At 49.4% G+C, this 70,668-nt stretch overlaps 1 protein-coding gene across 1 annotated transcript; it reads left to right on the top strand.

The window, feature by feature from the left end:
• The first annotated feature begins 16,483 nt into the window (after positions 1 to 16,483).
• Positions 16,484 to 50,707, top strand: TBX4 (T-box transcription factor 4). The gene is made up of 9 exons (XM_077787627.1): positions 16,484 to 16,495; positions 21,254 to 21,412; positions 22,207 to 22,301; positions 33,892 to 34,011; positions 35,636 to 35,783; positions 45,515 to 45,667; positions 48,176 to 48,264; positions 48,581 to 48,822; positions 50,085 to 50,707. Exons 1-9 carry the CDS (start codon positions 16,484 to 16,486, stop codon positions 50,705 to 50,707), a joined length of 1,641 nt encoding a protein of 546 aa, XP_077643753.1.
• The last annotated feature ends 19,961 nt before the right edge of the window (positions 50,708 to 70,668 follow it).

Below are 70,668 nucleotides of genomic sequence, written 5' to 3'. Positions count from 1 at the left end.
AGGACCGGGACAGGCAGCGGAGCTGGAGAAAGCATCTCCTCCCCAGGGACTCGCTCTCTGGCGGAGCAGCCCGGGATGAGCGAGCATGAGAAAAGCCGGCTTAGCCCTGCAGTCACCCTTGCCATGCGTTTCCGGCTGCTTTTCATCTCACTCCGACTTGAAAAGCATCTCACTGCAGCCCTGCCCTGCCGCCAGCCCCGGCAGGGCTTCAAAGCGGGGCTGGCGGCGGGGTCCCCACGGCGGTGTCCCCACGGCGGTGTCCCCACGGCAGTGTCCCCTGCCAGCCCCGGGCTGCGACACGGCCACGGGCAGGGGCTGCCCTGGCACCCCGGGACCGCTCCATCCCTGTTTGTGCTGCTCTGGAAAGCGCGGAGGGACAGGGATGTTCTTGGGGGACACGGCTGTTTTTTGGGGACACGGCAGCGGGGATCTTCCTCCAGCCCCTTCTTGTCCCGCTGGTGAGCCCAGCCTTGCAGTGGATCTCTGCTAAGCCAGGGACCAGTGACCCCTTGGAATTTTGCATCCCCTTTTTGCATTCCCACTTTCCTAAATTTCCACTTCTCCCCTGCCTCTCTCTGTGGTGCGGCTGGGGACGAGCACAGCCGGGGGTGGTTGGTGACACCACTGTCACATACCCGGTGTTAGGGGGACACAAGGTAATTGCTGGTCCAATTTGGCAATTGCCGGTCCAATTTGGCAATTGCTGGTCCAATCTGGCAATTGGACCACCTGGAAACAAGAGGGAAACAACAGTGTCCAGCAGAGCTGTGGCTGTGCTGACCATCAGGGCGGTGGCTGTGCCTGTCCCAGCTCGGAGGGTGCTGGTGGATCACGCCCATCACAGAGAGACCATTGCCTGGAGCACTGGGGTTCTCCTGCATCCAAGTGATGGCTGGGAATGGGATCTGCTCCTTCCTGGATCATGCAGAAGGGATTTCACCCCGCCTGATGCTCTGAGCAGAAGCTGGAGGCAACACCTGAATTTGGCTCCAGGAGAGACAGCAGAAAGCAGAGGGGCCAAGTGGTGGCAGAAGCTCAGGACGAGCTGCAAACCTCCCTGCTGGAAATGTGCTGCCTCTTCTCTCCTTGGCTTTTATTTGTTTGCCAAGCCCCCGGATGTGATTCTCCATTTGCTCCCAGTTTTTGCTTCAGTGGATCTGTGGGGAGAAGTGCACACTGCTCGGTGACAAAACGCGTTCTCGGGATGGAAAAAGCTCTTCTCAAGGAAAACATGACATTTCAATGGAAAAGTACCTTTGCATGCTGTTTCTAATTTTAAAGCTCTGTCTTGGAATGCTCCCATGGACTTTGAAATCAGATCTGGCTCTTATGCTTTCCAGGTTTTATCCACCTTTCCTATATAATTTCAAATTGCTCCCTCTATTAACGAGACGATTCTGCCTTGGTGGATTTTGCATAGACTGCTTCCAAAGCACAGTTTCCCTTATCCCGTCCCTTTTTTCTGTGTTTTCTTTCCCCCAGCTCTAGACTATAAATACCTTTAGGCCAGACTGTGGGAACTGCACAAAGCCCTGTTACCTGGCTGATGCCTCCTCAATGGATGAATGAATGAATTTGCTTCCCGGCACTGCTCTGGAGTGAGATTAACTCTTAAAACCACATGCTACAAATGAATGCATCTGCTCATTCCTAAAGCATTTCATCTCCCTTCAACCTGCTAGCATTAATTTCCCCCTGTTAATGTGACCTGTGCCATGAGGGAGGAATGCTGGTGGGCTTTCTGTTCTGTGCAGCTCTGGTTTGTCCTGACCGAGATGAACTTTTAAAAGAGAGGAGCAAAAGCAGCCGTGAGCCGAGCGCTGCTGGAGCCAGCAGAGGGGAGGCGAGAGCAGAGATTCTGCCTTTCCCCTCTTGGCAAGAAATTTTGGGAGAAGGGAAAAACGGCTTCTGGGTTGTTCCTGTTCACTTCCCAAAAGCAGAGCGGCGCAGTCGAGCTGATCAGGGCAGTTATCAGCATCAATAGCGATCGATCCAGGGGAGCTGGGGGCAGGCAGAGGCTGGAGGGGTTCTCCTGTCCCTTGTCCCTGCTAGAGCTGCGTTTGTCCCGCGTTTGTCCCGCGTTTGTCCCGCGTTTGTCCCGCGTTTGTCCCGCGTTTCTCCTGAGTTTCTCCTGCATCTCTCCCGCATTTCTCCCCCATTTCTCCCGCATTTCTCCCGCATTTCTCCCGCGTTTCTCCCGCATCTCTCCTGAATCTCTCCCGCATCTCTCCCTCCTGCATCTCTCTCGCATCTCTCCCACATCTCTCCCACATCTCTTTCTCCTGTATCTCTCCTGCATTTCTGCCGCGTTTCTCCCGCATCTCTCCTGCATCTCTCTTGCATCTTTCCCACATCCCTCCCGCATCTCTCCCGCATCTCTCCCTCCTGCATCTCTTGCATCTCTCCTGCATCTCTCCCGCATTTCTCCCGCATCTCTCCTGCATCTCTCCCGCATCTCTCCCGCATCTCTCCCGCATTTTTCCCACATCTCTCTCTCCCACATCTCTCTCTCCCACATTTCTCCTGCATCTCTCCCACATTTCTCCCGCATCTCTCCCGCATTATCACAGTGCAGCCCTAGAATCCCCCGGTCACCCCCCGCTCCCAGCTCTCGATGAGAGTGGTGAACACAGCATTAAACCCCTGCAGTGGCGGCCAAATTTCCCTGCGAGGTCCAAGGCCACCTCCTTCCATGCCCTGTGGGGCTGGCACCCCTCTCCTTGGCACAGGTTCTGCCCGCCCTGTCCCACTCTCTGCGAGAGCAGCAATATTTACACTGCGAGATGCTATGGTGGGGCAGCTCGGGCTGGCCCCTGAGCTGAAGCACAAACAGGTTCACTGCAGCGAGGTCACTCCTTTAACAGCTTTAAGTGGGTTTCACTGAAATGAATTTATTTCAACAAAACCTTTTTTGATAAATTAAACCAGCGCCGCTCTGTGTATAATTTCTATAAACAATCTTCTCTAATGTTTACCTAACCTGGGCACGCAGAAACTCTCACACGTTCAAAATTAGATTAAAAGAGGCTATGAAACCTTTAGATAATACAATTTTAAATTATTTTTTAAAGAAAGAAAGCCAGAATACCATGGGAAAATACTCTGCTGCTGTTGAGCTGAGCTTTTTCTGCCTTCTGCCAAGGGTGAAGGGAGACAAACCCCTCATGCTGCCATGGCTTTGTGTTGGTTTTTGTGGGTGCCAGCACCCACCCACACTCCCCCTGTGTATCTGGTGACTGGTGATGTGATGATTGATCTCCTCTGTGATATTTGCAGTGTCCTGGGAAGCTTGTCATTCATAATTTGTGAATTTACCACAGAGTAATTAATGAATTCATTAATTAAAGGCCCACAACCTCCCATCAGGTGCTGGCTGGGGAGAGCTGGGGGCTGTTGGGGTTTGTGCCCTGGAGCTGTGGTGCTTCAGGCTGTGCTGGCTCATTTGCTGAGGGATTTGGATCTTTTCCCTCAACCTCCCTGACTGCAGAGCAGCCTGGAAAGAAGGACTTGACTTCGGTGAGAACAAACTGTCCAGCTCATAAAAGAGAACTGAGGTGAGTGAGAGATCTGCCTGCAACAAGGCTAAAATTGGCCTGATGGGGTGTGTGGGTTTGGGGGAGTTTGGGTGAATTTGTGCTGTTCTCCTCCAGAAAGGAGGAAGGTGGCAGTGCATTGGTGCTGTTCCTGCACAAAGCCTCAGCCTGGACACGGCATCACTTTTCCAGCTTGGCTCAACTCCTTCTTGGGCTGGACTCTTGCAGGTAAAAGTCTTAATCCTGAGTGAAATCCTTGCTGCATCTGACTTCTCACTAAGAATCACCAGCCCAGCTCCCAGAGGTTATGTGAAAATCAGGGAAATGTGCTTTGCAATTAAATACAACTTAATTGGGTTGGAGGGAGGACAGCAGAAAATGTTTCTGCTGAATAATTCAGTATTTAGAGACACCCTCACGTGCTTGTCCTGCTCAGCTCTTGGATGGGGCTTGGAGCAGCCTGGGACAGTGGGAATGATTCCAACCCAAACCATTCTGGGGGTTTATGAAAGGAATGGTACAAAAGCACCCAGGAGACAGGGATGATATCCAGTAGGTTCCAGCTGATGGGCTCTGTGCTGTCAGAGTCCCCACCTGGCAGGGATCAGACCTGGGCAGGCTCCAAGTGATTTTTGTCACTGTCTTGAGTGCAAGAGCATAGAAACCCTTTCTGCTTTGGGCAGGGAGAGCCTGCAATGAGCTCATGTGTTACTTGTGGATCCTGGGATTGCAGGATCTGTCCAAAATATGTGTTCAAAAATCAGCTTATCTTCCAAATAAACCCTCAAAAATTCCAGTGTCTTCAAGATGTGCTTGGAAGTGATTTATTCTTTTTGTTTTTGGTGTTTCCCTGATGATTTTCAGCATTATTTTTAATGACACTGTGTTCCCAGAGATCACTTTTGGTGGATAACACAGGATTTATGGAGAAACCAACAGCTAAATCTGGTTATCATTGATGTTGCTTATAAAATACACATAGCAACCAAGATACTAACCATGGCAGTAAATTGAAAATATATTGAAAACATAAAGCATTCTTCCAATTTATTAGTAATACAAAAAAATATATATATTTGGGCAGGTTTTTTCCCCTATCCTTGATAAAAAGAAAGATAGAGAAGCTGTTGTGAGGAAATCTGTGGTAGTGTTGGTCCAGAGGCTGGCGTGGTGAGAGGTGTGCTGGGTTTGTGGGGTTTCAGACAGCAAACAGCCCACTCTGGGCACACTGTGGGCAGAATTTGGTTGCCAAATTCCTTGTGGAGATGCTGCCTCAGGGTTTTTGGGGTCCTGAGGGGTCCAGGGAGCAGGTTTAGGAGGGTTGGTGGCTTTGGAGTGGTGGCATTAAAGCAGGTGACTTTGCCCTGCCCCCACAGCCCTGCACAATTTGGGCACGTTGTGGAAGGGTTAACCCTGGCAACTGCTGGGTAAGTGTAAAAATATTAATAAGGCTGCTGCAGGTCACCCTAAAATGGGAATTTATGGTGGTAGTCAAAGCTAATGTTTGGGATCAATGCAACATCCCTTCTCAGAATGAAAAAATAAATTAAACAGACCGTCATACAGAGGGCATGTAACCAAATCAATCATGTTTATGGCATTTAATCAAAAGTTGATTCAGTTAAATTTATTCCATATGATAGCCCTGTGCTTCCCAGGATGCACACCTTGCTGGTGAGGCTCAGCCAGCCCTGTGCTGCTCACCAGAGCCCTGTGGCATTGCACATTCATGAGATTTGGGGTATTCATTTGTAGGATGCTCTGAGCAGTGGCTGAGGGGTGTCTGTGCACCCGAGAAATGATCCCAGGGCTTTGCTGTGGGTAAATAACAGGTGTTTAGTGGCAAACATCCCAGTGACAGAGATCCCTGCTCACTGCTGGCTGTGGCTGGAGGCTCAGGTGGTGCACGGCCTTGTGGTGGGACAAATCCTGCCCCAAACCCCAGGTGGGGCTGAGGGATGCAGCCAGACACGCTGCTTTATGCCATGCTGAAATCAAACCCCATGAATTACCCATCCTGGCCAGATCCATCCACCCATCCCTTCAGGAAGGCTCCTGCCACCATCCCACAGGAGCAGGCCCTTGGCTGCCTGCACCACCAGGCACTGTGCTCCCATCCTGCAAGGAGGATTTGATCCCACAGACCTTCCTTCTCCTCCTGGAGGCTGAATATTAGAATTCTTCTTAGCTGCATATATAATTCACTACATTAATCTTACCTTAAACCTGCTCCTTCCACAAAGCCCCTCTGTATTGATCCAACAAAGACAATTATATATTATGGGCGGGAGGGAGAAAGAGCTGAAATATTTGAGATTGGCCCTTCTGGGGGATTTATTACGTGTCTGAACTACAGTGTCTGCCTATTTTTTATGCTAAGCCTCCATGACAGGGGTCATGTCTTCCTCCATACACTGTACAGTGCTGTGCACAGCGATGGGGCTCGATTAAATGCTCAGGATGATTAATCACAGCCTATAAACACACTTCTGGTGTGTTTGGAGGTGTGCACACGTGTGTGCAGCAGCAAACTCCAGCCACGGGTAGCTGTCCAACGCCCCTGCGGGGTCCTGAGCAGCCTGGGCTGGCTGTGGGTGCTGCTGGGTGTGTGCAGGACGTTCCTCTGGAGATCTTCCCGAGCTGCATTTGTTCTGCTCCCCTGCTCTTCCCAGCCCACTCAGTGGTTTCCTGAGTGGGATGCAGTCCTGGGGCATGTCCCAAAGGTGATGCAGAGCACAGGTCTGGGGGGTTTTCTGGAGATTCCCAGAAAAACAGAGCCCATCTCCCTCTGGGCATGGAGATCCAGGCTGTGAGGATGCAGGGGGATGCCCTTTAGGATTCCCTCTCCATGCACACCCCAAAATCAGGAGGCAAAGCAGACAAGCTGAGAACCTCGTGAGTCAGGGAGTGAGAAAATAATGAATGAGCAGGATGGGCTGTTTGTAAATGTGTGTGAGATTAATGAGCAAAGGCTTCTCCACAGCACAGAAGGCACGAAATCAATCCCCACTCCGAGAATAATGAGGGAATCAATAGGATTACGAGGTTAAGGCTGGAGTAAACCTGAATGACAGCTGCAAAATAAATTTTATTTGGAGGACGTGGCTGGGGTTAAATGAAATGTAATAAATAATGTAAAACATTTAAGGGGTGGGGAAATGGTCCAGAGATGTAAGGAAGAACAGAAGGCCCTACAGTTGCTAAATCTGCCCAGTTTATACCCACAGCACGTCTGTACAGGTGAGTGAAGAGTGCGACACACACCCTGCAAGGTCGTGCCTTCTCCCCTCATTGTGCAGGGCAGGGACAGGAGCAGAGGGGTGGCAGTGGTGCCACCAGGACCTGGGGCTGCAGCAGGGGCACAGAAGCAGGGCAGGGATGTGAATGTGAGCTGCAGTCCGGGGTGTATTTAGTGTTTACCTTGTGCAGCTTTGTGCATCCCTCTCCCCCTGCATTTCTCTCCTGGTGTCCAGCTGTAAAAAGCCAACATCCCATTTCCCACAGAACTCCTGGAGCTGCTGCGTGGCACAGAGACTGCCCAAAGCAAGGCTCACACCTACCCCTTGCACAGATCCTCTGACACGGTCACTGCAGGGATAGCAACCTTTCTGCATGTTTTTCCTGAAGTTTTTCCACTTTTCCCCCCACCGTGGTGGGAATGTCTCCTCCTGCTCTGTGCTCCAGCAGGCATGTGATGTCCAGCTGGCCTTGGTTTTGGGGATAAATCTGTGCAGGTGGGTGCAGTGCTGTGAGTTCAGGTGCTCACCACTTTCTCCTGGTGGATGCTTTGGAGCCTGAAGCTTTTTGGAGATGATACCGAGTCTGCTGCTCCCTGAGAGCTGAGATACTTCCAGCGCCCCGGTGAAAACGGAAAACCGGCCACAGGGGCGGCTGCCCCGATTTTTCCAGCGTTGTTAATCCCCGGTCCTGCTCCTCCCTGCCGGCTCTAGGGAAGGAGATTTGGAGTTCCTGGGGTGTGGTCAGCTCTTTAGAGGCAGAGCCCAGCCCAGGGAGGTTATCCCGGAGGAAACGCATATCCCACTGCAGGAGGAGCAGGGATGTGGGGATGCACAGCAGAGATTTTGCTCTGGAATCACCGCGTAAAAACCTTTCTGCTTCGTTCTGGGCTTGCTTCCCGCGGCTGCTTTTCCAGCAGCTCAGCCCAGGGCGTGTTCTGCCGGTGGGAGGGGGCGTGTGATGCTCAGCCCTGCTGACCGCGGCTGCTCCGTGGCTTTTTCCAGCCGCGGAGGTTGCGACCGAAAGATGCGCGCTGACAGCGGCCAGCCCGTGGGGAGGCGACACAAAGAGAGGGATGCGGGCGACATCGCTTCCAGGAACATCCCTGCTTGGTGGGAGGCTGAGGAGCTGGACTTGCCTCCTGCCACCCTCCCTGGAGCTCCGAGTGTCCATCTGTCCGTCCCCAGGGCAGTGGGTGCAGCATGGGGTCACTCTGTGCGGGGGTGTCCCTGTGTGTCCTGACCCCGCTGCGTGTCCGTGTCACTGCTGGTGCCACCAGCAGCGTGCACGGGTGGGTCCCCAGCTGTCCCGCGTGTCCCTGCACTGTCCTGCAGCCCCACCTGCCTCCCACGTGAGACCTTTCCTCAGCAGGATGCAGAAAAATGCCTTTAAGTTGTCTTCTAATAGCTCCTGTAAATCTTATTTTATGCTAAAGCTAAAGAGGCGTTTATTACTGTCAGAAAGGAGGAAGAACTGGTGAATCCCTGACTGGCCCCAAACCAGGTGACCTGGGAAGAGCAGAGGGAGAAGGCTGAGGGCCACGGTTACCCCTCATTATCTGGGGACACAGCACTGACACCAGGTAAAAACCTTGGGCTGCTGATGGGGTGCAGACCCCCGTGCCTGGGATGGGCTCAAGGAATCCTGGCTGCAGCACCTGGAGCTTGGATCAGGCTCAGGAGCCAGGCTGGGGACACTCATACCCAAGAACCCAGGTGCTCGTTTTCCTCCGGCACCTTCCATGCCATAAGAAACCATACAAGGTGTATATAATTTTTTTTCCCCATGTTTTTATTTAATATTTTTAAACCATTGCACAGGCAACCTCAATCCCAAATCCCAGCCCAGAGGTCAGTAGAGAATTGGCCCTGCACCTGCAATCTGAAACCAGCTCTGCCTGGCTGGAGAGCCTCACGCTGCGCCACTAATGAAGGGTTCAGGGGGTTGTTTTTCTTTTCTATTTTATTTTGAGACGCTGTTTTGAAGCACACGGCCAAGAGTGGGAATTTCACAGGGTAAACAGAAAAGCTGCTCTGAAGTTATTTATTGGTTCTGTTTTCCAGCACGTGGACTAGTATTGATTTATTTTGCAGTGTCTCCAGAGGTTTCTTCAAGGTTAAAATGTAGACATTGCATGTTAGGCTGGACTAAATACTGGCAGGAAAACACATTTGGCTCTTCTAATTGGAAAAACATACTCCTTTTGTCACCCTGAGGCCAAGGCTCTGCCACAGCAGCACAAGGAGGGCAGGGGAATGCACACAAGTGCGAGATGCTCTGCTTCACACTTGCTTGGGGAATTCGGTGGGAGCACAAAGGTCCCCACAACCAGCTCTGGGGTCCCAGCAGACCCAGAAAGCAATTCCTCGAGGGAAAGAATGGCCAGCAGGCATTCCAGGTGGGGAAGCTGGGTCTGAGCCTCCTGCTGACCGAATTTAAGCTGTTTATAGGGGCCACCGTGGCCAGGCTCGGGCCCAGCTTCACTTTTGACTCTGTGAGCTGCTCCCAAACAGCACCAGGGGCTGACCAGGCTGCCACAGCCCGCTGGGGACGACGCTGGTCCCCAGCAGCTGATGGCAGAGACTCATCCCAAGTGGAGATGCTCCACACCAAAAGCAGGAGAGACTCCCACACGCCATCCTCAGACCCCACTACCCTGTTTTCTGTCCATATATTTACAACCATTATTCAGCCGGAGAAGGGGATGGAAAAAGAATTCTTCAACCCTAAGAAGTATTTACATCCTCAAAGTAATTTCCAGCCTCTGTGCTGCTTGCTCCCCTTTCTTTGGCAGGTTAAGGGCCACTGAAGGAGGCAGTGTCAGGGTGGCTGCTGCTGCCACAGGATCCCCTTCTCGTCATTCCCGGGCCGGTAGCGACTGCGTGCAGCCCGGATGGAGGTGGGGAGCTCTGCTGGGGAAGGTACAAGCTGAGGTTTAGAAATCATGATGTGTGAATTGAAATGGGAAGCAACGGATCTCGGGAATCGCCGCAACTGCTACAAGGTGTTCCTGAAGCTGTCAGCAAGCCATCTGCCCGCTCGCCGCGGGTAAACAGCGGCTCCAGCCATCCCTCCTCGGAAAGCCGGGAAGCACGGGGCTCCCGTGGGGTGAAGCCCCGCAGGGCAGCAGCGTGGGCAGGGTGGCACGGGAGGAAAGGAGCTCCGGGGCTGCGGGAGGACGGAGCGCTGCGCCTCTGGAGCGGAGCCCCGGCCGCGCCGCTCGCTCCTCGTAACTCATCGCGGACACAGCGCCGCGGGGAGCCCGCGCCGGGCCCGGCCAGCGGTTGATGGGGATTTATGGGCTCCGGGGAAAGCGGCAGCCGCTGGGGAACGGAGCAGCGGGGCAGGAGAGCTGCGGGGCGCTGCCGGCTCCTTCGGCTCCCGCCTCGCCTCCGCTCCCCGGGCACGGCGGGGCAGAGGGGAGGTGAGGAGCTGGAAAGGTCCTGCACCCCCTCATGGCATGGTGGGGCAGAGAGGAGGTGAGGAGAGCTCTGGAAAGGTCCTGCCACCCCTCATGGCATGGCGGGGCAGAGGGGAGGTGAGGAGAGCTCTGGAAAGGTCCTGCCACCCCTCATGGCATGGTGGGGCAGAGGGGAGGTGAGGAGCGCTGGAAAGGTCCTGCCACCCCTCATGGCATGGTGGGGCAGAGGGGAGGTGAGGAGAGCTCTGGAAAGGTCCTGCCACCCCTCATGGCATGGTGGGGCAGAGGGGAGGTGAGGAGCGCTGGAAAGGTCCTGCCACCCCTCATGGCATGGTGGGGCAGAGGGGAGGTGAGGAGCTGGAAAGGTCCTGCCACCCCTCATGGCATGGCGGGGCAGAGGGGAGGTGAGGAGAGCGCTGGAAAGGTCCTGCCACCCCTCATGGCATGGTGGGGCAGAGGTGAGGAGAGCTCTGGAAAGGTCCTGCCACCCCTCATGGCACGGCGGGGCAGAGGGGAGGTGAGGAGAGAGCTGGAAAGGTCCTGCCACCCCTCATGGCACGGTGGGGCAGAGGGGAGGTGAGGAGCGAGCTGGAAATGTCCTGCCACCCCTCATGGCATGGTGGGGCAGAGAGGAGGTGAGGAGAGCTCTGGAAAGGTCCTGCCACCCCTCATGGCATGGTGGGGCAGAGGGGAGGTGAGGAGAGAGCTGGAAATGTCCTGCCACCCCTCATGGCACCGCTCGGGCAGAGGGGAGGTGAGGAGCTGGAAAGGTCCTGCACCCCTCATGGCATGGTGGGGCAGAGGGGAGGTGAGGAGAGCTCTGCAAATGTCCTGCCACCCCTCATGGCACCGCTCGGGCAGAGGTGAGGAGAGCGCTGGAAAGGTCCTGCCACCCCTCATGGCACCGCTCGGGCAGAGGGGAGGTGAGGAGCGAGCTGGAAATGTCCTGCCACCCCTCATGGCATGGTGGGGCAGAGGGGAGGTGAGGAGAGCTCTGGAAAGGTCCTGCCACCCCTCATGGCATGGTGGGGCAGAGGGGAGGTGAGGAGAGCGCTGGAAAGGTCCTGCACCCCTCATGGCATGGTGGGGCAGAGGGGATGTCACCCCCTTCCCATGGGGACACGGTGCCATCTCCGTGAGCTGGCACGGGGCCGCTCGCAGCCCAGCACAGTGACTTTTCCCTGACTGGGAAAGGCTGATGAGCCGGCATGGCACGGGCACGTCAGTGCAACCCCAGAAACGCCCCGACGGGTCGGGACTGCGGCATCGCTGCCAGCCCCGAGGGTGGGCACAGGAGGGAGGGCCCGTGGCTGAGACAGACCGTGGGAGAGGGTCTGAGGGGCTTTTCTGGCTCCTCACGGGGTTGGAGTGCAGCTCAGGCCAGTGCTCCCAGCCCCGTGCTTGCTGTGTGCCTCAGTTTCCCCTCTGTGCAGGGGACAGTGGTGCCCTTGTCCCCAGCTGCCCAGAGAAATGCACTGAGCTTCTGTAAATTCTGGGGCTGAGTGAGCTGAGAAAAGCAAAATTGGGAAATTACTTTTGCAAAGCCGGTGCCAAGGTCCATCAGTGGCATGCAGGGAGGAGTGTGGAGGGTCCCAATTTCGGGGCTGAGCCCCCTTGTCAAGGACACTTGGACCATGTTAGCCCGAGTCTTCCTGCAGTGCCAGCCAGCACTCTCAGCCTTCCCCCCCACCCACAATTCAAAATAAATACAGAGAGTGAACATGACCTTGAATGTATAGTCTAAAGCTTTTAAAACTCTCCTCTAATTCTTTTAACTTCCCGCACATCTATCCTCTGCACCAGCCTCCTCATTTCTCTTTCTCTACAGTAAACTTATACCCTTTCTAAAGTGCCCGGAGAAGACGCTACAGATGAAATGTTGCTTTAGCTTAATTTCCTATTCCTAACATCTGCTTTAATTAATGTCATTTGCTTTGATTTGCTGCCAGCATGCCAGTGCGGCACTTCCTTCATTTCGCAACCTTAACCATAACCTTGTGGGAATGAGGATCAGGTGTTCCCGGCTGATTTCATCTGGTTCAGGGCATTTATCTCGAGCTCTGAGGCTTTTCTGCACTTTGTCGGTGGCACCAGCACAGAGGCAAAACCACAGCCCTCTCCTTGGCTGGAGGTGCTGAGAATGTGTTGTAGATGAAGGATGCTGCTGTGGAAAGCACTGACCGGCGTTTCTTATCCAGATTTTTTACACTTTCTAGGCTCAGCTCAGAGCAGGAACGTGGCAAAACAGGAGAGAGGGGATGGACCCCTCCCCAGCTGTCAGGATCAGAGAGGACCATCCTGCTGCTGGCTCTGTTCTTGCTGTCCCCACAGTCCCTGAGGCTCCATGGGCAACCCTCTGGCCAAGGTGATTCCTCAGGCTGATGTTCCCAACTCAGGCCAACATTTTCCAGCCATTTACCAGCATGGAAACAGATGAACATCATGTGTCAGAGGTGGGGAATGATCGTGAGGATGTTCCAAAGCAGCCAGGCCAGCCCCTTGACCAGCTGGCAGACCTGCAGCAGCCTCATCACCTGGGCCAAGGTGAGAGGTCTCAGCGTGGATCCCTCTTCTCTGGTGGTGGAGCAGGGGTTGGGGTTTGGGGCAGAGCCCATTTTGCTCTCTTCCCTGCCTGGCTGCTAGGTCAGAGCAGGGAACAGCAGGGGCAGAAGCAGCTGCACTCTGTAGCTGTGGCTGTGCTGAAGTTCAGTGGTGCAAACTTCCTCCATTGGAACAGCTCCTGCTGTCCCCACCGCTCCTGCTTCTTCCCCAGTTTCACTCTGTTGGTTTCTGGCAGGTGCAGGCTGATCCTGAGGATCATGAAATCCCTTTTCCATCCCTCTCTGCTCCCACTGCATGGTGAAACTCTTGTGCCCTTCCTCCAGCAGGAGCTGCCTCATCCTCTCTGCACCGCCAGGTCAGTGGTCTGAGCTGTTGGGTGAGAAAAAATTCCTAATTTGAGGGATCTTTTTCCTTCCCTTCTGATGGAGCCAGCAGAAAAGCAGAACCCAAGCAGAAAAACACCAGTAAGCTCCCCATGACTTTCTGTAGCTGCTTTGCTTGAGAGCAGCTCCTCGCACAGCGGAGCCTGGAGGAAATTTTAGCAATTGTCTGTTCTGGCCCCAAATCACTGGCACTTGTATACAGCAGGCCTGAAATGGCCCCTTTCCCAGACAGCTCCTTAAGCAAGGCTTTCCTGTCTCTTTATTTAATGAATCTCAGCCATCCTTTCTCTCCTTGCTGGAGCCAGGGGCAGATGCTGCTCCAGCATTTCATCCCTCCCCTCTCACCAGTTTCCCTCATTTTACCTGCAGCAAATTTGGGGTCCCACAGCAAGCCATGTCTCAGGAGGAGGAAATTCCCAGCTTCTGGGCCCCATCCCAGTTGGCTATCATTTCCCTTCCTGTTTGCTTCTGTTGAGAACCTTCCCCAGAAATGGGAATGTGGGACATTTTTGCAGTTTTTGTCCCTTTACTGGGGGTGTAAGAGCACCCCTAAGGTTGAACCCTGTTTTCAGAGCAAACCCACTCCCTGGGCAGGGAGGAAAACCCCCAAAATGGAGAAGAGCATTTGTCCCAGGCCTGGCCCTGCCCCACTGCAGCCCAAGGAATGTGTTTCACATCAGTGTCCCGGGAGTGGGACGGAGGCATGGGAGGGATGAGACTGAGCAGGGAACAAGCTGCCACATCCCAGAGCCTGGCTGGTGATGTGTGCTGCCCTTGAAGCAGAACCCTTCCCCAGAGTGGCCCCTTTCCCCCAGCCTCCTGTTCCCCAGACCCCCATACTCCTTTGTCTCTGCTCCCATCTGCCTCTCACCTCGCCTTCCTCCATCCCCTTGCCTCCTCCCCAGCAGCTCCACATCCGGATGAATGTTTGTGCCTCTGCTCCAGCCTCTGCACTCCGGCTCCTGCTGCTCCCTGCTCCCCTCTGCCCTTTGAAATCCTGGCTGCCTTCCATGCTCTGAAAGCCTCACACCCTTAAACCTGCCCCAGGTGATTCAGCCAGGCCTCGGGACAGGACTGCTCCCTAGGAGGGTGATGCACGGCTCTCTGGCAAAGGTGCCTGTTTGCTCCTGGCTTAGTGTTTTCTGTTCCCTCCCCACAGCTGCAGTGCTGAGCCCTGTTTTGACCCCCTGCCATGCTGTGGGTCCAGCCCTGGCTGAGGGAGAAAGAGGAAAGATTCCCTCTGGGCAGCACCGTGGGGGAAAGGGACTGGCCAAAGAGAGCAGCAGGCTCTGGTGGGGTGGGAGGGCTTGCTGGGCTGCCTTGCTCAGTCTGTGGGTCAGGGTTTCTGGCCCCTGAGGGGGCCCTGATGTTGGAACAAGATTCTTTGGCCCCCCAGGCCCTGGTTGCTCAGTCAGAGCATCACACCGTGCCACACTGGGGGCTTGGACAGCATCTATCCCCAGCTCCAGGGCAGAGGCAGAGCTGGCAGCTGGCTGCCTTCATTCCTTGCGTTGGGAATTTCTCACCCAGACCAGCATTTTCCTCTGTTTACCCTGGAGGACAGTGATTTCCCATAGCAATAAGCTCGTCCTCATGCCCAGCACAAATGGAATAATCACTTTGGGCAGGACTCTGCCAGTCCCAGCACGGTGAAGGGTGGGTGATGCCAAGGACGCCGTGCAGAGCCACAGCACATTGCTCTGCCAGGCTACTGGCCTGGATTTGCAGTGCCTTAAGGCACTTTCTTGCTCTGATGCAAGGCTTAAAACAAGGCTCTCCTCTTTTCTTCTTGCCTGTGACAAGTGACTTGCTGTGCTGTCCCTTGGTGGGTTGGTGCCTCTCATTTTTTTGCCCACAGCCCAGGTGCTCCAGAGCAGCTTCACCCAGAAGGTTCCACGTGTCCTCCTTCCACCCCACCGAGGTGACACAGGACACTGAGCTGCCCTGGGGCTGCTGTCCCCTCTCCATGCACACATCTGGCTGCCACCCTGACCCACACCTGGGTCCCTTCTCTCCCGGGCTGCCCCCCAGGCCCCGCGGTGGCCACCAGGGATGCTGTGACCAGGGGCAGTGAGCTCTGTGAGTGGCACAGCAGCGGTGGCAGGGCCTGCCTGGCCCCCATCCCGTGCTCAGACCTCATCCCACAGGAGTTTGGTGGGTGCAGGAAGCAGAGCTGGGGCTGCTGTGCCACTGGAAGCCAGGCTGCAGAGAAATCACCAGCTCTGCGTGCTGGGCTTTGTACTCTTTTTATTTTTTAAATAATTCCCATTCCAGCTCCGTTTGCCTCCTCCCACCCTCCAGAGCTTTAGGGCTCTTTTCTTAAAAAAAAAAAAAAAGAAAAAAAAGTTATTGCAAAATAGATGGAGTATTTCTTCTTCTTTTTTTTTTTTTTTTTTTTTTTTTCTTCCTATATGTATGTATGTAAATCTTGAAGTTAAATCAGAGCTTTGGCTGGGAAATACCACTGGGAACTATCTCGGTCTGACGCTCAGCAGGGCAGTGATCTCTGGACTATTCATTCTTACAAAGACTTTGCCAAGCTCATGGTAAAATCTCTTCCTTCAAAAAATGTACAGTTGATTTGAAACGTTAGTTTTTTATATGCTACTTTCAAAAATAAAAAAAAAATGAGCGTACTAAAAAATAAAAGTCTAGAGCATTTGGACAAAATGAGGGCTAGTTAAAAAAATTAAACCAATTCCACAATTGTTTGCTTTTATTTCTAAAATGCTTAAGCTTTAAAAAAATGTCTACATACATGAATATTCGTTCATAGTTTAATTATTTCTGGATACAGGTTTAACATTTCCGGGCTGCATCTTGCACAGCTTTGGTTGAAATTTCGACGGGTGAGTACACTTGGTACGCCGGGACAAAATTAACAAATAGCCCCCCAAATATTTAAAAACAAATCGGAATATGGTTCTTCGTTTGATTTACCCGGTTCCAGCGGAGCTTGGTGCGAGACTGAGCGGCACATTCGTTTACAACGTTTTAAAACATTCGTTAAAATATTTACTTAACAGTTTAAAACAAAGCCTTAGAGCCTACAAACGTGCCCAGGTCAGGGAAATACATGTGGATAATTGGGCTGAACGATTTAGAAGCAGAGAATCACTTGTATTTCAAGCGGTGCATATTTCCAATTTCCCCTTAGTGCATCTATTTTAGGCAGATGCTTAAGATTAAAGGGCTGCACGTCAGCCCGTATCTTACCCACGCTTCCTTGTCATCGTTTCTTTGCGATTAAATTTTGTGTTTTCCTTTCAGCCTAGAAGTGTTTGGTACCAGTCTCTTGGCAAAAGAGCCTGAGGAATGGAAGGGTAAAGAAATATGACCCAGCTGCTATGCACAATGAGGTTTGTAAGTCCTTGTATGGTATAAATAAGCATATTACACAGTTATTAGAAATTTGGCACTGTCGCTGTTTAGAAGCAAGTCTCTGATGCTGTGTAATTCCTCCCGAGTCTATGCATAACTCAGCATTAGCCTTCCATTCTTCCAGCCTTGTTACTGGCCAAATTCGGCAACTTTTTCTCAGTACACATCCATTCAAACGCTTCTCAGCTGTGTAAACCGGTGAGTTTCCTCTCAAGTCAGTAAATCTCTGCCAACCCACGCGGTCGAGGCTCGCTCCTGACTTTCCCCCCGCCGCCCTCCGCCTCGCACGGGGCTCTGAGCCGCCGCCGCCGTCGGGGCCGCGCGGTTCCGCCGGGTGCGGGCTCGGGGCTCGCTTCCCTCCTCGTCTCCGTCGTGGCTGGCAGCTTTTCTTGAGGGGGAAGAGAAGCAGGTTTTCTTCGGGGCAAGAGGAGCCACGGAAAGGGGCAGCGGCTGGAAGAGCGCTGGAGCATCCCGCGGAACGGATCCCACTCAGGTTTCCCCGGCCCGCGGACTGAGTGTAACTTCGGAGAAAAGCGACAGTAAACTTTTATTAATCGCCGGTGTTTTAGGGCCAAGGCATGAGAGAGCTCGGTGACAGTGATGAGTGGTTTGGAGCGCTGGTCCCTGAAAGCGGGGCTTATCCTCCCACCGCTCCCTTGGCTCGGCGTTGATGAGCCGTGAATAGGAGCCACCCTGCCGTCGGGGATCCGGCCGTTTATCTGCCGGGTGATGACAGTCGGGCTGGTTCCGCCTCGCCGTCAAATTGCCGGAGCCTTCGGGAAGCGCACGGAGCTGCCGCAGCCGCGGGCTCCGTTCGACGAGGACGTTTCACGCCTCAGTGTCAGCCCCGTACCCCTGCTCGGGGGATGAGGAAATCTGTGCAGCCCCAGAGGAACCGATCCCGGAGCCCGCTACCGGCAGGTGCTGCCCGGGCTCGGGGCACGGTGAGCCGAGCGCGGCCGGACTCATCCAGGGCTGCACGGCGGGGAACGGGCCCGACCCCACCGCTCCTGCATCCCCGTACGCACCGACGGGGGAGTCTGAGCCTGGAAGGAGGCCTGAGAGTCTTTGGATTTGCTTTAATTAAATCCTCCTCACCTGGGATTGCCCCCTCCGCCCTTTTTCTTTTATATATATTTTTTTTTTTCGTTTTGCCACGGGGGAAAATACTGCATTTAACATCGGTAAGCTCAGGCATCGGCCGGCAATTCCAATTCCCCTTGCCGCGATTGCGGGAGGAAGGGCTGAAGGGAGACCCATCCAGACAAAGCCCAGCCCCCGGTACCGGCTGCAGAGTCACACCAAAATTCACCTTGCCGTGGAGCCCGGCAGCCGCCCCGCTGGGGAGAGCCCGGCCCGCGGGGCTGGCACGGACCGGGCCCGCAGCTCAGGGGCGGCTGCGGGACAGGCGGGGAACCGAGCGGGGCAGCTCCCGGGAGCTGCGGCGGAGCCGGGCCTCTCGCTGCCCCTCGCCGGGAGGGCTCCTGAGCCTTAGCCCGTTCCCGGTCCCGGCTCGGTCTGTGCGGGGACAGCACGGTCGCGGGTCCCCTCTCGCCCCGGCCCGGTCTCACCTGTCCCATCCCGCCGGCTCCTGCGAGATCCGCTCGCCTCGCATCTCCCGGCCCGCTCGGGTCCCTTTTTTTCCTCCCCCCTCCTTTCCTTTTTTTTTTTTGGTAGGAGTGGGGAAAAGGTTCATTACGAGGTTGACCCCACTTTACTTTTTTACTCTGCTGCTGTTCCCAATTTCGGCACCACGTGACGGTGGGAGTGAGTTGGGGTTTAAATTCACTTTCAAGAAAAGCCCGATGAGACCCCAGCCCCGCCGGCCCATGGCGGGGTCCCCGTGAGCCCGGCGCTGCGGGAGCGAGCGGCGCCCGGCCCCGCCCGGGACCCCCGGCTCGGGTAAGGGCGCGGGGGGGATCAGCAGGGGCTCGGTGAAGCGCAGAGCCCGGTGCTGTCGCGACACAGCGCGGGGCACTGAGGTGGAGCTGTCGCGACAGGCCTGTGTGCAGGGGTAGGGCGCGGTCCGGCTGTGAGGGGCTCTGCGCGCCTGTGCCTTGGTGATCGCGACAGCCGAGCTGAAGTGGCCCTCTTAAGTCGCGACAGCACTCGGGAACTCTCCCGCACGGGTTCTGCTCCTGCTCAGGAGGTTTGGCGGGGCGGCGGGAGCCCCGAGCAGGCGGAGCCCGGGCCGCAGCGTGAGGCGCTCCGGCGGGCCGCTGTGAGGGGCCGCTGCCCTGCCGCCCTCACCTCGGGGCGGCCCTGACGGCCTGGCCCGGCCGGAGCGCTGTTGTGGCCGCCCAGCTCTGCCTGGTCGTGGAATCTGTCGCGACATGGAGAGGAGGGGGAGCCCTGTCCTCGTCCCCGGGCTCGCAAGGGAGACACGCAGACAAGGCAGGCCGCAGGCCGGCGGGCGTGGACGCTTTGGTTGCAGCGCAGGGTCAGGCAGCCCCACGGGGGTCGTGGGCCCCTCCTGAGGCGGGAGCCCAGCCCGGGCGTGATTCCGGCTCTTCCCCATCACCTCTCCCGGGCCATCCCGGCTCCCGCCGCGGGGTCCCGCCGAGGCGGGTGCCCTTCCGAGCGCGGCCTACGCGCCCCGCTGCAGCCCCGGCCTTGCCCGGCCGCACGGCGGGCAGCGGGGAGCCCCAGGCCCGTCGGGGCTGCGAGGGCGCGGTGGTGCCGAGGATGTCCCCTCTCCCCGTGCTCCTCCCGGAGCGACGAGCGGCTCCGCTGGCCGCCGGGCCCGGCGCAGCGCCGAGGCGGGCCGGGGAAGGCCGCGGCCGGGTCTGGTGCGCGGGGGCCGGGCGGCCGCGGCCCCCGCCGGTGCCCCCCGGTGCGGACCGTCGGGCGGGCGCGGGGCCGGGCCGGGCCGGGCCGGGCGGAGCGGGCCAGAGTCGGTGTAAGGGGATGTGATTGACAGCGGCAACGTCAGCAACAGGAGGGGAAGGAAAAGGGAGGGGGGGGGGGGGTGAGACAAAGAGGGAGGGAGTCGAAAGGCCCCAAACTGGATCTTTATGGAACATTTTCCGCCGAGATCAAGGGAAAGTGAATCCGCGCAGCGGGGGATGCTCCGCACGCCGCTGCCATCGGGGGCCGCGGAGCCGCTCCCGGCCTGAGCACCCCGCGGATGCCCTTCATGCCGCAGCCGCCCCCAGGCCAAGCCCGGAGCCCCCCGCTGCGCCTCCTGCCCCTCGGCCGGCCGTGTGAGTTCCCGGGGTGCGGGGGAAGGACGGGAGGGAGCGGGGGGTCCAAGGGTGCGGGGCTCCCCGCAGCCCGCCGAGCCCCGGCCTGGGGCGGGACACCGCCGCCAGCCTGCCCCGCTGCTCCCCGCCAGCCAACCTGCTCCGTAGCGGGTGCACCGCTCCCGGTCCGGGGCTGGAGCCTTGCCCTCGGGCTTCGCCGCGGACAACCTCCCTCCCACCTGTGCCCTCCCGGTCACCGGGCTCCGCTCTGCGGTTGGACACCGGGACACATCCATCCGCGCCTCGGCTGGGGCCGCCCCGTCCTGACACTCCGAGCCGAGCGGAGGGACCGGCGGAGTTCTCGGGGCATTGAGCCCTGTACCGTGCTCCCCGCTCGGTGCTCCCTGCCCTGGGGATTGCGGCTGGTCGCTGGGGTGTGTGTGTCCGCTCGCACATAGCCGGGCTGGCTGTCCGGCTCCACGGCTCCAGGGAGCTCTCCCTGGAATTCTGGTGCGAATGGAGGAGCTGGGAGTCCCAGCCCCGCTCTCCCTGGAGCTCTGCTGGAGCTGCAGTTTGGGGTGCCAGTCCCGCTCTCCTTGGAGCTCTGCTGGAGCTGCAGTTTGGGGTGCCAGTCCCGCTCTCCCTGGAGCTCTGCTGGAGCTGCAGTTTGGGGTGCCAGCCCCGCTCTCCCTGGAGCTCTGCTGGAGCTGCAGTTTGGGGTGCCAGCCCCGCTCTCCCTGGAGCTCTGCTGGAGCTGCAGTTTGGGGTCCCAGCCCCTCTCTCCCCCTGTCCCGAAGAGCGGCTCGGCCCTGGCGGCTCGGGGCAGGGGCCGGGGCTGCGGGCCGGGGTCAGGAGCGCTCCCTCGGGGCCGCAGGTCCGCGGTCAGCGCCGGTTTCAGTGCCCGGGATGGGCACCCCGCACCCCCTCGGAGCTGCTCCCCCTCCGCGCCGCCGCTGCCCGTCCGTCTGTCTGTCCGTCAAGCGGGGCGGGCGGCCGCGTCCCTCCGCGCTGTAAAAGTCGGCGCTGATGCGCGGCAGCCCCGGCGGAGCTGTCAGGCCTTATCTTTATTGGCTTTTCCCAGTCTCCGTCCAAGTTTAAGAGGGGCCCTTTTATCTCGGAGCCCAGCACTCCCCCTGTTTACACCGTCCGGCTCCGCCGCAGCGCTTCGTCGCGGAGCCCCGCAGCCCCGACGGGACGGGGGCAGAGACACCGACCGGGCCGGGCTGCCCTCCCCGCCGGGTACCGGAGGGGAGAAAGAATCGGGCTGAGGGGCTGCGGCCGCTCAGACGTGTGCGGCCCTGGCATCAAACGGGAGCGCAGCCACGCGTGGGCAGCTCCCCCGCGGGGGCTGGCGGGCCCGGCCCGGCTCTGCCGGGCACAGCGTTTTCACCCGGGGCCGGCGGTGTCACATCCCAGTGTCGCCGAGTGCCACCGCCCCAGGAACGACCACGGGCCTGGCCGGGAGGGCCTGACCTCGCAGGTGGTCGTGCCCGGGGCTGGGCGAGGGGCAGGGGTTGGACGTGGCAAGCTAACATTGCACCTCTCTCCCCCAAGGAAATGCTCCAGGAGAAAAGCCTGTCTGAAACCGAGGAAGGGTTTCCAACAGCCCCCGCGCCCGGCCATGCGGACACCTCCGCCGGCTCCCCCGTCCTCGGCGTAGCCGGGGGGAGCAGCACGCCGCTCAGCAGCCCGCAGCTCCCCGACCCCGAGCAGGTACGCTCCGTCCGGCCCCGCGTCCTGCCCTGCTGCGCCCTCACCCCCGCCAGCAGCCCGGCCCGCCGCCGCGCATCTCCCCCGGCAACGACGCGGGGAGGGATTGCGAGGAAAGCTCATTTTTCTTCACGTTTCTTTGGTTTTATTTTTTATTCTATAATTTTATTTTCCCTGTCCACAGCCCGCCGTCGGTGCGTAAGTCGGTAAAGGGCGAATCCGAGCACTGAAAGTCGCGGCCGGCCGGGCCCGACCCGTGGAGGAGCTGCCGCCGCTCCTCCCGGGGCTGCAGCCCGGCGGGGAATTCGCTGGGGGTTTTCCATCCCTAAATAAAACGCGGCTTCTGTGCCTTCACTCCGCGCACGGATGCGATGTCCCCGGCATCCCGCGGAACCCACAAAGCGTTCCTGGACGCGGATCCGTTGTCCCCGCGGCTGCTCCTGGCCCCGGTTTTTGGGAGGCTAAGGGCGAGTCTACCCCAGCACACTTTTTTTCCCCTAGGAAAAAGAAAAAAAAATAAAGAAAAAAATTCCATTTAGCCGCAGTGTCCTGCCTGGTTGTGAAATTCTGCAATTAAAACCGGCCTCCGTTTGTTTCTCTTATTTTTGGCATAGGACAGTGGAATTTTTGAGACTCCATCCTCTTCCCGCACAGGCTGGTGGCTTTGCCCGGAGCCTCGGCTGCAGCGCGGGCCCTGAGTGTCCCCAACCCCAGCCCTTCCACGGCCCTTCCCAGCCCTTCTCACAGGTTTTCGCCATCGTTTCTTGCTGTTCTCATTATCTTAAATTTTTTTACAGACAATAGAAAATATTAAAGTCTATCTCCATGAGAAGGAGCTATGGAAGAAATTTCATGAAGCTGGCACGGAAATGATAATAACCAAAGCAGGCAGGTTAGTGAAAATTCCCTGCAAACATGTATTGCTTCTGATCTCTATGAAATGTCCTATTTGCCAAGACTGGGTTTTGCAGAGCTGCCACAGTCAGTGGCATTAAAAAATATAATTGTGGTTGCAGATTTCAGTAAGATAATTTTTTTCAGTGTAAACTGTACATGTGTTTGAGTGTGGCAGTTGGAATGTAGATGCAAGAAAATGTTGTGGAGTCGTTTGGAACATTTAGTCCCTATTCTTTCTGATAATGTTTTTTAAATTATTATTATTTTTTAAATTAGGAAATTAGCATAAGTATGCTGGGTGTTTTTTTGTTTTTTTTCCCAAAAAGCAAACCCCCTTCCCTTTTCTGTGCCGTGCACTAAGACCTATGCTGGGACACTCTACACCAAAATTTTAGCAGTACGAAGGTTCTTTTAATCTCAAAACTGAAAGAGAAACGGGTGCCACTTCTGGGTAAAAAAAAAAAAAAAAAATCTGTTTTCCCTTGGAAACAAATAATTATTTTTATCAAAACAAAGCCGTCTCAATGTGCACACCCGGGGAGGGAGACCAGAGCCTCACAGAAGCTTCAGTTGCTGGGAGAACCCAGCCCTGCCTCTGCTCAGGGCTCCTGTCCTGCCCGGGCTGCTCTGGTGGGAGATGACAGAATTAATGTGAGAAAATTAAGAATCAGAATTAAACCTCAGACCATCACCGGCTCAGGAATAAGCTAATTGCCAAGAAAATTAGCCGGGTGTCACTGTGGGCACCAAAGTATCTGCCCTTGGCTTCGGCGGCAGCGGGCTCGCCTCGGGAAGGAAAAATTGAGGCATTAACATTTAATTCCAGCATAGCTGAGTGCTGTGCCCTGCCATTGCTTGTTCTACACCGTGCTAGCGAGCTGTGCAGCCAGACACTCAAATAATGGGGAGAAAACAGAGAAAAAAACCCACAAATAATTTCTACGCAGCTTTATTTCTCTGTGTTCTCTGAGCCTTCGTGCAGAGCAGCCGTGGATGCTCATGGAGTGTGTGTGTGACTTTTCTCCCATGTTTCTGCTCACACTGTGAGACCCAGAACCCAACCCTCGGCACTGGAGTTTTGGGATTGATGAGCACTTTCCCTCTGCTTTCCTCGGTCCCGGCAGTGCTGCTCGGTGCAGCAGCTGCTTGGTGTGGGGAAGCTGGACTCTAATAAGCAAGAAATTCCCATTATTCCCCCTGGAGAAGGGGGTGTATGTCCCAGGAATCTTCCATTTATTTGCTCTGTGGCTGTTTATGGAGTGATGGTGCAGGCAACTCTGTCCTTTTCACACTTTATTTTGGCGTATAAAATCTCAGGGCTTGTTCTGCAGCGTCTGCTGATGGGAAGAGCCGGGTTCATTTGGATGGGTCTGCTCCCTAAGTCGGCTCAGATGAGGGGATCAAGACCTCAGATATTTCACCCTTAATTTATAGTACCTGAGTGTGTCTGTGCAGAGACGTGTAATATCTGTACCAAATTCTGGATCCTAAGCATCCCAAACGTGCAGGTTATCTCTCTGTAAGTCTTAACGTGGCTTGTTTAAACAGCTCCATATGGACAGGGCTCAGTCCCACATTCCTTGTCCGGTGGAGCTGGCAGTGCACCTTTCAGGAGGTGGGATGGGGGGTAGACAACAAGATGTGCAAAAATTTGGGTTTTTTACATTACCCGAGCCAAATTCTCCATTGGCGAAATTCAGTGCAGCGCCATCGAGCTAAAAGAATTAATTTTTTTAAATAAACAACTTTGAATTTAAAAAATAATGAAGGAAGTGGCTGAAATGCTGATGAATAATACAGAACAAAAGAACCTTTTCTTTTTTCTTTTTTTTTTTTTTTTTTCATTGCGTTCAGCTGCAAAGGGTGTCAAATACAGGACTAAGGCTTTTATCGGTGTTTTCAGCACAGCTCTGCAGCCCCCGTGCCGCCGGTGCCGGGACCCGCCTCGGTTCCACGGCCCGGGCTGGGCTCTGCTGCAGCACCGACAGCAAAAATAGACAAAAGAATTGGTATGAAAAATCGGACAACTTAAATCCCGTGGTGCCTCGAGTCTCGGTTCATAGCGATGCCACGCGTGGCCGTGCTGAGGGCAGGGCAGCCCACAAACTGCAATCTGCTGCTAATCCCCATGCGAAGGACAAAAGGAAAATTATTACTTCATGCAGATTTTATTTTACCCAGGCTATTTAAATAGAGAGTCGCTATAATAAACCTCCTCTTGAGCCAATTAAAAAAACGATGGTTAATGGAGATTTGTGTGCACTTGCATTTAGCATAGGGGGGTGTGGAAAGAGGGAAAGCGGCTAATTGCAGGCACTAATCAGGACTCTAATCCCCCTCCCAGCAGGCACAGAGATGCCCCTGAATGCCGTTAGTTGAAATCACTTAAATGTAGGTCTGTCTGACCTCAAGGGGCACAAACGAAAAGAAATGGAAGCCTGATTTTTAAATTTCAGACAACCAAAAAAAAAAAAAAAAAAGGGGGGGGTGACTTTAATGACAAGTTCACTCAATGGAGAGGAAATGTAAAGCTCAGCGGAAGCGTTAATTCCATGGCAATGGTGTAAAATAGCTTTTTTTTTGTATAAACAAGGCAAATATTGATAACTTGGTTGGGGGAGAAAGGGGGAGTAATTTATTTCGTTCTTTGTAGGGCTCCACAGAACGAGCCAACTATAAATTATCGAGAATTTAGGGCTGAGAATTACTTTAGGGGATTATTACTCCCTCTTAGGACTGATCTGTAGGAGATACTAGAACACAGCAAGCTCAGCATTGAAATAGAAATCATGTTGTTGCCAAGAAAGTTTGATTTATAAAGTGGAAACATCTTTAAAATGCACTCGCTATCTTTTTAATGTCCGACTAGCTTCATTGTGGGAGGGGAAAAAAAGAGATTATTTAATATTAAAAGGATCATCAAAAGATAAAAAGTTTATGTTTGAACTGAACTTTGGAGAAAAGCGCTTGGATCCCTCGCAACGCCCGAGGCAGCGCCCGCAGGATGGGCGCCGGCTCCATCACTCAGAGCCTTCCTCTCCTTCCTCCTCTTTGAGGTTTCTCTAATGAGGGATTTCTCCTCCGGAGGATTATCTGCTGATGGTTTTAAAGTGCTGAATGTCTGCGGTGCAGACATTGCCCCGTCCCGGAGCACCCACGGCTGCCCCGACCGGAGGGGAACGGGAGGAAAAGCGGCCACGGGTGATCCCTTCAGGCGGTGCCCATCTCGCGGGGCGTTTTGCAGGGCAGGTTTTTCGGGAGGCAGAGGGGATCCCGTTGTTTGAACAGCCCCTCTCCACAAAAACCCGGCGGGGCGGCCGCTCCCGCTGCCGGTCCCCCCTCCAGCATCCCGGTTCCCGTCCCTGCTCACAGCCAGGGATGGGGGGAATGAATCCAGCGCCCACAGCGAGCTGTGAGTGCCTGGTTTTGGAAATAATTGTTCACAAACCTTTCTCTGTGTGTCTGTGTGTGTGTGTGTGTTAAAACAAACAAAAACCCCTCCAAAACCAAAGCAACCCACCAAAAAATCCCTTCCCCCAGAAAAAAATACTGAACCAAAAAATACCCTAAAAACCTCCAGCGAAAAGTTCCGGTCGGTGAGATCCTATTAAATCAAATTAATCAAATCAATCTAGGTGCTAATAAAGGGCACAGGGTGTATTAGAGAATGCAGATGCAGCTGCACATCTGGATTCCTCCCCGCTGGCTGCCCTGCTGTGGGGGCATCGCTCTGTCCTAGCAGGGTGCACACCTTTCCTGCGGGATTTTAGGAATTCCACACTTGTGAAATTGCACAAGGGGTGGGGAAAGCAAAAAGCAAATGAGGGACTTCACTATAAATCTGGCTTTCCAATTTCATCCTCTTGCTTTTATGTGCTATTATTTAACTGAACAATTGTAGATTTTTTTGTAGCTCATGACAAACCATTCTTTGAATGGTGAAATCTCATTTTTCAGCCTTTATTTTTGCTGGAAGTTAATCTTTGCTTCCACAACTTTCCTGGCTCAGGATTTCTTCTTTCTGTTAGATTATTTATTTAGCTGTTTCCTAGGGTTTTTCCCAAGGTGCCAGTCTTTGCAGCATTGTAATTTCTAACCAGGTATTGCCAAGGATAAACAATTTGATAAAGCTTTTATTTCAGCAGTAAAAAATGCCAGTTCACAGGATGTCTGGTCACATATTTGTGAGCAGTTCCTGAAGAGAAAATAATGTGTCATTTCTCTGTGGTAGCAGAACAGTTCCTGAGGCGTAACAGGAGGCTCGAGATACTGAATTTGAGTTTTGGCTGGAGTGCAGGATGTGCACAGGTACAAAGCCAGCTTTGGTCTCTATGGTAGCAGGTTTTAAGAAGCATGTGTAGGAAAATGCTGCAGAGGAAAAAAATAGAATGGATAAAGCATCTTGCATGTGCGGAAAAGACTCAAATTCCTTTAGATATTCAAGTTTCATTTTAAAAGTGGCTTATTTCAGTTTAAAAAAAATCTGTTCCTAATCAACTTTAGTAAACCAAAATACAACTAGTTTTTAGGACATCAAGGTCTGAAGAAGTATAAATGCTTTGGCTAAGCTCGTGCAGCTTTCCTGTGTGAATAATCCTTTTAAAAGTTAAATTTTCCATGGCTCTGTAGGGCATATGGATGCCCAGTTCTCATTGCAAGTAAAGGGAAATATTTGTCCAGAATCTTTTGAGGCAGTTACAAGAATTTCTGCTGATGGTTTTTGATCCAAAAGCAAACCTTAATATCCGAGATCAACGAAGGAATGTGAGTCGTCAATTTAAAACATAGAAATAAAATAGATATCCGAGGAATGTTTGATCTGCTTGCTCCTAAATTTGGGGTCCTGGAATTATCCTGTTCAGGCAAACTCCTGCTTTTAGAGAAAAAGCAGGAGTGAGCTCCAATGGCTCTTGGCTGTGCTGCTGAAGTTGTCGACAGCTTTGGCAAGGGAGACAGAGCTTGTGCACGGCGAGGAGGGCAGGGATGGGAGTCTGCTTCCTAATACACATCTCTCTTCAAGCAGCCACCCCTGCTTTGTGAAGACATGGGATGCTCACAGCTAAGGGTGTTCCAGAGCTTTCCCTGCTTGTCCTTGTGCTGCACGGTGAGGGGAGGCTTTGGTCAAGCCCAGATCAGCTGGGGAAGGTCCCAACCATTGCTGGGGCTCTGCTGCTGCCTCAGACTCCTGGACACTGGGGCTGTGGCTCCAGCAGTGCCGAGGCTGCCTCGCTTCTCCCTCAGCCCACTGCCGAGGGAGCTGGGCTGGAGAGGGAGCAAACCTGCCCTGAAATGCTGTCGGTGACCATGCTCTTGCCCAGGTTCTCTCTGAGGCACCTTTGTGCTGTGCTGTTGGTGCTGCTGGCACCACCTCTCCATCCTCCTGCGCGGTGGGACCTTCTCTGCTCAACTTCAGCTGCAGCAAAATGAAAGCCCAGAGAAGCAGCCCATGGCCAGGACCCTGCCCGTGCCTCAAGTCACCATGGGGCAAAGAAAGGAAATGTTTCTAGACCATGAAAGCAGCCATCCAGCTCACCAAGTTCTCAAGTATGTGAGAAACAATGTTTTATTTAAAAATTAGATGTGCTAGCCAGAAGGAAAAAATACAACCTCGCCATTCCAAAATATAAAAATCCCTTAACTGTCTGACCTTCTCATCACTAGGTCATGGTCCTGCCACCAGATAAATCTCTGCTATCTGCCCATAGACTGAAAGTTCAATGTTGCTTGTGTTAGTGACAGTGAATTTGGGGCTGAAAAATGAACTACTGATGAGAACTCCTGTTGAACCTGTATTGTTTGTTATTCTGAGGCAAGGATCTGGCATGGGCTAATCCAGCACTTCAAAGTTAACTGCTCTTACTTTGTATACAGAGCGTCATAACGGAGTGGCGTGGGTGATAAGAGAAATAAGGGACTGAGGGTTAGGATACACTGGGAAAATGGGACCCTGGTGAAAAACTCTTTGATCTCTTTAAAGTATTTTCTGAAAGCAAGAATCTATCAAAAAGGAAATGCCATTTAAAAGGCTAAAAGAAACAGCTGACATCCCAAAATTTGTTTTAATCTGCCCTGGAGAATATTATTTTTAAAGATGCGTTAAGTCAGTGGAAGAAATACTTGTCGAAAGAAGGGAAATTAGAAAAAATGAAGAAAGGTCATCAGGATGGAGACATAGTTCTTGAAGCCTCTGCACACCATTCTTTTCTCTTCTAACAATGAAGACAAGAAGAAGCATCCTCAAGCAGCCTTGGCCAAGTCTCAAGAAGAATTTGGTGCCACATTAGTCGTTATCAGGGACACAGGTGTGTCACCTGCCTTGGTGTTCTGAAAGCATCGCTGGAGGCATCTCAGCATGCCCAGCAGGTTCTGAGGAGGTGGTTGCTCAGCCATGACATGGCTTGTTAGCCAAGATGTTGAGTGAACAGTTGTTTTCTGATCCTTTCACAACTTGATCTGCTACAGGCAGCACAGCATGGGAGCTTCCAAAAATCCAGTCACTGCTTTACTTGGCCATCCCAAAAGCAAGGATTGTAAAAATCTCTGTCTGTCTTTGGAAATCTTTGTCTTATTGTCTTAAAAAGTAGAATTTCAGCTGCTGAGCTGCTGAAGTGCTTGGGGATGTTTTTACTCCCTTGAAAGGACAGGAGGAAGCTCTCAGTAGTATCTGAAGGACCATTCACATCTCAGGGATGTGCAGTGAGCACCAATTCACATAAATCCACGGGCTTCAGAGAGCACTGACAGCCTTTGGTGAGGGCATGGCTTGGGTTGTCCTGGTTCCATGCAGTTTTCTCTATGGAAATACTGTTTGAATTCCCTGCTTACCCTGTGCTGGTCAGAGACATCCCTTCCCAGCTAATGCATCCATAGGGACATCAGGAATGGTGTTGGCATTTAAGTGAAGGTCAGATTAAATCCTGGTGAGCAGGAGAGTGGTGAGGGTTTGTTGCTGATGTGCAGCGTGGCGCAGCACAGTCATTGTTCAGATGAGTATTTGAGCTCTTCAATCAGCTCTGATTCTCTCCACTTTTCTGGTTTGCCATCTCCAGCCCAAAAAAAAAAAAAAAGATTTTGTTGGACATGGGAGCTTTGCAGCCACCCATCTCTCCAGGATCAAGCAGACTTGCTCATCTGGGCATTAAAACACGTGAGATGCCCACAGAGAGGCCAAGCCTGGAGAGCCTGGAAGGCTGGGAACTGCTGCCCCAAAGAAAAGCAAAGCTTTCCTCTTATCACTCACTTCCAAACCCAACCAGCCAATTACACATCAATTAAACTTTGTTTGAACATAATAGAAGCTTTGGCTCCGTGTCAGCAACTGCTCCACGGTTAAGGGGATTGGGTAGTAATAGTATAAATAAATAAACAAGAGATGCTTATTCTAACAGTTCATTTTAAAACAATTTGTGAATATCATGTAGAGATAAAATGTGCCTAGCATAAACTTAGCTAAGCAGTGACTGCTTCATTATCAGAACAAATAATTCACTGGCACATCATCTTTGAAGCTTGGGAGGCCTGTGGAATTGTGCTGCTTGTTTATTTTCCTGGCTTTTACTGTTTTTGCTACATTTCATCTGCAGGGAAGGGCTTAGCTGGGGCCGTGGCAGTGTGGTGCCAAGCTCTGGTGATACCGACCCTGCTGCCACTACCCACGGTCCCAGTGCCAGGCTCAGCCCCTCGTCCCTCCCCAGGGCATCACCCAGTGACTGTGGGGTTTTAATGCCGTAGGGGGTGTCCTGCTCACACAGGAGGCACTGCGGCCTTTTCCCCATGATCCCTTTCTCTGAGGGCGCCTTTCGTTTGTGAACATAAAAGCTGATTTAAGTTTTGCCCTGTGAGGGGCAGTGAGAGCTGCTGCCATGGCACAGCAGCACTTTGTCCCTGCCAGTGCAGGGCTGGGACAGGAACATGCCTGGCAGAGCCACTAAACCCAGCAGAGAGCTTTGAGGAGCACACAAGACCCTCAGGATAGGGCTGAGAAGCCTGGACAGTCCCTTCTGCTCTGGCTGGAGCTGAAGGGAGGGAGAAATGGGTTTGGATGTGCCTAAAACTGGAGTCCTGTCAATTTTGGTGTTTTGCAGACAAGGCTGTTGGGGCTGGTGCTTTGGCTGCTGGTGCTGAGTCCCTTGTGCATCACACGGGTGCTCCCAGGGCTCGTGGCTGGTCCCTGGGTGGGCAGGGGAGCTGTGGGGTGGCTGGTGGCTGGTGGGCCCTGCTCCCTGAGTGGCCCTGCTGCCTCTGCCTAAGGTGTGCTGCTGGGTTGGACACGCACCCCTGGCGTGGCTTTCTAAAAAAGGAGTACAAATTGGAAGGAAATTGGTCCAGTGCTGGACATCCCCACCCCAGGGATGATGTTGTCATTGGCACATTCAAGGCATTTGCTGCAGCCCATGGACGCTGTGTCCAAAGAGGTTTCAGGTCTGAACAAAATGTGATGAGGCCAGGAATTTTTGCAATTAATCTCCTGAGTACTGGTGGCTCAAAATTCACCAGGGAGCTGGGTGCGTCTGTGCTGCACTTGTGCCCAGCACTGAACCTCACCGAGCTGCCCCATTTGCCCAGGCAGTGCTGCAGCTGCCCTTGGCACAGGAGGTGCCCCGAGGATCAGATGTCTCCTGCTTGCACCCCCTCCCCAGGAAGCCCCAAATTCCCAGGTTTTGTCCCCGGTTTCTGCTCAGCAATGCTGTTCCTCGGTTTGGCGCCGTGCGGGAAGGAGAGTGGATTAAAAGAGGGATCTGCCCGGGTCCTGCTTCAGACCTCCCACCAAAACCAGGCTGAGCTTTCCCAGAGCTTGGCAAGACGTTGGCAAGTTTTATTGCAGCGCTGGGTGATTGCTGTGCCTCTGCCGGTCCCCGAGCGATGGATGATGAAGCAACCCATTGTCCGGGAGCTGGCCGGAGCGGAGCATCCTCCGCGGAGCCGCCCATCCGCCCGCGGCTCCTGCCTGCGCAGGCCTGCCGGAGGGGCTCCCTGCGCAGAGCTGCTGCTGAGCTGCAGCTCCTCGTGCCCGTGAGTAGCTCCATTGACCTGGAGGAAATTTGGGGAAGCAGGCAGGTTTTTGGCCCCTTCCCAGGCCTGACAGGGAGCTCTATGGAGCCACTGTAGCACGGCCTCGCTCCCGGGTAGGGCACCGTGGGTTTCTGCTCCCTTCTTTCAATGGGACATTTAATAAGGGCTAGGACATGATATTAGGTGCTGTCTCTTGCCTTTTTTTGTTTAGTTTTTTTTTTTTTTTCCTTTTAAATTCAATCAGTATGACTGCATTTCCTTGGCCCCAGCTCTCGGGTTTGTCATGCCTTCCCATCAGAGATGCACAACCCATGTTTGTATCATATTGCAGAGATATTTACTAAACGAGCCTCTGCCAAGGGGTTGAGAAATATGTTTTCATTAAGAAAATTAAACTGACAAGTCCCTGGACAGCACATTAGTCGCATATTTTTTCTTTAAGGCCAAAATGCAGCAGCTAATAATAATGATGAAATGTCCATGCACAGCCAAATTACTAAAATCTACCCATGTTTTCCTGGAAAAGAATGCAGAGAGTTGGCAAACTTGGTTGTAGCTGGGTCTGTGGACTGCTGAGTACAATGCTACCACTGCGAGATAGTGAGTGGTTTGCAAGTTAAGCAACACCTTCAATCAGATGTGAGTCCCCATTTGTTATCCTTAAAGAATTTCAGCTGTATATATTATAGTAGTACTTTGGCTCTTTGTATTTATTTTAGAGGGCTATACTAAAGAACATTATAAACTCAGGCATGTCCATCCTATATGAACTCCATATGCTGAAGCTTAATTTTAAATGCCATTAAAAAAGCACTTAACATTTACAATATATCAGTTCAGCTACTTTAGCAGCTTGGATGTTCTACAGTAAATGAAATGATTGAGGGAAAAAGAAATTCAGAAGCTCGATGTTATAAAAATCCCCAGTGCAGGTATGACAAACTGTTGAATTGTGTCCATCTCATTACTAGTTTTTAATACTTTTATCCTCTCTTTTTTTCTTTATTTTTTCTTTTTTGTTTCATTTTTAAATACCATTTTAAGACCTAATTAAAAAAAAAAATCTTGGCATTCAGATTGGATTCCTTATACAATTTTTTTCAATGTGTGAATTGGGCTGTGTATTCACAAATTGAAATGTCCTACTGTATTTACCCAGGTGCTTACCTGTAGGAGGACAAGGTTAAGAGGAGTGCAGAGTTTATGAATGAAAATCAAAGAGGGACATTGGTAAACCACCCCTTTTTAGTCCAAGCTAATTACATGGTAAACATCTGGAATTTATGCAGGCCGGTTAAAAGAGTCAATTGAAACGATTTTGAACAGGGCCCATTTTGTTGCCTTCTCCCCAAGCAGCGACAAAATGGTGCTGCAGACTTGGACCAGCTCAGGAAAAGAGGGATAAAGTGGGGGACAAAGTGGCCTTGATGTCTGATGGAGAAATGACATCAGGATTTGGGCCCATCTTAATTCACATAATCAGAACGAGTCCTGGATGTGGCAATTCTCATCCTCCACATGAAGGACGGGAAGGAGAACTTTGTGTCCTGGCTGGAGGGCTGTGCTGAGCCAGTTTGCTCTATTGACTTGGGTGTTTTTACTGGATGAGGAGGAGGTGGGGAAGATGGAGCCAATAAAATAGTTATTCTGAGGATGTGAAGTGCCTAATCCTGCAAATCCTGGCTGCTGATGCGGCCTCGAGGGATTGGGAAGCCCGTGGCAGTGTCAGGATCCATTAGGGCCCTCTCCTTCGGATTGCAAGGCTGGACTGTGATGGAATCTGCTGTTTTCACAGGCACACAGCTTTATAAAAAGGTATGATTTAACATCACAGAGACTCTTTAGGTCTGTAAGACATGGAAGTGTTCTCTGGTGATGCTCTGGTTTATGGGATGCTCTAAGTGGGTGCTGGTTGCTGAAGCCAGCCGGACAGGCACATTTTGGTGGGAAGTTCTGCCATGTTCCAGGCTCCAGCAAGGTTTAATGCGTGTGCTGTGAATTTGGGAAATTTGGGAAGGCCAGAGGAGCCTGTCTGCACCACCACAGGGTCTAACCCTTTGTCTCCCTCAGTCTTTACTGATCCTCAGTTCTCTGTTGTAGGGAACACAGGAGTAGTGGTGGGACCTGGTGGATGTTGGGATTGTGTGAATGACAGAGATCAATTTCCTCCAAAATGTAGTCAGACTTTTAAAACACTTCCACAGCAGCAAGAAATCTGCAATTTTGGTGCTGCCTTAAGCCAGGTAGAGCCTCCTGTAAAAGTGAGGGCTCCTTGTGCAAGCCTCCCACAAACAGGGATGTGTTCACCTCCCCGCTACCTCTCTCTGCACCCTCCTTTTCCAGGCACTGGCCCATAGGCCCCCTCCCTACACCCTTATGAAAATTTGTACCCACTTTTGCACTGGCACATGCTCTGGAAAGAGAGAGTTTAATTCAGGTATGAACAAGAACCAATAATGTCCTCGTGTGAACCCCTCTGATGCTGGATCTGGTTTTTGGGCTGCTGCTCCAAGTTTCCATCAGTTCCAGTGCTTCCATCCCTCCCTAACGTGGTAACCTCTGCTCTCCCTAAGGAGGATGTTTCCCAGCTACAAGGTCAAAGTGACTGGAATGAACCCCAAGACCAAGTACATTCTGCTGATCGACATCGTCCCGGCTGACGACCACCGCTACAAATTCTGTGACAACAAATGGTAAGACAACACTTCTGTTTGCCTGCTTTTCCATAAGAAATCTGCAATTGGATCAACCATTTGTTGTGCAAACTTAGAAACCAGCAGAAACACCTTCCCACAGGAGGGACGCCAACATCCCAGAGCTCTCTTTGCTGGAGCAATGATGGACATGGGAGCCAGGGCTGGAAGTTTAAGCCAGACAAATATAAAATGAAATATTTTAACAGGCTGGGTGGCTAACTGGAAAAAAGTGCTGCTGGGGGTGGTGACTTGTCCATTGTCCATCCCAAAGTGTTCTAGGCTGAGGAGTTTTCTTGGAGAAGATGCTTTATGCCAAGCACGGGTTATCTGGCTGTGTGCAGTGTAGGAGGGTAAAGCCTGCCTTGTACCAGAGGCTGCACAGGATGATCTAATGGTCCATTTTGGCCCTCAAAATTAGGTCTCTCTGTGACTCAAGAAAAGTTTTAAATTCCTTTCTTCTATAGCAACATTCTGCTTTCAGGAGAGCAGCTATAAAGCGAAATACGGGGTAGTTTACCCAGATCCCCAATTCTCTTCTGTTATTCTTCCCTTCCTTGTGCCTTTCCAAGCAAAGTTACTTACCCAAGAGGCAGCTGGGATTTTTGCTCTCTGACAAAGGAAACGTGTTGTTTTCTCTTTTGATTTCCCCCCACCAAAATGCCCGGCAGCCTCCCTCACTGCCACTATTCGCTGTGGTTTCCCCAAACCCTTCCACTGGCTGCTGCCTGGTGAAAAGCAATGGAAAATTTCACAGGGAATGAGCTCAGTGACATCCCAGAAAGTAGAAATTATTTATTTGCACATAAGGGCTGCTCCAATTAAAAAAAAAAAATCCCCTTTCCGTGTGCTTTTGTCCCGGAATGCCGCTGGGTAAGAGGAGTGGACTGAAGGTCTCTGCACCATGGTGGCCACTTTGTGTGTTTCAGACATTAAACACAAGATGATGGATAGTTCTTAACTCTGTTTAATTTAGGTTTTGCCAGCCCTAGAGCTGTTTCCCCTTTTCCTTTTATTGCTGCTGGAAAGTTTCTGTTGTTTTTGGTAATATTGCTTTTATTGGGGTTTTATAAGAGGAGAACAATGTGGAGTAATGAGGGCGTTGCCATTAAATGATGTCTCATGGCTGGGCACTGTGTCCATGAGAGCTGGTGGTGGTGTGGGGCAAGGGGAGCTGCAGAAGGGTGCTGGGTGGAAAGCAGCCCCTTCCCACTGGGACGGGCTGTGGGAGCCCTGCCTGGCTGTGAAGGGTGCAGCCACACCAGTTCCACTCCTGCCCACAGGTGCTTTGTCTTGTGCAGGGCCATCTGCCTTTGCAGAAGGGTCATGGAAGGCTTTCAAAACACACACAAGTTTTCCTCCTTTAAAAATGTCTCCACAATGCCCGTGTGGAGACACTGCCCCAAGGAGATATGGAGCAGGGATGGGGTTCCTCTGCTCGCCTGTGATGCTGAAACAAGGATCCCAAAACCTCCCATGAGCAGCAGGAGCCTCTCTGAGTCCCCACGTGCCACTGCATCCCCTCAGGGCTGGCAGGAGGGTTGGGAGGAGCCCAAGGACAAAAAGCTCCTCCACTGAGTCCAGGCTGTGGCAGGGTGATGCCATCTGTCCCCTCTGTTCCCAGGATGGTGGCAGGGAAGGCGGAGCCGGCCATGCCGGGCAGGCTCTACGTGCACCCCGACTCCCCGGCCACGGGAGCCCACTGGATGAGGCAGCTGGTGTCCTTCCAGAAGCTCAAACTCACCAACAACCACCTGGATCCCTTTGGACACGTAAGAGAGACGTTCTGCAAGGGCTTTGGGTGGAGGTGGGCCCACAGTGCTGAGTTTGTGTCTGGGATGCTGGGTTAATAATCATTAATGAAATAATAAGGAACAGCATTATTTTGTGCTTGGGGGGAATGTTTAAAGCAAACTGTGCTTCCCCTGCTCTTGGAAATGCAGCCATGACTGGCTCAGTTGTGTCCTGCTAGATGCCACTGAGGTTTTCTTTTGTGCCCAGGAACTTTCTGGGCAGCGCTGTGGGATTTTCAGCCTGGCACGTGGTACGTGCAGCTCACAGAAGCAGGTTGCATAAACTCCTGATTTTCCAAGCTGGCTTTGGCAACCCTAAAAAAAGATAAAGTATTTTATTTGGAAAATCTTGATTTATGTGTATTGGGAATGCAGAGGTGGGGAGCACACAGTCATCTTCCCCAGTGCATTTAATAACTCAGACCAAGGGCCCTTGCAGCCTGTCAGGAGAGTGTGTGCTCAAATACTGCATATAAAAACACAGACCTGTCTGGTTTGCACAATTTGAGCTGAAACTCATGTAAAAATAAACCATCCTTGGTGAGAGAAATCCTTCTAGGTTTAGTGCCATCAGCTCGTCCTTGTACCAAAGGTAAGAAAATCCAATTTGTGTCATCAAATGTGGGCTTTAACCTTATGGTGTTTTAAGCAGCAGCACTTTGGAGGGCAGGGGAGGCTGTGAGAAGGGTGCAGAGTGGGAAGGGATGTATCTGTCTTGCTTAAAATGATTGTGCATCAAGCCTCTAAAGAACAGCTTTTCACTTGGAGTCAGTGTCCCAATGCCTCCAAAAGCTGTCCAGAAAGTGTGATTCTGTCACAGCTAAATCAGCTGGAGTTTTAGGGGGTTGACTCCAGAGGCAGGAGAACCCCACCAGCTTAAAACACTGCTAAAAATCCAGAATTTTTGCCAGTGTTTGTAATTTTTTGTGGATTTTGAGCCTCCAAAAGCCGGGCCCTGGCGGGGACTCGGTGATAACCCAGCCCCGTGCTGGGCCCTGACCCCCTCCCCACCCTACTGACCCCACTGAGACATGTGTGAGCTTCAAAGGCTCCCCGGCACCCTTTAATGCTGCTGTTATTAATCACAGCCCATCCCTGCTCCCCTGAAGGGGGGAAGCACCATGGGAATGAAATGAAACAACTGTGTCAGGGCTCTGTCAGTGACAGTGACACGAAGCCACCCCTGCCACCATTTGGCTGCCACAGCCATCCCGAGCCGCTGGCTTTGCACGTGGCATTTTTTCACTCTGTGTTTTTCTCTTGGTTAACTCTGCAGCTTAATATATGACTGTTTATGCTGTAAAATGTAAACCATAAAACATGCAGGATGTGCGATGTGGCTGTAAAACAAACAGGATGTGCCGTGTTGGTTTTGCAACTTTAAACGTTTGCTTTTCCTGACTTTGTCATTTTTTAACTGAGATTTTAGCGCTGCATTTTAACAGGGAAGATTTTAACCCCCTCCTCCTTTCCAGTGAACAGCCTGCTTGTCTTTTCCCTAGTGAGACAGTGGTTTGGGTTTTGGGGTAATACCCACCATGCTGTGGCTCCAGATGAGCCCTGCTCAGAGCCCTCAGGCCACGTACCACAGCCCAGCACCTTCCCTCTCACATTAATGGGAAAATGCCTGAAATAATCTATTTTAAAGTGCCTGGTTTGCTGCTCTATTCAGGCACTGACAACCTGCCTGGCTAAATGAACCTGTCCACAGCCAGCTCCTCGTTAGGCTTCTAAATTAATGATCTGCTTTAGTGTGCTCCACTCTTTGTGGTGCACATGGAGGAGAGCTGGACTGTGCACCAGGAGAAGGCTCCCACCAGCTCAGGCTGAGAGCAGTTCTGCTCTTGCAGGGCCTGTCCCACGAAGGCATTACGTTAGGAATAATAACAGCTTCTCATTTCTAGGAATTTGTTCCCAGTGACTGCAAACACTTTCTTAAAGCTCCCTAAAAAAACAAGTCAGAAAAGCCACAGGGTTTGTTTGCCTTCTCGTGCGCCAGCGGAGCCTGCCTGCGTTTCCTTTTGTCTTTGGTTTCCTCCAAACCTCAAAACCATGAGGAGTGAGGATTTCTGCAGCCTTGGCTGGGGCATTTTTGGGTGTGTGGGCAGCTGCCCAGGCAGAGCTGGGCTGGCTCACCCACCCTGGCACCCTCAGCCACTGCAGTGTCCCCATCCCTACATGGAGTGCAGCTCCTCTGAGCCAGGGACCTCACCTGAAAGACAGGCAGCAGAAATTTCTCCTGATTCCATTAATAAATGAATCCATTTATCCAGCTACACCCTGACTCTGTGCACTGCAATAGCTGCTTAATAGCAGGGATGAGCAGCCCCATGGAGATTACGAGAAATGGAGGCACTTTGGAGGATTAAAGTAAGTAAGATGAACATCTTAATTAATAAACTGTGGAGTTGAAGCCTTTGCTGTGATGCATGGAATTAGACTGGAGAGTCTTTACCATGCTGGGGATGTGGGAAAGCCTCACCCCCTGCAGCCCTTTCTCTGCAGCCTCACAAACCTCACTCCTGCTGCTTGCCCTGGCCCGTTATCTGTTGTGGTAAATTATTAGTTACACTCAGAGGCATGGGAGGCATTTGTCAGTGCAGACACATAAAACTGAGCAGGTTTTATATCAGAACAAATTCAGAGCTCTGTAATCTGCCCCAAACCCCTGTGGCTGAGCAGGTTTTGTGGCAGGTAAGCCTGTGCCCAGCTCACAGAGAACAGCCTGAAAACGTGGGCTGTATATTTTTGCTCCGGGGGGATTTTTTATCCATGAAAGGCTTCTTTCACACCAGGCTTAACAACTGAGGAACGTTCATGTTGGAAATGGATTAAGAAATCAGCAGCCACTGTAATGTTTAGCTACAGTGAGGTCTATCTGATCCCAAAGAAAGCACTGTAAGCCACCTATGCTTAGAGTGAAATCTGAATTTATGTATTTTCAAAGCATTACATGCAGAGATAATCAGCCTGATAGAGTCCCTGATTTACATGGGGCTGGTGAGTGATTCTGAGCCTCCAAAATTCTGGCAGAGCTGGTGCTCTGCTCTCTGGTGCATTTGCAGAGGTGAAAATAATCTTCTAAGTGCCAGCAAGGGTGGCACATCCCTTACCCATTCCCAGTGTATGCTGCCTGGGAAATACCTGGCAGTGTTTTCCAGGTGAAAAATGGGAATGACTCCATCACTCCAGGTTATTTTGTGCTAATCTCAGGTGCAGAGGATGCACAAAAATCCCCTCTCTGTTGGGAAGGGGAACATAACTCCTGTATTTCTTTAGAAAGCTGATTCAGGGCAATATGTAACAAGAGTGTGTCTGCACAGGATAAATCCTCAGGAAGGGAATTCCACTTTCTCCAGAGGTTTAAAGTACCCAGGAGGGGTTTGTGCTGTTGTTGTGCTGCTGTTGTCAGTGACTCCATTGAAATTAAACCTCTCTGCCAGAGGACTCAGCTCCTGCAGCCAGGCCAGCTTGGAAAGGGCAAGAGCATCACAGCAGTATTCTTGAGAGGTTCTGACTGGGACCAGATCGATTGGAAATGAAAAAAATGGGAATATAAAGTATATATAAGTAGATTCTAGAATATATAAAGATATTCCTGCAGGGAAACAAACAATTTAACAAAGGAGGCAAGGAATAAATGGAGATTAGAAGTGGAGGTTGTGACAAATAAAAGTAGATATTTAATTTAATTCCCCCCAGCACAGCACTGCTGAGCTTGCTTGTGTTAGTCTGTACCTGTGTCACTCCTGGGCTGCTGGTGGTGTCTTTTAATTGCCATAATTACTTTATCTGCTTTTATTTTAGTTTCTGGGATGTAACCAAGTGAGATTTAAAGCTACAGGATATTATAGATGGCCTGTCACTCATGACAGCATTTGAAGTGATATTCCTGTTTTCTTGACCCAAATCTGCTGTTTACTGGCTTCACTCATTAATGCTGATGAGTTTGTTATTTCTCTTCAGATTTAATATTTGCACACTTGGTTTTATTTGATTATCACTGAAAGCCTTAATTTTTCCCCTCGTTCTGGGGTTTCCTTTTCATTTTTCTATTAATTAAATCAGCCTTTTTCTGCCCGTGCCAGTCAGACGCACTCAGGCACTTTTAATTAGCTCCACGTCCTGCTAATCTTGCAAAACCCTAATTTTGATTCATAATTTTTTTTTATTTGTTTGCTTTATGACTTGTGGCCAAGCAGTTTCCTCTCAGGTGCTGGTGGGAGGTTTATGGGAAGCAGCTTCCCCACCCCGGGCACTGGGATCACCAGAGGGAGGGAGGGAAGGAGGGATGGGGCCACAGCAGCTCCCGGGGGAAATCCTACCTGGGGGAAAAGGACACAGCCTCACCCCTCTTGTCCTGCTCAGAGCAGCTTTCAGCTAAAAATTTCCTGTATTTTTATGTATAACATTTAGGGTTTTTTAGTATATATATATATCTATATCTATATGTATGTATGTATGTATGTATGTAATATATATATGTATGTTTTAAAAATTACATGGTTTCTTATATGTATAAGGAATATATGCAATATTTATTTTTCTTATATCCATATTTATACTTTAGATATATAAGAATTCATATATATATACACATATATATCATATATATACATATATATACATATACATATATACATATATATACATATATATACATATATATACATATATATATACATATATATACATATACATATACATATACATATACATATACATATACATATACATATACACATGTAATCTCCCCTAATACCAAACCACCTTTTTTCTTTTTTCTCAGTCCATTTAAGCCTTGGAAAAACCCTTTTGTCCAGCCCTGAAAATTTCAGAGCATCACTAAGCCTTCTGCTGAAAGAATATCCATGGAAAGATTATTTTCTTTTTAATTTCCTTTTTTTTTTTTTTTGGTACTCATTCATTTTAGGAAATCAGAGCAATAGTGGTGCCCAAATAAATTACAAAGTGAAGTTTTACATTGTTTGCTGGAATAAAAAAGGAGCAGAGCTGTGTTCCACAGGGAGGGATGGATCCAGGGTTTCCATTTCAATACTGGGGAAGAAGTGGCCAGTGGGGTTGGTGGTTGAAAGGAAGATTTACTTCTCTCTCTTAAATCCTTTTGTTGTTGCATCGCTGGTTTCTGTGAGTCAAATGCAGCAGATTTTGGTAAAGTTTAACTGGAATCAGAGCCTGAAATGGTCAGGTCTGGAGCAGGAGCCAGCCTGGAGAAGGGCAGGGAAGGAGGTCGCTCTTGGGGGCCGGGTGACAGCGTGGGGTCACACAAGGGGTGTCCCAGGATGTCACACTGGGGGTCTGCCCAAAACCCCTCCGGTGGCAGAGGGGAGCTGGGATCCCCCCGAGCTGGCCCCATGCATTCCAGCTGCTGGGAGATGGCAAAGGAGCCGAGGGAGACAGAGCCCCGAAATCCCAGCTTTGGCCATCTCCTAAGGAACGTTTGTCTGAGCTCCTGTTGAACCTTTTCCCAACATTTTCCAGCCTTTCCTTTATTCCCTGCTCTGCTGCTTGCCAGGGCAAAGGCGTGGGTTTGGGAGGTTCCCCTGCTCCCTGCAGGAGCAGCCTGGCTGCACTGGGTCTGTGCCTGCCGTGGGGCAGAGAGGAGGAATTCTCCCCTGGGAAGGGCAAATCCATAGGATGGGATGCAGGGAACGTCAGAGCTCGTCTGAGCTGCTGCAGAGCCTGTGGGAACAGGAGATTTTATTTGGTTGAACTGGGTGATCTCAGGGGTCTTTCCCACTGTAAATGTTGGTGTGATTTTCATGCTGGCTTTGGGGTGAGGTGTCCCTGGCAGTCCCAGGGTGGGTGCAGGGAAAAGAGAGATTTGGGATCCCAAATCCCCTGGGCAGCACAGCTGGGTCAGCTCCAGTGCTGATGGAGCATCTCCAAAACTATTCACTCCTAAAAAACCCTGGGATGGTTTATACCACCAAATGCTGTAAATATTAATTGAGATGATTCTGCAGAGCCTCCTTGATTAAAACACCATTTTTTCCATGCAAAAAACTGGATTGTCAGGTTTTTGTGCTGGGCCGTCATGCTCCAGCTCCAAGTCCCAGTGTGGGACCAGGGCCAGCCTCAGCTCAAAGGCTTTTTCACTTTGAAAGAATAGAGGGAAGGAAGAAAGAAGCAGAAAATATATTAAAATGCAAGATTTTATATTAGTTATGTGATCCCCCGGGAGCAACCATAAAATTATGTGGCTTTTTCGTAGCCATTTACTATTCAATATAAAAAGGGGAGTTGCTATAGCAACCACTGCATCATCTGACATCTGATACCTTGGCGAAACAGGGAGCTCTTAAATCAACTCCCCAAATTTCATATGAAAGTAAATGCATTTTACTGGTGATTTCAAGGCCAGTTTGCCTTGTGACGAGGAATGTGGCACCATTTCCCCAGCTCAGCTCGTGGCCTTTGGGTCCCATCCTGCAAACTCAGGCCCTGGAGCCGACATTACTCAGCAGTGTGAGAGATTAGAAGTTAGAGGAGTTTGTTTTCCTAAGTAAAAGTAAATGAAAGGAGCAAATGACACCATTTTTTAAAACATTTCTTGCTGACTGGGGAATGCCAAAAAAATGAAGTTGAGTTCTGTAACAGCTGAAATTCCAGCTGCAAGCGTGTGAGCAGCACAAAGGAGGGAGACGGGGTGAAATTAAAAATCAAAATGAGAAGGATGTTTGTGTAAGGTCTCGTTGGCCTTTGGGGTTGGGCTCTCTCACAGTCTGCTCAGCACGTGTGACGTGCAGGGGGTAGCAGTGGCATCACCCTGGGGATGCTCTGGCTTCTCTGCCAGCACCAAGGCAGTTCCAGGGCCAGGGGGAGCAGCCAAGAGGCACAAAACATTTCCCAAAATATCCAGGAGCTCTTTGGATCTCACCTGGTGCAGTCTAGGAGGGTCCCCACCACTGGGTCCCTGCCAGCCTATCCCAAACTACCTACTTTTTGTACAAAAACAGTGTAAAAATGTGTGTGACAGTGTCTGACCTTGAATTAATCTCCCCATGAAAAAGGGAAGTGCAGGAAAATACAAAGTTATTGTTTTAGCATCACCTTTGAGGCCAAAGGCTCCTACATCACTGCTCAGTGCTCTGTCCCATCAATTAAAATACTTCTCATTTTTTACACAATTCTTGAAGCTAATCTTTCCACTGATGTTCGTCACTGGAGTGGAATTTACATTTGTTTTGTGTATTTTTAGCTTTCCAAAGCAGCCTTGAAAACTATTTAGCCTGAATTGTTGGCATTTCACTTTGCACAGACTCGGTGTTTTGTGGCTAAAGGTTGTTTTTGGGGTGGTTTGTAAGGATTTTGAATGCTCAGGGATTACACCAAGCACAGGTAAGGAGGATTTGTGTGCAGACACAGCCTCTGTGCAGGAATTCTTGTTCTTAAGTCAAATGCTGGTTTTATGCAGAGAGTAATTGCTGACCCCCAAAGGGATGTGGGAAATCCTCTCTGCAGCTGGTGGGGAGCCACACACTCAAATTCCAACAGGAATTACACTGAGACAGGTGAGCAAATACTCACTTTTTGTGCAAGAGACAGAAATGCCCAAACTTGGAAATGAAGGGGCAAAATTAGGCCATTTAGGGTTTTTTTTATTATGAACCTCCAGGCAGATCTGCAGCCACAACTGAAACATTGAGCAGCTGTCAGAAATCCTTTCCTGAGTTTTTCTGTCAGGCTCCAAGAAGTTCATTTGTTCATTTTGGAAATAGTTTGGGCTCCTTGACTTTGAAGATGTTATTAAAAATGCATTTATCTTTTTAAAGGGATCATTATAGCCCAGTGGATGCTGCTTTGGAGGGGGAACACAGGCTATTCATGCAGGGTGTATCAAAACTTGAGCTCCTAATTTTCCCTTTAGAAATCTCAGTTTAAAGTTGTTTTCTTCATTGTGAAGCTGAGTTGCTCTGGCTCTGGGGAAAAGTCACCCGTGCTGGGCAGTGTGGGACAGTGAGGAGAGCTCAGCAAACCCCAGACTGCCATTATTTATCAGCATACCTCAACTCTTAATTACTGAAAATTGAAATGTCCCTTCTTTTATGACAGTCCTGTCCCTCGGGTGTTACTTTGTTTTACGAGTGGCTGATACATGAAAGCAGAGCAAAGGCTCCAGCCCAAAACCTGAGCCGACCCTCTCAGATCTACACCCTGCACATCAACAGCCACAAAGTGGTTCAGAGGCTCGATGCAAAGCTGATAAAATGCCAAAAATTCCTCATTCTCTCTCTTGGGGAGCAGGGAGGGTTGTCTGGAAAATGTCAACAGTAAAAATTGCATTTAAGTGGTGCATAATGCAGCAGCTACTGTGGGCAGAGGGACCTGCAGCAGAGGAGGGGGTTTGGAGAGCAGGAGCTCCATGCACTGCCTCCCATCCCAGCTGGAGCACCTGGAGCTGCTGCTCTGAGCTCTCCTGGCCATGGCACTCATGGAGAAGAAAAGTTTCTGAACACACAGAGCAATCACAGAGCAAAAACCTTCTGCTTCTTGGTAATTCTCATTTAAAACTGGCTAAAACCATAATTAGTGTGAACTGATGCTGCTGTGCTGCAGTGTGCACATCCATCCATCCATCCACCCATCTATCCATCCATCCATCCATCCATCCATCCATCCATCCATCCATCCATCCATCCACCACCAGTGGAAGACCCCACCCATGCCAGTGTCCCCTCCTTGGCCTGGCCCTGTCCCTGCAGGGCTTTGGGGTGACAGCCTGGCTGGAATCCCTCTCCCCCAGGAGCAGCTGGGCTCAATGAACCCATTTGGGAGCGGAAGGAGGAGATTGGAAAGGATTGTGCTGAGAAAACAAGGCAGCAGTATTTCTTCTTTGCCCAGGAAAAGGAATAAAGGCTTTTCTTGAAACCATCCCACTTCTTAAAAGAAATTCCATTTCTTGAAGCCATTTTCTTCTGCAGTGTCTGGGCACATCCCTGCAGTGGGATGAGCCTGGGCAGCCTCTCTCAGGCCAACAAAGCTCCACCAAAAAACCCTTTACTGGAGCCAGGCTGTGATCCCTGCTGGACCTCAGCCCCTCCCCAACCCCCTGGCACCCTCTATAAAAAATCCTTTGGCTGGTGCTCGTCCTGCCTTTCCGTGGCCAAGACTCGAGGAGGGGAGAGGTGCCTGGACCAGCCACCCACACTCAGCCACTGCACAAACAGCAGGAAAAACCAATCAGCTGCTTTGTAGGTTTTTGGAGTTTGTTTTTTTTACCAGCAGATAAAAGAAAAATAGCTTTCTAGCTTTTTTCCCCCTGTGGTTTCTGTGTTGTTTTTTTTTCCTCTGCTAAACTGTGTATTTTTCAGCTCAGTAAAGCATTTATTAGGAATCTTTACAGGCCAGGCTGCTGGTGAATTATATATTGTACGGCTTCGGCGTGAGCTGGGGAAAAAAAAAATTATGACATTTTTTCCACCCAGACTGATTCTATCCAATAGCAATGGAAAATGAGGGTTTACCAGGAAAGCTTTAAGTTCAGCTCTGCTTGCCAGAGCTGCAGATACTTTTGTGCCTCGGTCCATGTGCATTTCTAGAATGTAAATTTTCCTTTCTAACTCACAAGCCAAGCTAAAGCAGAGCTCTGCTGGGCTTTGGGTCCTGCTGCAAAGTGTCCATCAGCCATGGCTTGTCTCTTTTCTTTTTTGAATGGACTTCTCACTTTGGCACCAATTGTTTTTCAGATCATCCTGAATTCAATGCACAAATACCAGCCCCGGCTGCACATAGTGAAGGCGGACGAGAACAACGCCTTTGGCTCCAAGAACACGGCTTTCTGCACCCACGTCTTCCCAGAGACCTCCTTCATTTCTGTCACCTCCTACCAGAACCACAAGGTAGGCAGCTTTTGGGGCTACAAATCCTTTATTTCTGCCCAGGAACTGTGGTGAGAGGATCTTCCTGTTCTGCTGGTTTAAAAGACGAGTTTCCATCCTGGCTTTAAGCAGGAGGGATAAGCCAGGGTGCAGCTCTGGAGGAGCAGGGATGCTGCTGGTGACAATATTTTGGCAAAGCCTGGGCTCCCCTGACTCTCTGTGCTCAGAGAGCCGAGATGTCATTCAACCAGCAAAGCACATCTAATAATGACCAGTAAAGCTCGCTCATAAATCTGCAGTGAACAGTAATTACAGAATGTGTGTTTAGTGAGACAGATGAGGAATGTAACCATAAAAACGGAACTGGGAGCTGCCTCTGCGGTTTGCACGTGGGGCAGGAGGGGCTGGGGGTCTGCAGAGGGGGACCTGGGGGGTGTGAAGTACAAAGGGTCCGTTCTGTGCTCTGGGTGGGTGTCAGGGGCACCTGTGTGCTGCAGGGGCTGCTCTGTGGTGTCAGGGTGGTGTTACCTGTGCAGAGTTCTGTCTGAGCTTGGATCCCAGCAGGAGTGACAGCACTGGGACAGCAAATTGTCACCTCTGTGTCACCTCAGCAGGGCAGGGACAGGGGAGGTTGGCAGCAGAGGATGGAAAGGCTTCAGATTCTATCCTGCTACTGCTCTGCCTTTGCACAAACTCCTGCTCCTGGGAATTCTGCTAATAGTAAAGTCCAGTTGCTGTATGAGGAATAATTAATAATTTAATTGGAATTTTTAAAGGGCATCAAGATTCATAAATAAAGGTGCGGAGTGAGGTAGCACTGCCAGAACCCTCCTGTCACCCTGAGAGTGAAATCTGCCATGTGTAACTGTACCAGCTCCTTTCCTACACATTCACAGGAAAATCCTGCAGGAACAGGAACAAGTGTGAAATTCTTCCTCCCCAATAACCTGACCAGAGCTTTTCCTCCCAAGCAGGATGCCTGTGTGCCCTTTGATGCTGGAAGCATAGAGTCCTTACAAAAATGTTGCAATTAGTGAGCCAGTAAAGAGACTCGGAGCAGAAGCATGGATGTGGTATGGTCAGGCAGGGTGGGGGAAAAGTGCCCATTAGGACACTGAATGTAGAAAAGTTGTAGCTGTTGATGTAAAATGACTCAAACATGGTTAACCAAAAAGAGCTTATATTTAATACATATTTAAAATGTCTGCTGTCAATGGTGCCTTTCATCCCTAAAGTTCCCAGAGTGTTCCATAAACTCCACACTTGCCCTGTCACTGCTGTCCAGCCGTGCTGGGGGTAGTTTGTGGCTGGGGGGCAGCACAGGGTGGACCTGACAGATTTAGGGAAAATGTCTCAGATGAGCCCAAATTCTTTAGTGAAGATCCTGTGAGGAGCCTCTGTCTGCAGGCTGGGGGGGACGGACACTGCCCTGAGCAGGGGACATGGGGACATGCAGAAGGTGACAGCAGGCAGAAGGTCTCACCAGGACCTCAGTGTGCTCTTGAGAAAAATCTCAGCCTCAGAGGAATACCTGAATGGTTTTATTTATTCTCTTCAGCGTCAACAATTAAAAACCTGGTCTGGGTATCTTTTAGAAGAAACAAACTGCTGAACTATATTTAGCTTAGAAATCTCCTGCCAGCAAGAAGTGTGGTTGTAAATAATTGTATTCCTAAAGAAAAAAATTAAGACGTTGAGGATAGAGGTTACCCCTGGGCACAGGTCAGTGAGGAAGGTGTGTGCTCACCCCAAATCCCCTCCTGGGCTGGATGAGGCCAGGGGAAGGTGACAAGGAGGGACTGAAGCCCTGATCCTGCTCATGTCAGAGGAAAACCACGATCGCTGCATAACAAAATGAAATTAAGATGTACAAACCTGCTGTCAGGCTGTGGGTTTGGAAGGGTCCTACTCTTCTTGTGGTTCATCAGCTGCTTGAGCTTCCCTGCAAGGGCTCGAGCCCTGGAAGCTGCTTAAATTCACATGTCACCACCTTCCCCTCCAGCTCTGAGAGCAGCCAGCTGTGTTCTCAGGAGTTTTTTTGGTAAGGGATATTTTTCAACATTGCTAAAAGTGTAGTTGTTAGTAACAGCAACAGCTCTGCAAAACCATCCCAAAGCAGAACTGGCTGCTCTCCTCAGCATTAAAATGGGATGCAGGGAGCTCGGAGCAGGGAGAGGGGCTGTGCAGGGATGGAACAGTGTTTGAGTTGTGACCTTCACAGAGTTAAAATGACTGAATGGTGGCCATAAAGGTGTGTTAAATTGTTATGGGAATTAGGGAGAGCCACACCATGACAAGCAGGGCTCTCTAAAAAGGAAACATAGGAAAGCATTTAAATCAGAAAAATAAATTCTCTCTATCAGGAGTCCAGAAAAAGAACACAGGGCCTAGAATAAGACCCAGACTCTGCATTTCACAGGGGTCATCAGGACTGGGCCCCTCGAGACCCACCAGCTCAGCCCTGCTGCTGCTGTACCTTTGGTCTGATTTGCTTCCAAACACTTTATCCTTGCTTTTGTTCTTTTAAAGATAACCCAGCTGAAAATTGAGAACAACCCCTTTGCCAAGGGCTTCCGGGGCAGCGACGACAGCGACCTGCGCGTGGCACGGCTCCAAAGGTACCTCCTCCCTCCTCCTCCTCCTCCTCCTCCTCCTCCTCACGGGCTGCAGCTCTTGGGAGAAGCAGCTGAAAGGTGTCTGCTTGTGCCTGAGGGGCACTGATGTCCCTCAAAAGCCCTTCCTGACACGCTCTGTGCTGTCAGCCCTTGCCACACCCAGAGCAGCACGATGAGTTCACCGTCTGAAGCAAAGGGTGGTGAAGTCATTGGCTGGAGATGCTCTGGGGGAGCCAAACCAATATTTCCTCACTGCTGATGAAATTCTGATGGTGCTGATCACTGCCTAACCAGCCTTCATTTTTCTCACCTCTTTTAGCAAAGAATATCCAGTAATTTCCAAAAGCATCATGAGGCAGAGGTTGGTGTCCAGTCACGGCCAGCTGTCAGCAAAGCCAGATGTTAACCCACTGCATGGGAATCACCAGAGCCTTCAGCATTATCAGTATGAGAATGGTGCTCACATGCAGTTTGCAGCTTCGGATACTCAAGATCTGCCACTCAACACCTTCACAGCACAGAGAGATTCAGGGCTCTTCTACCATTGTCTAAAAAGAAGAGGTAACTCGAGTTCACAGCTAGAAAAATATTACAGAAAATAAACCCAAGACCATGAGTTTGGTTTGGATTGGTCTCTTAGGCCTTGATCTTCAAAAATACTCTTGTGATTGGAGTGTTCTGGAGGTCAGGAGGCAAGAGCTGCTGTTTGGAGCAGTTTTTAGTGGGTTTGTCCCATAGAAGGTCCCATAGACGTAGCTAGTCATGTTCTTTTGCTTGTAATGTTAAACAGCCCTGAGACAGAGCTGAACAATGAACTAGAATGTGTAATTCAAATGGCACAAAGCTTCAGTGGAAAATTATCCATTGTTAGGATCAGCGGAATTAAAAATTGTTTGCAGGAGGCCATTAGCATTACCAAAATTCTACACTTTCCAGGGCAAAGCCATGAGCAATTCCCTCAATGCCTGCAGACCAGTGGGACTGTGGGAGCTTGGTATGAGCAGCCCTTTCCTCTCATCCACTAATTCTCAAATTTAAGTGAGCTGTGACTGCATTCTCTTCCTTTTAGTCCAGCATCAGATGAGATCATGGCATGTTTTAAGTTAAATGGAAAAAATTTGCACAGAAGAAAAAAATCCTTCTATTTGCATGCTCATGTCTCACTGCCTGCTAATTTATTTAAGCTGGGAGAATCCTCTGATCATGGCTAAATGAAGAATCTAACAGCACCAGTAATGAGGGCTGCAAGGCAAATGTGTAATTTTAGCAGATGTTTAATGTACAGATGAATTCACTAGTTCATCCAGAGAATATTCCTAATAACTAACAGAAAGCTGCTGGGGAACAGGGCCGTGGTCCTCACAGGAGGAGAGGGGCTGTGCAAAGCTGAGGAAGGGCTGCTCACTGGGAAAGGGCTCCTTTATCTGGAAATATTTCTGCAGCTTTTGACGTGAATATCTGGGAAATGTAGAGTCATTTTTGCAATGACAGGAAGGCAGGCTGTGATAAGAGCCTTTAAGAGACTTCTTGAATTTGTCAGGAGGAACAGTGCAGGAGTGTCAGGGCCCTCCCTTATCTGGGTGAACGTGGAGTAATCCCTGATGTGAGAAGAGTCCCTCACTTAAGCTGACAAATGTCACCAGAGCGCTTTGAGGCCGGGGAGGATTAGCCTGACATTTGCAGCCCAATGTCTTTTTGATGTTGTACATTTTCCCGAACTGGATGAAGCTGAGAAAGGGCACCAGTTTAGTGAAATAATCGCAGCCTCCAAGGGGGCTCCCAGTCCCAGCAGAGCTGCTCCTGAAGGTGAATTTCTCTTGCAGAGAGCGCTCGGCACCTGGACCTGCCCTGCAAACGCTCCTACCTGGACGCCTCGTCCTCGGTGGGCGACGATCACTATTTCCGCTCGCCGCCGCCCTACGAGCAGCAGATGCTGAGCCCGTCCTACTGCGGCGAGGTGGCCCCCAGGGAGGCCTGCATGTACTCTGGCTCCGGCGCCGACATCGCTGCCGTCTCGGCCGTCGACGATTTGCCGCCGCCGCCGCCCCCGCTGAGCTGCAACATGTGGACTTCAGTCGCACCTTACAGCGGCTACAGCGTGCAGACGATGGAGACTGTCCCCTACCAGCCCTTCCCTCCTCACTTCACCGCCGCGCCCGTGATGCCGCGGCTCCCGGCCATGGCGGGCCAGGGCTCGCAGCCGCCGGGGAGCGGCCCCTTCAGCGTGTACAACCAGCTGGGCCCGGCTCCGGGCCGGGAGCGCGGCCCGGCCTCGTCCTTCCCCAGGGAAAGGGTGCACGCGGCCGTGTGCGAGAGGAAACCCCCCTCTCCGCACCTGAACGCGGCCAACGAGTTCCTGTACTCGCAGAGCTTCTCGCTCTCCAGGGAGGCGTCGCTGCCGTATCATTCAGGGATGGGGACTGTGGAGAACTGGACCGACGGGTGAGCCCCGGGCCCGGCGAGGCCGCGGCGACCTTACTGCTCCAGGACAGTTCAGTCAGTGTTGATACCTGTGGGTAACTTGCACTCGGGTGAGACACACGTGCATTTCCAGAGGGATTTGTGTGGGTGAAGAGCTCGTATCTTCAGGCACACAGAGAGTTCCATCTCCTGTCTCAGTGGGCTGGATTCATCAGGCTCTTAGTGACTCCCAAATAAATTCATTCTCGTGTCTTCATCCAGCAGAAACCATCTTCATGACTAACGAGTGACGTAGCTAGTCATGTTCTTTTGCTTGTAACGTTAAACATCCGTGAGCAAATTTTGGCTATTTGGGAAAAAAATACGAGCTTCGTTTTTACGGTCCTTGGCTCACGAAGCCACAACCTCCCAAACCTCCAAGGAAAACGCCATTCCCTGGGTTGCGCAGCTCAAGGACTGCCGTGGCAGCGCTTCTTCAGCCCTCTCGGCCCGGAGAGATTCCTCGTTCCTCTGGAAGCGCGGGGCCGGCGGAGCGCGGGGCCGGCGGAGCGCGGGCTCCGCTCCGGGGGCCGCGGGCACGGGGGAGAAGGCTCCGATGCACAAACGTCTCTTCTTGCCCCCACACCGACATCGGCCGTGGCTGTGGGAAGCGAAGAAGTGAAGAGTTAAGTCCGAGGCCAAACAGCAAATTAATTGCAGCGTTAGGAACAGACCCAGTGTCTTCAGACTCCCATCCCTTGATTGAATCACATTCGCTTATTGCAATATATTTATGAAGTTTAAGCTTAAAAGTTGCTAATACTTTCCAGAACCAATTTCTGTATTTGCTGGTCCTTGATTTCTTTCGTATTCAGCTGAAACGTGCCTTTTGTGCTATGTTCTTTTCTTTTGCAGCTCAGACAGAATTGTTTTCAGCCTAAAGCAGGCCTAGAGGAATACTTTCCTAATGATGGGGCGGGGAGGGAAGAGCTCCCGTGACCCCCCAGGCTTTACAGTGTACAAATATTTGTAGAACAGGTAAAATCTGTAAGCAGCGCACCCTCGCTCCCTTTGCCCACGGTGGAAGGTCCGGGGCCGATTCCTGGCCGTGCCCTCCGCAGTGTCCCTGTGAGCTGCCGTGGGGGGATCCAGCACAGGTGGCTTGGGTGGTCTCAGAGGTCCTTCCCAGCCTCAGTGGCTCTGTCAGGAGGCTGACACTCGTGGGGAAGCAGAGGAGTTCCCTCTGGGGCACAACTCCCCCAGAGCTGCTGTCCCGTGCGGGGTGCACCGTGCCGAGCTCCCGGGCTGTGCCACCAAGGCCGGTGACGCAGAGGTGACGCTGCAGCTTGGTTCCACTGAAGAGCACAATATTCAACCTTTACTCATTGCACAGTGGGGGTTTTTATTTCCTCCCATTGTTCCCAGATGGGCAAAGGCAAAAAGATGAAATGCAGGTGTGGAAGTGGGGAGGTGCTTCTGTGCTTTGGTGAATCCATCCCAAGGAGGAGCCCGATGGATGGGGGGGCTGTGACACAGCCCCGAGGTCACATTGCAACCCACTCAGCAGGATTCATGTGTGACTGGTGAGGATTTTGTAACCAGATTTTGGAAATCACTACAATTTTTGCATGCTGAATAGCTATTTATATACATATATATTTTATATATAAAAATATATATAAAATTATATATATCACAAATGCAGGCCACGTGTCCAATTCAGCTTTGCTTTTAACAAATGAAATACTTAATAAAAATGAATGTTGCAAAGGGTTTTTTTTTTTAAAGACATCTATTTAAAATTTTTTTTTATTACACACCTTTGATGTAAAAACTAAGAATTGGTTAGACAAAAAAACATATATACTACAGATAAATCTTTATTAGAAACCACATTAGATACAGGTGGTATGGAATTTTTAAATGTTTGTTACATAGCATGGACATTTTATTTTACATATCAGAACATAAAGTCATTTTACTACTACACGCTGTCTCTGGGTGCATTTCAATGATGAGTATAAAAATGTTCCATGGTGAATTAAGGTGCCCTGTCTCTCTGCTGTCTCCTGCTGCCTGACTACACCAACCTCCCACTTCCCAAGGTGCACACCTGGCCCTTTTTTCACCATCTCAAAGCTCCACCATCAGGTTTTAGGTGCCCATGGGTTGATTTGGGATTGTTCAGGTGTTTCTTTGTTTTAGGGGCCCCGGGAGTTGATCTGAGCACTGAGTTAAAAGCAGCCACTGATGCCCAGAGCTCCACCCCTCGCCCCTGTGCCCGGTGCTCGCTGCCAGGCCCAGCGGTGCCCTGGTGGGAGCAGGGGGAGAGGCCTGGGGCTGTCACTGCCCACAACTGGCAGTGCTCAGTTCATTTCTCACTGTGACACTGCATCAACACTGAACAGACAAATGGAACCCAAAAATGAGCGGGGTCAGCAGCCCAGGCTGAAGGGAAAATCTGCCAGGATCTTCTGCCTGTTTTACAAAGGTGACAACACAATAACAATGTCACTTCTCACTAATAATCACTGCTGCTATTTGAACCATTTTTCATGTACCTTCTGCTCATCCATGCGATATTGATTGATTTAAGGCAATTTAAAAAGTAATTCCTGTAAGAATCCTCCCAGAACCTTTCAGTCAATGCAGGGAGTGAAGAGAAATCTTGACCATGGAATTACTGCGAGTTTTACCTGGCAGCTTTTGCAAAGGGCAGGGCCCAGGCTCTGTCCCACAGCAGCCACTGGAGCTGAGGGAGTGCCCTGGCAATCCCTGTGCCAAATAATGAGCTTTTCCTTATAAAAATAGCAGAGGATATTTATGAGTGCAGGGCCTGATTGGGAAAGGCTGAGTTAGCATAAAAATGTGCAAAATTTGGATATATTATAATCTGGTCATCTGGGTTCCTTTTATAGTCACTGGAGAGAGATCAGACATTGAGATTAAATGGGATGAATCATTCTCCAGTGACAATCATTTTCCACTCAGAGGAATCCAGTTCAGCCACTTAGAGATTTCCCATTTCCAAATGGCTAAAGAAGTCATATTAGTGGGATCCCCCTCCTGTGTGACTTTGACAAAAACACTGAGACATCATTGAATTATTTACATTCAAAATCCCACTCAAGATAAGCACAGGCAAAAAAAAAAAAAAAAAAACTCTTTGTATTAATTTATGGGATGGAAACAGGTTGTTCTTTTTTAGAAGATTTCTAACCTGGGTATGTGTCCAGTCCCAGTTCCAGGCTCCCAGGTGAGACATCCAGGTTCCATTTGATTTCTCCTGATTTTCCCACCTGGAAAGGCTTGGCAGGTGCTGATCCTGATGGAGATCCTGGTTGAGCAGGATCCTTCCTAGGGATGAAGCAGAGCACAGCAATCCTGAGTGTCCTGGAGGATTTGCTCTGTTTGTTTTTCAAATCAGAAACACTAAACTGGGGACATCACTAACAAAAAATCCCAACAACCTGCACAGCTTTAAAAGAGATCAAGTGTGCTTACTGCGTCCCAGTTTGATTTAGTGCAGTTTAAACAGCTTTTAATTCTCAAGAATGTGGAGGTTCGTGTGTGGGGAGGCTTTTCCAGCCCTGGAGTTGCAGCCTGGAGTGGCAAGCCAAGCTCAGGGAAACCAGGCCCATTTCAAATCAGATTAAAGCAAAAATTAGCAAGTGAGAAAAACCTGAATCCACACGAGGACCATTTTCCATTGATGTGCTCTAATCTGTGCTAAAAGGCCCAGGGAATTTTTTAATTCTGTTTTTCTTGAAGGTACATGTCCAAATTTAATCTTGGCCCAGGTGGGCTCAGCTCCACCGAGCCCAGCAGCACTCGGTGCCAGACTGAGCTTGGACTTCCCTCTAAATAGAACAAATATTTGTATCAGCTTGCTGAGAATGTGAGTAATAGGAATATTTGCCAAAATTTAAACAAGCTAAACTTCAGTCCTGCCAAGAGCCTCACCATTCAATCTGGCATCATTGGCAGCTCACAGGCTCAAGAGGGGCCTAAGTCTGGAAGAGCTGGGGTGTTTTTGGCAAACATGAATTTATTTTTCTCTCCACATTTTGGAAAATTTGTGCCTCTCTGTATTAATTTATGATGTCATTAAATAATTCTTTTTGCAGCTTGTATAGAAAGAATGTTTCTTTTGAAGATGAGAACTCCCCTGAGGATGGTTATAGTGAAAAATTCCAGCCAGAGGAAAAAAAAAACCCTCCTCTCTCCTTGGCCACTCATGTTTCTGCAGTAGTGCTTAAACAGCAAAAAAAATCTATGATATTTTAATTTAAGGACCTGCTCCAAGGAGGTGCCATGCACTTGACTGTGACAAGAGGCAGCCTAAATTCAGTGTGATTGGAGGGGTTTTATTCCTGTGATAGCAGCCTGGAAGAGAAATCATGAGCCTGTGCCTTGCTGGTAGAAAACATCACATTTTGAACTGATTTGCTCTCTGCAAAGAACGGGATCAAGATTAAAAATTAAAGAAAAGGAAATCTTGGGAGTGGTACAAGCAAAGCACAAAGCCTTGGCCAACATGAACCTTATTTAATGTGCAAAGCCTGCCATGGGAGAAATGCCTGTAAAACGCTGGGGTTTGGTGGTGGTTTCATCACAGGCTTCACAGCCCCTCCTTGCACCAGCACTGGGCAGGACAGCCCAGCCTGTGTCCTACTTAAACAGAAATTCAATTTAAACCTGGCTGGGAATGACAGGGGAAGCCATGGCCAGCAAATGCTCCTCCCTGAGCACTTTTGGGATGCCAGTTCAGGTGACAATCCCAGTGGATTTACAGCAGCAAGGTGCCTCCGGGATGGAAACGTCCCACCTTTGCAACTGGGTCCTGAGAGAAAGAAATAAAAAGGAGATTAATTAGTGTAAAGAGCGAATAACATTAGTTCAATTAAAATCAGGATAATTGCGGGTTTTGTTAATTAGAAACTCATTTAATAAAAGCAAACCCCACTGCAATGAAAATAGCTACAACAGGTCACAAGGCTCTTGTTCCACTAAAAAATCCTGATGGGGAAGAGGTTTGGAGGATTATTTGGCAAATGCCAATATTTTTCATCTGGGTGTTTTTGTTGTTGTCATTCTCCTTAGTTCTCAGCAAACACAAATGTTTGGCTTTGAACCATACATTGCTGCAATTTCGAGGAACAATTTCAGTGGGGCTGTATTTACAAACTGGTGGAAATTTGACCTTTTTAAGAAGAAAAATTAGGTGGAGTGTCAGCACCGTCTACTTGGGCAGCAACGGTTTTAACAGTCCTGAAAGACAAAATTTGACAAATGTACCTTCTAGCTGGGAGGTTCACACTGCTAACAGGACACTGGGCCAGGTTTCTGTGCTCCCTGCCAGCAGGGATGGACATCCCTGCACAACTGCAGAGAACAACTTGTACAGAGAACAATTCCTTACGTCAGGCAGGCAGCAATGCCCGCTGCACTTCAGCAGAGATGAAAAGCCCAAGTTTTGTGTTTTCACGCCAAAATCCTAAGGCTCAGTCTTATTTCTGTTGAAGTCAAGAGGAAAACTTTTATAGACTTCAGTGTAGCAGGAGCAGCCCTTTAGTCTCGCCCTCACCAAGGCCAGCCTGCAGGCCTGGCTGTGCAGTGCAGCTTAGGAATGAGCCACGGAGTATTTGAGTTTGATGGATGACACAGCCACACTGAAAATTGCAGTTTCCTCCTGCCCAGGGTATCTGAGCAGCTACTGAGAGAACAACAAAAGTCTGAACCTGATATTGTATTTAATTGTATTGTATTAAAAATATCAGCTGCGGATCTAACACATGGAAGGATAGCTGAAAATGGGACAGAATCATACCCAAACCATTGATTATCCCCTCTAAAGCCAAGAGCTCATTTTAGCCTGAAACTTTGGAGCAGCTTGCCCTGGCCATGAGGAATCAATCACAGGACATCCTGGAAAGGTGATGAACTTGCCTGGTGCACCAGAGTAATGGGAACCAGTCGGTGTGCAGGGATGGAGGCAGAGGGGACAAGGCAGGGATGGCAGTGGGGACAGGGAATCTTTTCCATTTACAGGAAAAAATCAAAGTACATTATTATATTTATTAGCCACAGTGCCTCAGCTGATCAAACATCTTTGGGTGAGGACTTTGTCTAAGCCTTACTAGTGAGAACACCAAAGGTGAAGAAGAGTAAAAGGATTTTATCCAAATAAAAATTCTGCTTGAAATGAGCCTGTTCTTCCTTCTCATCTTCCTGATGACACAGCCAGTTCAAAGCTTGGAGGGATCCCCCCACTCCCCCTCACCCTTCCCTTCCACCATTCATCATCCTGAAGGCAAGGAGACAGCTCAGGGCCAGGAAAAGCTTCCAGTGGGATTTCTGTCCAGGATCACAGTGCGGGGCTGCATTTACACCCAGCATCAGACCTGAGCCCTGCCTGCAGCCCTGCCCTTTCCCCTGCAGCTAAGGAGGAAGGTTTCAGCTCTGGGTAAGCCCTGCCCAGGCCCCCCAGGCTGGCAGGGGTCAGTGCAGGGGCTGGGGGCTTTGCTTGGGCAGCAAACATTGTCCTTGCACACACACACACACCCAGCACGAGGCTGGCACTCTGAGATCCCTGAGGATCCAGTGCCCGTCCTCCCTGCACTGACAGAGACACTAAACCCAGAATGTGCAGACTATGGACTCCATGAAATTCAGGATTTACAGATGCTCCTACCCCCAGCAATGACCCAGCTCCTAGTGAATGAATTGTTTCTCTCATGCATAACACAGAAATAACATCCCCTCACCTCTGGGAAGTAGCTAATTAGACTGTCCCCAAATCAGTTTTCATCCTATAAACAGCAAAAGAAGGGGAAGCAGAAGGTCAGCAACCAGGAATTAAATACAGAGAAAACATGAGCTGGAAAACTAAAGTGGAGAAAGGGGGAGAAAAATAAAAATACAATAATTAAATAGAAATGCTCTTTTCTTGCCAAGGAGCAAAAGCAGCAGGCAAAGGAGTTGCATGAGGATAAGTTATGAGTCATCAGTAATATGGAGGGGCTGAGCTTGTTCTGATCTCTTCTCTCTCTTTTCTCTTCTCTTCTCTTCTCTTCTCTTCTCTTCTCTTCTCTTCTCTTCTCTTCTCTTCTCTTCTCTTCTCTTCTCTTCTCTTCTCTTCTCTTCTCTCTCTTCTCTTCTCTTCTCTTCTCTTCTCTTCTCTTCTCTTCTCTTCTCTTCTCTTCTCTTCTCTTCTCTTCTCTTCTCTTCTCTTCTCTTCTCTTCTCTTCTCTTCTCTTCTCTCAGAAACTGTGGCTAACAGAGCCATGCTTCTCACAGCTCCAAAACCAGAACTCTGAAAATGTGCAGAAAAGGAGAAAAGTGACTTTTATCCTGTCTAATCAGACTAAACATCCCCCTCCTCCTGGGATCTCCTATTACCCCTCTGGTTAAGTTTGAATTTTTCAGGTACATGAGTCACTCCTGATCATCACATTGATGTTAATTTAAAAATCCTATTAATTTCCAAAGGACAGGATATTCTCCTTCCACAGGTACTGTATGGCCCTTCCTGACAGTCCTGACAGTGGTAACAATTCCTTACTTGGCTCCACCACCACATTCAAAGGTTTGCTTGGAAATACTTTGTTCCTTTCTGTTGTTTCTTGCTGTGGGTTGAGATCCTTTGTGGGGCAATGGTTCCTTGGTTTTCCACAGCTGAGCTCCTCTTGTGTCCTTCCCAGTTTTCCTTTCCATAGATACTGCACTGCACCATTTCAATGAATCATGCTTCCTTCTAATAAAATATTATTTGAGTCTGATGCCAAAAGCCAGATTTCCATAAAAGAGATTCAGAGTGAGTAATAAGCACAAAAAAAAAAGGATTTTTATTCTTCTGTGTTTCCCTCCCCACTCTCATTTTTGGGGGTCAGAGACTCCTTAGAAGACCAGCAGCTTCAGAATTGATATTTTTTATCTTCAGTTCTGTTTAAGAGCTGCCTTTTCTGCTGGTCCATGTATGGAGGTGTTTCCACCTTCCTCACACTCCTGAGCAGGGCCATCAAGAGCCAGTTTAGTTCTTGGTTCAACAAAACATCTCTGACCTTATTCCTCTGACCTTCCTCACCCCAGTTCCTCCAGCCAGGAGCCAGAGGCAGCTGCCAAGGCCCAGGCCAGAGAACCCCCAGGGGAAAAGATTTTCCCCAAGGGAAATCTCCTGCTTATCCCTCCCAGCCTCCCACCTCCCCTCTTGGCTGGGGTCAAAATTTGGGACATTTGCAAGGCAGAGCACAGCTGAGCCAGCCTCCCTGGCAGCAGGGATGGAGCCTGGAGGGATTTGCTCCTGGCTGTGGATAACCACTGCCCAAAGTGCAGCAGGAGCATGCAAGGCAGCAGAGAGCACAGCAAGCTCCAGCTTGTAAATTCACCCAAACTTAACAACAGGGATACACAGAGGAGTTGCTGGGTAGGAGCCATGGAACCACAATCCTCTGTCCTCTGCACCCTGGGGGCTCCTCTGCTTGGGGTGTTTGGTGCTAAACTGGAAACATCTTCAGCTCTCCAAGGTAGCAACAAAGCCTTTCATGTGTTGGTACCATGCCCTGAGCAGGGAACAACTGGGAATTGCCAGTGTAAAGTGATAGTAAAGGCTGTCCTCACTTCTCATTTAATAGGGTACATTCCTTTTTGGAATATTGCTGAAAGTCCCTCAAATATAAGTGAAATAAAAACTGTTCTTTTACTTACTGCTAATAACAGCCAGTCATGCTGTCCTTGAGAGCCACATATAAAAAGAGTCAAGAAATATTTTCAAATGGTAAAATACTGCACTATAAACGAGACTTCTGGAGATGTTACCTAAATTAGCCTCGTTCAAATGCCTTTGTGATATTTAATCATAATCATAAAAGTCAGAGTGCTTTTGCCTTTCCATCAGAAACCAGCCTTATATGTTTTGCTAGCCCCAGCTCCACACTGGCCGGGCGTCGTGGTGTATAATTTCATAGACACAAAGACACTTCACTACCATAGCTCTCATTATTAAACAATATATTTTAATTGTCACCACCTTTCTCATATAGACATGGGCCAAATCTGCCCTTATTGGCTTCAACTGAGCTCCACAAGGGATGAATTTGGCTCAATATATATAAAAATACAGCAAGTCGAGTAATAAAAAGAAATGTTTGGGTTTCTTTTTTTATAGCAGCCGGGTTTTTTTTTGCCATAGGAACACACATGCCTGGCCAGTAAAATCCCCTGATAAAGGACCAAAGTGTTTAAGGCTTCATATGCAGAATAGCCCACGGTGTTTAATTACAATAGCAAAGATGCCATGCTATAAAAGACTTTCTTACCTGGAGAAGGGATCCATGCTCTCCAATGAAGCTTAATTACCCAGGACATGCTGAGTTTTCCCCTCTGGCAATAACCTCTCACACCAATAACTCTGCTGGTTCTTTTGACATCTGAATAGTTGAATATTGTTAATTTTTGCTCTAATTTTCTTATTTGGGTAACAGCTTTCCAGTGGTTTGCTTCTGATGGAAGTATGGAGCATTAGAAGAGCTGAATTCCTGGGACATTCCTCTTCCTTTCTTCCACTTTTCCCTTGGAATTTTGCTCTCCCAGCCTGCTCTGGCACTCCTGCTCCCCCATCTCCTTCCCAGCATACTTGGCTCCAGATGGAGATTTATGCATTTCCCCTCCTGTGATCCTTTCCTGCTCCACCAGCAAAGGTTTCAGCTTCATCCCAGGCCCAGAAGATGCAAATTTCTGCAGAATGAATTTACTTCAAACTTTGAAGGGAGTGCCAAGCACTCCCCAGTCATTGGTTTCACAGCTCTCACACACAAACACAGGGCACAGCACAGTAAAAATCCCCATCCAACTGATATTATTGTGGGGAGACGGAACCATTGTTATTTATTGAGTTGTATCAGATTTATAGCTCACATTTCTGCCCAACTTTTATTGATTCATAAGGAGAAGATTCCATTTTTCCCTGGGAAAGGCTGCATTTTGTGGGGAGGGGAGCAAAGCTCTCCCTGGGAAAGCGCTGGGATCTCGAGCTGTGATTTAGAACCATCACCTGCACCATCCTCCTCATCCTCACTCCTGCATCCTCCCCTTTTGATGGAGCCAATTTCCTGCGTGCATGGGAGAGCCTGTGGCTGCAGCCTGGAACAATCCTGCCTCAGTGCTTCCCTTCTGTTGTTGATCCTTTCATTTCCTCCAGCCGACTCCTGCAGGGGACTCGCAGTTTTATGCTGCTCCTTTGGACTAATCATTTACAACTGCCTTGGAAAAAAAAAGAAAAACAACCAAATCCCTTCTCTGGTGCCACTGCTCCACGGAAGGGTCACTAATTGGGGTGTACTTCCAGCCAAAAGGCAACACAGGCTTAACAGCAATCCACAGCACCCCGAAAATTCTGCCTAAAGCTTTCTAACCAGAGCAGTTGTGTAGAATTTTACTCCAAAAATTAGGGCTGCAATCCATAAAATTCCTCTGCAGTGCAGATTTTCCCACTTTGAAAAGCCAGGTGAGCAGAAAGTCAGATAAAACTGATTAATGGATGAAATCACAGTGCCAAGATCTATTCTGATGGTTGGGAATATTACACACAGAGCTCTTATCATGGGCACAGGTCTGGGTGTGGAAAATACAAACTTGAAAATATCTGCAGTTTCAGATCTGGAAGAAAGGCACAAGCTGGATTGGAAATTTAAAAACATGTGCCTTAGGGGGAACTGTTACCTAATGACAAAACAGGAAACGAGATGAAATACAGAAGGGACATACATTAATTTCCCTGAATTATTGATGTTTGTGGTCTGTAAAATGGAGATCAAAACAGTAATTTTAGTATGTAAGAAAACCAATATACTTTTCAGGCTGTTTTAGTAAAAAAAAAAGTATTAAATTCCAGCTTAAAGCTGAGAATCTGATGCTCAGGTCTTAGGCAACAACCTTATTAATTTATCATGTTAATTATACAATCACAGATGCACATCCTTCTAAATATATTTTTTATAGTGTAGCTTTTCTGAGCTGTGCTAATAACAACCATCACAACAGTTGTGACTTAAACACAGGCATGAATGATCAGTTATTATAATTGTTTTTGTATTTCTATACATTGCAGGTGATAAAATTGCTCTTGGAGAATTATTTTATTGCATTAAAGGATAAATTTATACAACAGTTTGATGCATTTTGCACACCAGCAACCACTAAAAACTACTGCTAAATCTTTAAATGAACACAAGGACATTACTTGCAGTGAAAACAAACCCACAGCAGATTTTCAAGAAATGGGGTTTGCAGCTATTTCTGGCTGTATCAGCCAGACTCACCCTCAAAATAATAAAATTTAACCTTTCATGATAAAAACCTGAGATTCAATTAAAAAAAATATTCTGGCATCCTAAACCAAGTGTATTCCAAGCTACTTTAGGGATAGAAAGGAGACTTTAGAGGACAGAAAGGAAAATTTAGGGGACAGAAAGGAAACTTCAGGGGACAGAAGGGAGACTTTAGGGGACAAAAAGGAGACTTTAGGGGACAGAAGGGAGATTTTAGAGGACAGAAAAGGGAATTTAGGGGACAGAAAGGAAACTTTAGAGGACAGAAAAGCAACTTTAGGGGATAGAAAGGAGACTTTGAGGAACAGAAAGGAGACTTTAGGGGATAGAAGGGAAACCTTAGTGTACAGAAAGGGGACTTTTGGATAGAAAGGAGAATTGAGGGGACAGAAGGGAGATTTTAGAGGACAGAAAGGGGATTTTAGGGGACAGAAAGGAAGGGCTGGAGGATGCTTCAGGGCTTGGCTGTGCACAGCAGGAGCAGCACGAGCACGGAGGGTTTATCCACTGCAAATTCCTCCCTCAGCCTCAGCCTGGTCTGATTGCAGCAGGAAAATCTCTGCATGGAGATCAACGCTGCTCTCTGGCATAAGATCCTCATTATTTGAAAGGCATTTGTTTTCATAGCTTTTTTTTTTTTTGTTGTTGTTGTTGTTTTTATGTGTCCAGGTCGATGGCATTTTAATGCCTTATTAAAAGGTTGTTTTACAGCAGCCCGTCTGCTGGCTCGCGGTGCCCGTGGCTGTGCTTTGTGCTGCAGGATTTCACCTCCACGCTGGCCACAGAAATATTTTCCAAATTCCCTGGAAAAGTGGTGGATATTTCCTAAGGCAAATAGTGGGAGGTTTTTTACCTGCTCTAATTTGCTGTTGATAGGGGAGATGGGATGTAGGTGTGTGTGTATGTCACTCTGTTTGTGGCCTGCTTGCAAAAAGGGTTTGTGTTCATTAAAGGATATTCTTGCTAGCTCAGTTTTATAGGGCTTTTTAGTTATATAAACAAATGGAAATGTTTTCATTTCTGGGTTTCTTTAATTCAGTTGAAATCACAGCAAGACAAAATATGCCAATGCTCCCCTACCATGTTTTCACCCCAGACATTGCCAAATGCATAAGAAATTTAAAAATGAGGCAATTCGAACTTGGAATACAATGGAATCAATGAGAAGTTTTTTATATTCAATTACTTTGAAGGGTATGTAAGGTAAACCAACATTCAAAAGTGAAAAGGAAGATAAAAACTACCAGCATTCAGAAAATCCCAGTGAAATATTTCTTTTAATCATATGGTGAAGCCTTTGCTTTGTGCAGTCAAATGGCAGAACCCCCACTGAGTTCAGAATTTGTACCCAGGTAGCTCCTTCCCATCCCTCGCACACAAATATTGTGCTGAACACCAGCTTGGTTGGGGCTGGCATTAAATAATTAAAGTCCTTTACTTATCTGTCTTATTAGTCCTGATGGATACACAGCCTGGATCAGCAAAACTCTTCTAAGATAAAACAGAATCTAAATTTCCTGGTTTCAGTTCTGGAGGGTTCTGTAGCAGCAAGCAATAATGAACAGAGGAGGGAAGCAGCCAGACCTACAAAAGAAATGGTATTTTAAAAAGACTGTACTTAGGGGGGGAAAAAAGGGTTTGCCTTTGTACATAAAGAGCTCTATTCATTAAAAGAAGTTTTTACAAATGTGGTTATTTCAAACAGTCGAAAAGTGTGAAATACACTTAAAATGAGTAAAATTTGTGGCTTTTCCTATGGGTTAAATATGTGCCATACTAATAAAGCTCTCCTCACACCTCTTCCCACCTCAGAGTCTTTGGGCTCATTCTGCAAGATGTTTTGAATGGAGGGGCTCAGCAGTGCCCTGGACTGGAGCTGTGGCCCTGCAAGGCCCAGCTCTGTGCAGATCCAAAGGGAAGCTGAGGAAACGAGACAGAACGCTGAGAGCAGGAGCAGAGCAGTGCCCACACACACCGAGTCAGCTCCTGGGGCCAGCACAGCTCCTGGGAGCAGCTGCTCCCCCGAGTAAAGGAGAAGGTCCAGCACATCTCCTGGGAGCAGCTGCTCCCCAGAGTAAAGGAGAAGGTCCAGCACATCTCCTGGGAGCAGCTGCTCCCCGGAGTAAAGGAGAAGGTCCAGCACATCTCCTGGGAGCAGCTGCTCCCCGGAGTAAAGGAGAAGGTCCAGCACGGCTCCAGGGAGCAGCTGCTCCCCGGAGTAAAGGAGAAGGTCCAGCGCTGCTCCTGGGAGCAGCTGCTCCCCGGAGTAAAGGAGAAGGTCCAGCACGGCTCCTGGGAGCAGCAGCTCCCTGGAGTAAAGGAGAAGGTCCAGCACATCTCCTGGGAGCAGCTGCTCCCCGGAGTAAAGGAGAAGGTCCAGCACAGCTCCTGGGAGCAGCTGCTCCCATGAGTAAAGGAGAAGGTCCAGCACATCTCCTGGGAGCAGCTGCTCCCCGGAGTAAAGGAGAAGGTCCAGCACAGCTCCTGGGAGCAGCTGCTCCCATGAGTAAAGGAGAAGGTCCAGCACATCTCCTGGGAGCAGCTGCTCCCCGGAGTAAAGGAGAAGGTCCAGCACAGCTCCTGGGAGCAGCTGCTCCCCGGAGTAAAGGAGAAGGTCCAGCACAGCTCCTGGGAGCAGCAGCTCCCCGGAGTAAAGGAGAAGGTCCAGCACGGCTCCAGGGAGCAGCTGCTCCCATGAGTAAAGGAGAAGGTCCAGCACGGCTCCAGGGAGCAGCTGCTCCCATGAGTAAAGGAGAAGGTCCAGCACAGCTCCTGGGAGCAGCTGCTCCCCGGAGTAAAGGAGAAGTCACAACGGAGAGCAAGTCACACAAACCAGCAGCATCCACACCCTCAAACCCGCTGCCAGCAGCTCCCAGCAGCTCCAGCTTTCAAACTGCCTGAATTCTGTGTACGTGCTCAGACCCCAAGCCACTGCAGAGACCAAGCACCTCTCGAGCACATATAATATATATGTGTATAGCTTTATTTTAAAAAGTAAAATGTATGTATAATTAATATAGAGGATGTATATTATATATATTAGTATACTATATATAATTAATATATAACATATAACTATAGATAATTATATATAATATACAACATACAATATAAATATTAATATAAATATATAATATATACTATAAATATATAATATATACTACAAATATTAATATAATATAATATAATATAATTAATACCTACATATTATATAATTAATAACTTTAATTATATATAATGTATATCTATAATATGCAACATATATATGTTAATATATCATAATATATAATCGATTAATATATATATTTATATATATTAATATATTATTTTTATATATAGTTATATATTTCTATTCATTATAATACAATGATATCTATTAATATCTACAACAAATACATATGCCCACACATATATGTGGGGTCAGTGACTCAGACCCCAGCACCAGGCACATCCCAATCCTGGCTCTGTTCAGGGACAATGAGCTGCTTGCTGCAGGAGGGTCTCCCACATCCCGTGCTCTCCTTCCCATTCCTGTTTTTAAAATGCACCTGGCACTCAGACTGCAGAAAAACCACATCAACAGCTTCTGCATGAGAAACCATCCCTGCCTCAGGGTCCATGAAAGGTGTCCCTGTGCTGCAGGTCAGCATTCCTGGAGAACCCAGAGGAGCCCAGCAGGAGCACAGATTTATGTGGGAGCTCGTTCAGCAAGGCTTCATAAACGGATGAAAATCTTTCCAGGACTGATTTCCCAGTGTTTCACCCTTCCTTACTGTTGGGAGAAAGCTTCCAACAACTTTCAAATGAAACAAAGGTGTTAAAAATCTGATTATTCCCAAATTCCCAAGCTTTTGTCCTTGCAGTTTTCAGCCACCGGTGATGTGCAAAGTTGAGAGATCAGAATTTAAGATAAATGTTGAAACCCATTTCCCCTCAGTTCTGTAACTCTGCTATCTGTTGCTACACAGGTCAGTGACACACCTGAAATGTAACATGACATCTCCAGGGTGGTTTAGGTACAGAAAATATCAGACATTTTGGAAAGCATGGCTTAGATACAAAAAATTCAAAGCTGAATCTCTGCTGTAGCAAAATCCCCTCACATTTTCAAAGTGTTTAATGTAGCAAGAAAACTATCAGTCCATCACTTAGTTCACATGCACCGACCCAAGGAATTATAATGATATTTTATAAAAGAATAGGGATAAAAACACATAAGTTCCAGCCACGTGGTATTGTAACACCCTTCACTAAGGTACAGATTTCCTTTGCTCCATCCAAAAGTAGAGATGGAGAATTTAATAGCAGAATAATCTTCCTGAACACCGACAAATTAATTCATTTTGATTTATTGCTGTGTATTTATGTCAGGAGAGACTAATGGAGGGTAGAGCCACGTGTTTCCTGTCCACAATTGTGCTGTTTAACAAACCAAGTCCAGAGATGGAATCCCAGACCTGGAGTTGATGTCTTCACCCACTGCTCCAGCTCCCAAAGGAACACAGAATTCCAGGAGAGCCAACAGGACATCAAAGCTGGGTTTCCCAGGTGACCTTCTCCTGGTGTTCTGGGCTGGGACAATGTTGGGGTGAACCCCCAGAGCTGCTCTCTGGATGAAGCTGAGCCTGTCTCACCCCATGAAACCCAATTCTGCTTCCACATCCTTCAGCCCCTGCAGCCTGCCAGGGTTTGGCCAACCCTCTCCAAAGGAAGCAACTTGGTGGGACCTTCTCTGGATTTAGGCACTGCCAGATGTTCTATGAGCAGAAGATGAATTCCTCTCCTGAGAACAGAACTTTTTCTTGTGACAAGTCCCCATCCAGCCAGGAAGGTGTTTGGAACACGGGGAGGTGAAAATGGGAGCAGTTACAAGAGGTTTTGTTCAAAAACATTTTTGAAAACTTTAAATCACACCAGGCCAGCCACTGAAATGGTTTCCTTCTCACCAAACTCATGCAGTGGTTTTACAATATTAACAAAGCCACAAAAAATCTGCCTGAAATAGTAGCAGTAATCCTTAAAAAAATCCTTAAAAAACCTTCAGCTGAGAGGCAGTGGCTGGGGAGCTGCTCAGCATGGTTCTGCCTCTCCTGTCCCTGGTTGTGTACTCACAATTAATCACTTCTGCCTCCAATGACTCCCTTGCCTTTGGACCTACGTCAGGCTGAGGCTTTCAGTGTGTTCCAGCCTGTTTGTAAATACATCACTTCCCACCTCAGTGTTGCACTTGGTACCAAGATACCATCTAGAGCTAATGTGATCCAGGCAGGCTGGAGCACAGCTCCTTCCCATCCTCAAAAGGCAGCAGGTGCTGGGCCAAAAATCATCTTTTAAACCTGCAGTAAGCCTTGTCCTGCTCTGGAAGCTGTTCCCTCCCCTTTCTCCTGAAACTTGGCTCTGCAGGATCCACTCCAGCCACCATGTGACTTTAATCAGAACTGTGAGTGAGGTCCAAAACTCGTTGAAAGCTCATTTATCCATGCCAGTTCACTCCCTGGATGCCCAGTAGCACTTTCTGACAGCGAGGTGCTGGGAATGGCTTGGTTTCCCTCAGAATTCATCTGTGGTACACCACTGTGTGCAGCCTGTGTGTTTATTGGATTCAGAGAACTGATTTTTAACTGGAAAAAACTTCTGGGAATCTAAACAGCACCCTGGAACTGGGATTGTGGCACAGCTGTGGTGACTTCAGCCCTGTTCACACAAGTACCAGCAGTGATGGCACCTCTACACAGAGCTTTGGAGGCTCTGTGGATCCTGAAGGTATTTCCTGGACCTTTAGGACTTGTATTGACCTCCAAGCTGGTGTATTTTCAAAGTTTCAATTAGTTGTGAAAGCTGGAGCAAAGCCAGAGTAAGTACACCTACTACAGCATCACATGCTGCAGGGAAATCACTTGAAATCTTGCTGCAGCTCTGCATTTAAAGGAATTTAGAATTGAAATTGCTTAGTGCAAGAAAAAAAAAAATCACCCCTCAAATCTAGCAGCAAAAGTTTCTGCTAATGCATGGCCCTTCAAATATTATTTCCACCACTTGAACCTTTACTTTGATACTGCCCCAAGCAGCTGCTGTAGTGGCTGCCTGCTGCACTGGGAAAATCTCCTCACTCCACATCAGTTATCTGCAAACTCTCTGCTTCATCTGAGCCACATAATTAAAGAAAATTTCCAGGGATTTCATTGGTAAGACAATACTTCCAGCTTGTATTACTCTATTACCAGCCATAATGATCTCCAAATCCTTCCATAGCCTATCCATCATTTTAGTTACATTTCTCGCTCAGAGAGGATGACTTTTCTAAATCAACTTCCCCACCTTTGGAAAGCCCTGTGTCTGCCAGCAGTCACTCTCCCTGCTTGAGCCCAATTTATTCTTTTCCAGCCCACCTTGTCCAATAACTGCAGCCTGACTGCAGGGAACTTGATTCCATTCGTTTCCCAGATGCCAATGCACATTCAGAAAGTAAACTGACCAAATCTAGAGAAAAGCTTGAAGCTTTATCCTCATTCCTCTGGAGCTCAGCACTTTCAGATTCATGTCCTCACATTCCCTGAACTGATTGAAGATCATTCCCCAGACATTTCTGAGGCTCTGTCCTGGCCAGCCTCAGAACAGCTTTTATGGCCAATTTTTTCATAAGTCTAATATTAAACTGAACTACTTCCTTTCTTTTTTTTTCCCAGCTGCCAATTTTCCTTGTTTCACAAACGAAGATTATCACTTTTCTTAATTGTCCAGTAAGGCCAGGGATCAGATTAGGATTGCCCCTTTTCATCATTCATTTTCCAAGCAGCACTTGAGTTCCAGGATTTGGCTGCCAGGAGCTCCAGTTTCTGCCCACCTTTCCAGTCATTCATCAGGACTGGGATTTGAAAGGACCAGACATGCTCCTCATGAAGCCCAGAGCTCAGATGGAGAGGGTTTGTTAGTTTGGAAGTTCATCTAAAATATCCCATCACAATTATTCTTAAATTTAAAATGACAAGTTTGGGTTTGGTCCTAATTTCTCATCTCGCAGACATCACTGGCTGACAATCCTTTATTGCACTGTGGGCTTCAAACGTGACCTAAGATTCTTTGATTTGGTTCCACAATGAATATTTTAGCTTATATCTTCATCTGCCCAAGACTTTCCTTCTTTCTGCCATTTTCTGGAAAGCTGTGTGGGTGATGGCAGCCAGACCTTGTCAGTTCAGCCTTGGGGTTTGTATCCAGCCTTCCCACTTGGCCTGGGAATTCTCTAGATGTCCCCAGAACTTTCTTTCTTATCACAGGTCTCAGTCCTTCAAAAAAAGGTTTCCAGATGTTGCAGATTCTTGTTGCAATTACATCTGGCCATTTGATTTCTGAGTGAGTCTTGCAGAAAACAAGAGACTTCAGGGGGAAAAAAAAAAGGAGAAAAATAGAAAAAAGAAGCAACAACTTCTCAGATACTGATGTTTAAAAACACTGTCTGGATGTTCTGAATTAATATTGTGTTAGAAGAAGCCAAATGGCCGCGTGCCAGGGCTCAACCCAAGGTGTATTTTTATGGCAAAGCTATAAACCCACAAAATAAGTGGTTTATAATGGAAATTCTGACACACTTTTAATATTAAGAGCAGAAATGTACTGCTTGTGGCAATAAGTATTGGACAGCTGCAGTACTCACCTGTCAGCTGCAGGGCCTGGACAATCCATCCTGAAGGGAGGATTCCTCCTTATCTCATCGTGCTCCAGCCCTGCTCAGCCATCCATCCTGCAGCCTCCCAGGGCCTTTTTCTGGCTGATCAGAGGGAGAAGCAACCCTGGGCTTCCCAGAGCCCAGCCCTGGCCCCAGCAGAGCTTGCAGCAGCTGGAGCATGGGAGGATTTCTGTGCCACTGCTCCTTCTGAGTGGCACTCAGCACAGGGAGCCAGAGCCAGGACAACTGTGGGACTGAGCTGTCAGTCAAAGCCAAAAAGCAGCCCTGGAAACTTGATACCAGAGCTATGGAGCTGGAGAAAAGAGGAACTTCGAGCAGTATTTAGGATACTCTATCAGTTTATACAGGCAGAAAGATCATTGATGGGCTGGGATAATAATAGCAAATATTTGCAACAATGAGAAAGGACTACAATTAATTTCATAAGGTTGAAATATCACCGAAATGAATACTACACCTAAATCAGTTTAATTTGGGGAAAAGGACAGTTTTATTCCCACAGGAATGTTCTAAGTAGTCACCTAATTAGCAGTCTCCCATTAAGAAATCATTAATAACATATAAATATATAAAGGGAAAGCAGGAGGGAGAATCAGATCTGTTCAGCTGACAATATGCAATGCACTGGTGTGTGCTGGCTCTGGATCTGTCTCTATGCCATGGACTAAAGCTGAGATTTCCAAATATAATTTGGGGGGTTCTGGATGCTTTTGCCATCCCAAACATCTTGATTTGCAGTGACATTCTTCAGGAAAACCCAGCAAGGAAGGAGTCAAGGTTTGGTTGCCAGAATGGAAGCAGAGACCTGTGTACACACACTTATATACACAGCTTGAACTTATTTCATACTGCACACAGCAGTTGCAGAGGAAAGACTGTGAGGCAAAGTGAGGGAAACCTAAACAGCTGACAAATAAACACAGGGTGATGGATTCAACTCCCCAAGCAGCATGAATGCTTTCTATGCCATAAATTAACTTCTGTCCCTCCTCA

The sequence above is a fragment of the Lonchura striata genome, chromosome 20, assembly GCF_046129695.1.
Source record: "Lonchura striata isolate bLonStr1 chromosome 20, bLonStr1.mat, whole genome shotgun sequence".
Lineage (NCBI taxonomy): Eukaryota > Metazoa > Chordata > Aves > Passeriformes > Estrildidae > Lonchura > Lonchura striata.
The sequence above is the reverse complement of the archived record's forward strand: the minus strand, read 5'-3'. Positions and strand labels throughout refer to the sequence as shown.

Coding starts and splice junctions, on each gene's coding strand:
- TBX4 (XM_077787627.1), top strand. Junction 45,668..48,175: donor CCTCCTACCAGAACCACAAG/GTAGGCAGCTTT, acceptor GTTCTTTTAAAG/ATAACCCAGCTGAAAATTGA. Junction 48,823..50,084: donor CCATTGTCTAAAAAGAAGAG/GTAACTCGAGTT, acceptor TTTCTCTTGCAG/AGAGCGCTCGGCACCTGGAC.